The sequence below is a fragment of the Henckelia pumila genome, chromosome 2 (genome assembly GCF_033568475.1).
Source record: "Henckelia pumila isolate YLH828 chromosome 2, ASM3356847v2, whole genome shotgun sequence".
NCBI lineage: Eukaryota > Viridiplantae > Streptophyta > Magnoliopsida > Lamiales > Gesneriaceae > Henckelia > Henckelia pumila.
Window position 1 is genome coordinate 27821745 of NC_133121.1, and position 72089 is coordinate 27893833.

At 38.0% G+C, this 72089-nt stretch overlaps 3 protein-coding genes across 5 annotated transcripts in view; 1 reads left to right on the forward strand and 2 right to left on the reverse strand.

The window, feature by feature from the left end:
- Positions 1-38232: 38232 nt before the first annotated feature.
- On the reverse strand, positions 38233-39654 carry LOC140877426 (uncharacterized). The gene is made up of 2 exons (XM_073280960.1): positions 39305-39654; positions 38233-39208 (listed from the first exon to the last, which is right to left on the reverse strand). Exons 1-2 carry the CDS (start codon positions 39652-39654, stop codon positions 38233-38235), a joined length of 1326 nt encoding a protein of 441 aa, XP_073137061.1.
- A 5859-nt stretch (positions 39655-45513) lies between these two features.
- On the reverse strand, positions 45514-48281 carry LOC140883865 (protein DEHYDRATION-INDUCED 19 homolog 5-like). 3 transcript variants are annotated; one of them, XM_073290468.1, is made up of 5 exons: positions 47974-48281; positions 47297-47436; positions 46803-46880; positions 46484-46716; positions 45514-45893 (listed from the first exon to the last, which is right to left on the reverse strand). In XM_073290468.1, exons 1-5 carry the CDS (start codon positions 48053-48055, stop codon positions 45794-45796), a joined length of 633 nt encoding a protein of 210 aa, XP_073146569.1. In that variant the 5' UTR covers positions 48056-48281; the 3' UTR covers positions 45514-45793. The 3 variants fall into 3 exon arrangements, with proteins under 3 accessions (XP_073146569.1, XP_073146570.1, XP_073146571.1); XM_073290469.1 differs by having other exon boundaries at positions 46484-46713; positions 47974-48279; XM_073290470.1 differs by lacking the exon at positions 46803-46880 and having other exon boundaries at positions 46484-46713.
- Positions 48282-71976: 23695 nt separating this feature from the next.
- The window catches only part of LOC140877427 (uncharacterized), a 1024-nt gene continuing 911 nt past the window's right edge, over positions 71977-72089 (forward strand). Inside the window, exon 1 of the mRNA XM_073280961.1 lies at positions 71977-72089. This exon is cut by the window's right edge and continues 215 nt beyond it. Coding sequence (XP_073137062.1) covers positions 71977-72089 — 113 coding nt within the window.

Consider the following 72089-nt stretch of genomic DNA (forward strand, 5'->3'; position numbering starts at 1 on the left):
TGGTTATCACTTATCGAGTGGATAAAGTCCGCGGTTTTGGTTGTACACCATTAGTCCTTACTACTTGAAACATCATTGAGACTCTATATGCTAGTACTGTGCTTTGACTCGTTTACCGACTCTATTGGGGTCATCAGGTGTCGGGATTGGGTACAGTTACAACACATATAGGAGTCGATGCTTTGTTGTCAAGGATTCACCACATACTTGCGAGTGTGGATATCCTATGCGATCTGAGGAGATATTAGTGTGACGAATCTCTGGCCAGAGTACATGATGTGTTTTAAGAAATGGTTTCTTAGTAACACATGAGATGTCACTATTTGATCTTCAAGATGTATTACATAGTTATCGAATCTCGAACGACTCTCGATTTACCAATGGTTGTTGATTCGATCGGGATATATGGATGAAGGGACCGTACTGTACGCTAACCAAAATCTATTGGTTCTTGCAGGCACTATCAGTGATACCTAGGGAATCATGGGGCGATGTTGCTAGGCGCTCTTACCATGATTCGATGGGCAAGTCGGAAATTGTTGTTCCGAGTCACAAGAAGTTGTGAGCCCACGGCTAGCTGTATCCCTGAACCATTGAGGGTCACACAGAGTAATGGATTTTTAATCCCCGTTGAAATAGTTAAATTTAAAGAGTTAAATTTAATGAACAAAGAAGTTGGACTTCTTATTTAAGAGTAGAGGAGTAAGATTTCCTAAAATGACATAGGGATGGGCATTTTTGGAAATCACTGAATTCGAATTCAGAAAAATTTATCTTGACTTTAAAAGGTGCAGAAATGGTTTCTGTGCACATTGGTGAAATCGGTTTATCAATCGGAGTCATGATGAATTTTATATTAATTTCTGAACATGCGGGCTTTGCTTGTCGGGCTTGAACTTATGACTAATGGGCCCTAAGCTGTTAGCGGCCTACATTATAAAAGAGTTATTGCAGTACAGAAATTACACAAAACAGGTCACAATTTTCGAAAACCCTAAGTATTTTCTCTAACAGTGGCCGCCCCCCTCCCCTCTGCTCAGGAAAATCCAGCCTGTGAATTTTGAATTACATTCTGGTTTAACGGATCAAATTCGTTAATTCTCTTCGTAGAAACTTCTGATAGATTTTCTAGTGCAATCTATCAGAGGGATTAAATCTCTGTTCGTGGACCTGATTGAAGAACAGTTCGTCCATCAGTTCCAGGGATATACAACAAGAGCAGAGCAATCTGTTGGTGTCCATAATCTCGATTCGAGATTGGAGGTAAAGATTTATAATTGTTATTTAATTTTTACACACACAATTTAATCGTAAAGTTTTGATACCCATTATGGAATCGTTCCATATAAAATTTTAAACTTCCGCTGCACCGGGTATCAATTCTGATTGATCTGATCGCCGTGTTCTCCAACATCTTCATCTCTAACTCGCAGCTGATGATAACCAGATCGCAGGTCGATCTTGGAGAACACTGAAGCTCCCTGCAACTGATCAAATAAGTCCTCTATTCTCGGCAGTGGGTACTTATTCTTCACTGTGAACCTGTTGAGCTCTCGATAATCGATGCACAATATCATACTGCCATCCTTCTTCTTCACAAATAATACTGGAGCTCCCCATGGAGAAAAGCTAGGACGAACAAAGCCTTTCTCTAATAACTCCTGAATCTGCTCCTTCAACTCTTTCATCTCGGTAGGAGCAAGTCTGTATGGTGCCTTAGAGATAGGCACGGTGTCTGACACTAAGTCGATGCTGAACTCCACATCTCTCACGGGTGGAATTCCTGCAACATCCTCTGGAAAGACGTCCCGAAAGTCACGAACCACCTCTATCTCAGATAATGATCTGCTAGATGGTCATGAGGCCGTGACAATACTTGCTATAAAACCTTGGCAACCCCGTTTCAACAGCTTCCTTGCCTGAATAAGAGATATCACCTGAGGAATATCACTGTTCTGAGATGCATGGAAGGTAAACGGGTCGCCTTCTGATGGTTTCACTGACACTGATCTCCGACAAAAGTCAATCGAAGCTCCATTGACTGTCAACCAGTCCATACCCAATATCAAATCAAATCCACTCAATGGCAAAACCACCACATCTGCGCGAATGGAGTGCCCCTGAAGCTCCAACTCCAGTTCTCCAATGACACTAGAGGTAGAAATAATCTGTCCTGATGGCATAGTAACATCATAACCACTATCAGCAATCTCAGGTGTGATGCCTATCCGTCTGATAAACTCCAGGGAGATAAACGAATGCGTAGCCCCTGAATCTAGCAACGCAAACGTGGAGTTGCCTCCAACTAGAATTCTCCCTGCACGCAGAAGAATCCCAACAAATTCATACCACTACTAAACTTTCCCCCAAAGATGAGTCACTAATAACCCTTAATTCTAATCACAAGTAAAACATGCTTCTTATTCTAACATGCAGATAGGAAATCCCAAATAACAAATATTCCAGAAGAAAAAAAAAATCGAAATTCTTAACCAAAGGAAGAAATCATAAAATACTAGGGGTAAGATATACCGGTGACCAAGGAGGTGTCTGGGTCTGCCTCCTCTTCCTGCATAACGAACACTCTACCAGTGGTGTTCTTCTTCCTCGGGCAATTATCTATCTGGTGCCCTGGCTCTCTACAGTGGAAACAAACTCCTGCTCCCAGAAGACAAGGTCCCGAATGCATCTTCTGACACTTCGGGCAAGTAGGAAAACCTCTAGTATTAGGGGCCCCACCCCTCGACTGCTGTGGCCTATGCTGTTGTGGCCTCTGCTGCTGGTTCGAGCCCTTAGACGGCCTAGTATACTGCTTCTTCGCAGGAGGCTGCGAAGATGGTCGCTGAAATCCAGACTGAATCTGTCTCTTCCCCTGCTGCTCTCGCTGTATCTCTCTCCTACCCTCCTCTGACCTCAGTGCTCTACTAACTGCCGCCTCATATGTAGCGACGTCCATCATACGTACGTCATGCTTGATATCCGCCTTCAGTCCCTCCACAAACTGCCTCATCTTCTCCGGTGGACTGTCTGAAATCAGAGGCACAAAATGACAGCCCCTCTCGAACTGTGTCACATACTCAATCACTGACCTGTCCCCCTGTAGAAGACTCATAAACTCCCGGATCATGCGACTGCGCACATCCTCCATGAAATACTTGGCATTGAAGATACGCCTAAACTCCGCCCAAGTCAATGTAGGAAGATGTACTCCCCTGGCAGCACCCTCCCACCAAAGAGCTGCATCTCCCTTCATCATATAAGTCGCACAGTTCACCCTGTCGGCGTCAGTAATCCCCATGTATGCAAAGATGGACTCCAAAGAGCGAATCCACCCCTCAGCCACCAATGGATCGGTGGTACCAGTGAACTCCTTCGGTTCCTTCTTCTGGAACCGCTCAGCTACGTCCTCCTCGTGGGACAGTCTAGGACGTGAAGCCTGCTGCTCCAACAGAGCAGTAATCCCTGTCATCATATTAGCATTGGCCTGCTCCAATGCTGCAAGAGGGTTCTTGCGGAGGTGGAGGTGGAGGTGGAGATTCCCCACGTCTGTTCATAGGTCTCGGAGGCATTCTGCACCACCACATATTTTTTTACGTAAATCGCCATGCATAGCTAAGTTCTTTAACATTAATGCTAACTTAAATTCTTAAAAGTAAATCATGCTATAAACACTTAAAACTTACAGACCGGTAGCGTGGATTTCTGAGCTCGCATAGCAGCAATGACCCCTCCAAGGACCGTGCTTTGATACCAACTGAAATGACCCTAACTCTCTAAATATAAATAAATATGCGGAAAATATTTTTTTTTATACTTATTAAGTAAAAATATGTACATACATGCCCATACATATATGCACAGAATACATAGATTTAAAAATAAATAACTTAAATAAAAATGCAACCTTTAATAAATTAAATATCTGAGTCAAACATTTAATAAAATCCTGACATCAGCAAAATAAATAAAATTTGCATGCACTGAAAATATTTAAATAAAATGAGTAATAATATCCACCACTGAAAATAAATAAAATGTATGACATGATAAAAAATATTCAAAACATGACGTAGACTCAGACAACGGTCACGGGGTTACTGCATGTCCGCTCATAGGTCCTCGCCGTCGATGGGTACAACATCTTCCTCTACGTACTCACCTGTACCATATCAGTGTAGTGAGCCTAGAGGCCCAACATGCTAACATAACAAGGGTTTAAAATAATTTAAATCACTTTAATACTAATACATAACATATACATGAGTGAGCATGCTTAAAAATATCATGAACATAACATAAACTTAAATTAAACTTGAATATCATAATAATACATAAACATTGTTGAGCAAAGTATTTTCTAACATCGAAAGGTCGTATCCATAGTGTAACCATACATACATTAAATACTGTTCAGCGTGGTAAACCAACGTACGTGACGGTGACGAATCACCTCTTAAATTGGCAGTAAACTGCCCTTCAATAGTTCACATATGGGGACGAATCCCCCTTAAATTGTCACACTACTTCAACTTCCAACATAAAATTATTTTCTTTTGCTCAACCTTAAACATTAAATCGTGCATAAAAATTATTTCATGAATGCATGTACTTAAATAAAATGTGTGTCCTTCATATATATTTAATTTAATTTCATACTAACATATAAATACTAAAAATAACTTCCATGCATAAAAATAATTAAATATATATTCAGGACACATGCAATTTCTCATGGGTTGTACTGAACTGCTGGCCCTAACACTCAAGCCCATTCTCTTAAATCTGGCCCATTAACACACTTAAACCCAAAAATACATTTCTAGGCCCAATTAATAAATTCAAGACCATTAAAACATTCATGGCCCAATAACAACTTATTCTGGCCCAATGGGCCCAAAAGCCCAAAGACTGGCCCAATAATTCTCATGGGCTCCCAAGCCCATAAAAATTATTAGGCTAACTTAAAATAATTATTCAAGCCCATTAATAAACTTAAATGTAGCCCATTAATTTAATTAATCTATTTAGCCCAACTAAAACACTTTAACTTAATAATTAACTCAAAAATAAAATACCCGAGCCCGACTAACTTAACTCAGACCCGGACCCAACTAACATAACCCAAGACCCACTGACTTGACTCGGACCACCAACCCAACCCGGACCCACCACTGAAACCCTAAAACTCGTCGCCCCTATTCCCGATTCTGCTGCGACCGTGAGCAGCAGCCACTCCTTGGCTGCTGCCGCCCTGCTCCGGCCGCCCTTGGCCGGAGCGCCGCCTCCCAAACGTAGCCCACGTCTGGGCGGTTCGAACCTAGTCCTTGACCCAGCCCCATGCAACCCACAGAGCCGACCCCGAGCCCCCTTACACGAAGCCCTAATCTGCGCATCCAAGGGAGCCGTCTGAACATTGTGGTTTCTTGGGCTCGTTTGGCTCGAACCACTCGATCCATTCGAGTCCAGGCCACTCCCACACCATGTAGGAACCCTGACCAGCAGCCTAGATGTGATGACCCGAGTTCTAATCTCTCAATAAACATTAATCAACAATAATAGACAAGTATCAATGTCTAAACAAAAGAATAAAAAAAAATTTTTTTTTTTTTAAATAAATTGCCCTGCGCACGCGCGGGCATCACCCCTCGCGCGCACGCAAGCCAATGGGACCGAGGCCCCCTGGCTTGGCCCGCGCGCGCGCAAGCAGTAGCTCGCCCGTGCGCAGGCCAATCGGCCAGAAATTTGGCTGCACTCTGCTGCTGTTCAAAAATTGAGTTCATGCATCCCTTTGATTCAAGATCATCTCCTACCAAGGTATAGACATGGTATAATCAATAGCAACATCTATCATGCTATACAAGGAATACAATTAGATCACTCCAAGGCCTTAAAACATAACCAAGATGCATCAAGATACACAAGAAGCTATATACAATTCAAGTTCAAGATACATCATATTGATTCAAGGATTTATATATCTATTCAATCCCAACTACAACAAACAAGACTACAACATCATCATAATCAAGTCTTGGTACAAATATCTAAACCATAATCATGTTTAAGGCTCCATTTCACTACAAGACAGCTCATAATCATCTAAACTCGAATCATCACGCTATGTTCATCTCATTCCTTGTTCTTCATGTACGCCTTTGCCCGGTTCCACTCCCTCCTATTGCAATGACACATACAACAAGACAATAGCCGGATAACTCCGGTGAGAAATAGATTTCCCAGTAAAAGCAACTAAACATGCATAACAACATATATCAAGATCATGATATAAAAGTAAGTACAATGCATGTTTTCAAAACAAGGTTCATTTCGTCATTCATCAATTGGGATCCCGAGAAGTAGATATCATAACTAATCCACCGACTCTCCCGATCGAGGTGGGGTTACTTATCTTTCTTCTCTAGACTTTGAAGCAATCATATATGCAAATCAGACGCTAGGCTAAAACAACCACCCAGGCCATACATATACAATTCCTCAAATCATCTATTCGAACGTTTTCGTTCATTTCAAAATCAAAGAATAAGTCTTCAAGATGAATGCAACATATATCATCATCAAGGCATTCATAACATCAAAACTTATTCAACAACTCAAATAAAAACACATAAGAGCAATTAAGCAAACAAGTATGTGATTTAGGGGAACTCGATACAAACCATCTCGAGTTGTAGTCTCAATCAAATAGTAGTCCACTTTTACCTTTCAAATGTGGTGTTTAGGATGTCTTCAAACTTGTCAAAGTCTGTACAAGATCAACCACCAAGACTATATCAAAATCTGCTCAATATCAACCCCAAACTTCAACAAGAATTTCAAAGGCAAACTCTACCAACCTTGTTCTATTGTTTATCGGTTTTGGAGTTGACGTTCTTGAGTTGATATGCCCTGTTCAACCACTGAAATGATAGCATAACAATCAAGGAACCATTAACTAATAGCTCAACAACTTCTAAATGCAAGAACAGTAGCAAAACACTTCAATTCACGAGTTCAACGGCATATCGGTAGTACTTCGGCGATTCCGAACTCAATACAACATTCTAATATGAACATCAGCTGTTAAAACTTCAAGATCAACATAACAGCAGATATATATAGATCGAATCATAATTGGGAATCACAAGAACATGATATACAACTCCATCTTCAACCCAACTTCAAGATTATACAAGATAGAATCTCAACACCACAATTTCATAACAATATCTGATATCTGTCCATTTCGAAATCTCAAACCCCGAAGAACAAAGAGGAAACTTACATCAAATCGAAGGTCGTCTTGCGAGGATTCCAGAACATCTTTCGGAATCGAAAACGGATAACCGTAGCTCAAGATATCACAATTTGAAAGATGAAGAAAAGTTTGGAAAATTCTTCTCTCGGTTCTTCCTTTTTCCTTGTCTGAATTTTCTGATGGAATATAGTGTAGTACACGTGAACATGCTGAGGAATAACAAGTGTCCAGCTCAAAATAATGATTTTTCACTTTGGCCCCTCAACTATGCAATAATTGCAATTTAGCCCTCACATTCTCATGTTATTCAATTTCAATCCTAATCAATTTAAGAATATTAGAATTTGAATCAAAACTCCAAATATTCCCAAATTAATTATTCTCGGATTAAAATTAAATAATTCTGGGCGTTACAATTCTCCTCCCCTAAGACTCGATTTCGTCCTCGAAATCCAACAGTAATATCAACAGATCATATAACATATATCAGATAACAGAAAACAAAAGGAAACTCACATCATTGAAACATCTCTGGATATCGTTGTCGCATATCTGATTCTGTTTCCCAAGTAGCTTCTTCAACACCATGACGACTCCACTGAACTTTCACAAGTGGAGTAGTCTTGGTTCGTAGTTGCTTCTCTTTTCGATCAAGGATCTGAATTGGCTTTTCAAAATAACTCAAGGTCTCGTCGAGTTCAGCCTCATCAGATTGAAGCACATGAGATTCATCAGCAAGATATTTTCGAAGCATCGATACATGAAAGACATCATGTATTCCACATAAAGATGGAGGTAAAGCTAATCGGTAAGCGAGATTGCCTATTTTCTCCAGAATTTCATAAGGACCAATATATCGTGGAGACAACTTCCCTCGCTTGCCAAATCTGACAGTGCCTCTGAACGGAGAAATCTTCAAAAATACTCGATCCCCCTGTTCAAAAGACAAAGGTCGACGTCGAATGTTGGCATATTTCATCTGTCTATCTTGAGCTGTCTTCATTCGTTTCTGAATAAGCTTCACCTGGTCATTCATATCACGGATCATATCAGGACCAATATCAGGTACTTCAGAAATATCATCCCAGTACAAAGGAGATCGACATTTTCTTCCATATAAAGCTTCAAAAGGAGCCATTCCTATACTCGATTGATAGCTGTTGTTGTACGAGAATTCACAAAGAGGTAGTGATTCTTGCCAACTAGTGCCAAAATCAAGCACTACAGCTCTCAACATGTCCTGCAATGTCTGAATAGTATGCTCTGACTGTCCATCAGTCTGTGGATGATAAGATGTGCTCAAGTGTAACTGAGTACCCATAGCACTCTGTAAGCTGTGCCAAAAATGTGATGTGAATCGAGGATCACGATCTGATACAATAGATTTCGGCACTCCGTGCAATCTGACAACTTCACGGACATAAATCGCTGCCATCTGGTCGTGTCTATACGTCATACGATAAGAAATAAAACACGCTGATTTCGTCAATCTGTCAATAATCACCCAGATAGCATCACAGCCTCTAGAAGATCGAGGTAATCTAGTCACAAAGTCCATGGAAATATGATCCCATTTCCATTCCGGTACAGACAAACTCTTAAGTAAACCAGGCGGTTTCTTCCTTTCAGCCTTCACCTGTTGGCAGTTCAAACATCGAGACACAAACTCAGTGATATCAGACTTCATTGGCTTCCACCAGTATCGAGTCTTCAGATCATTATACATCTTCCTACCTCCAGGATGAATACTATAACGACTACAATGCGCCTCTGTCAGTAGTTGTTGTCGCACATCAGAAATATCAGGCACTACAAGGCGATTGTGAACATAAAGAAGATCATCTCGAACCCGGTATTCAGATACATGCCCTGATCTGACTTTCTCAATCGAATTCTGTATATTCTGATCAAGTTTCTGAGCATCTCGAATTCTTACCAATAAAGCTGGTTCAGCTTGCATTTGATAGAGTCGAAGAGGTTGATAATTCGTATCAAATACTAACCCAGACAGACAACAGTCTTCAATCAAATTCGATACACCAATCGTCGATAAGGACAAAGAACATACCTTTCGACTGAGTGCATCTGCTGCCGCATTCGATTTCCCCGGATAGTACTTAATCTCACAATCAAAGTCTTTAAGCAAATCAAGCCACCTCCGCTGTCTCATATTCAATTCTGACTGTGAAAATAGATACTTCAGACTCTTGTGATCAGAATAAATCTCAAACTGCTCCCCGTACAGATAATGTCGCCAAATCTTCAAAGCAAATACAACGGCGGCCAATTCAAGATCATGAATCGGATATCTGGTTTCGTGAGGCTTCAACTGTCTTGAGGCATAAGCAATCACATGTCCTCGCTGCATCAAAACACCCCCTAATCCTCGATGAGATGCATCACAGTAAACAGTGAAACCACCAGTACCTGAAGGAATCGTCAAGACTGGTGCACTGGTCAGTCGTGTCTTCAACTCAAGAAAACTAGATTCACAAGCTTCAAACCAGATAAAAGGAGCATTTTTCTGAGTTAACTGAGTAATTGGCTTCGCAATACTGGAAAAATCTTTGATAAATCGACGATAATACCCAGCCAATCCCATAAAACTACGAATCTCAGGAACAGATGTCGGTCTTGACCAACTGATCACTGCTTCTACTTTACTTGGATCCACAGAAATACCATTTCCAGATATAATATGTCCAAGAAAGACAACCTGTTTCAGCCAAAACTCACATTTCGACAGTTTAGCATACAGTTTCTCGGCTCTTAAAGTTTTCAATACCGTTCTTAGATGTTCAGAATGATCAATCAAATTCTTTGAATATATCAGAATATCATCAATAAAGATAATCACAAAATCATCGAGATACTTCTGAAATACACGGTTCATTAAAGCCATAAATACAGCTGGAGCATTCGTCAAACCAAACGGCATAACTATAAACTCATAATGGTCATACCTGGTTCTGAACGCAGTCTTAGGAACATCAGAATCCCTAACTCTCAGCTGATGGTATCCAGATCTCAGATCGATCTTGGAATACACAGAAGAACCCTGCAACTGATCAAATAAATCATCAATACGAGGCAAAGGGTATTTGTTCTTTACCGTAGCCTTGTTCAGTTGCCGATAGTCAATGCACAATCTCATTGAACCATCTTTCTTTCTAACAAACAGTACTGGAGCTCCCCAAGGAGAAACACTGGGTCGAATGTATCCCTTGGCCAGTAAATCTTCTAACTGTTCCTTCAATTCTTTCAGTTCAACTGGTGCCATTCGATAAGGTGCTTTTGAAATCGGTGCAGTTCCTGGCATCAATTCTATGTTGAAGTCAATCTTACAATACGGAGGTAATCCTGGAATCTCATCCGGAAAGACGTCCGCAAATTCACTAACCACTGGCAAATCAGCCAGGTTCAGGCTAGGTTTCAACAAATCCACTGCATAAACAAGAAATCCCTCCGCTCCTTTCTGCAAAAGTCGGGTCATAGATAATACAGAAATAAGAGGAATCTTAGCACGTGAACCCTTACCATAGAACTTCCATTCTCCAGCCATCTCAGGTCTGAATCTCACTACCTTCTGAAAGCAATCGACGATAGCTCTGTACTTATTCAGCATATCAATCCCAATAATACAATCAAAATCAGACATACCAAGTACAAAACAATCGATCTCAATCTCATTACCCTCATACTGTAGTACACAATTCTTTACTATCTGAATCGAGATAAGACCCCTCCCCAAAGGAGAAGAAACAGATACTACAACTGGTAATGACTCAACAGGCAAAGAATGCAATGCAACAAATTTGGCAGATAGAAACGTATGGGATGCACCGGTATCAAACAACACATAAGCAGAATAACCAGAAATAGAACAGTTACCTGCAATCACATCATCAGGTGCTCCCTGTGCCTGCTCCTCAGTCAAAGCAAAGACATGAGCCTGCTGTCTCTGAGGCTGATTGCCTGCCTGACTTCCACCTGGTCGAGTCTGCTGCTGTGGATGTGCTGGCTGAAAAGAATGAACAGAAGAGGCCTGTCTTCCAGGTTGAGCCACTGATCGTGATGACTCTGCACCTCTTGCCTATCCAGTATTTCTCTGAGGACACACCCTTGCAAAATGACCCGTATGTTGGCATATATGGCACCTCCCAGATACACCTCGGCACTGATCGGTTGGATGATTTCCATCACAACTGTTGCAGAACACTCCTGACTTCTGCTTCGTACCACTAGAACTCGAAGAACTGCTCCCAGACTTCTTAAACTGTTTTCCTCTTGCTTGCAAGAACCCTTTCTTTCCACTGCTACTACCACCTTCAAATCGAAAAGGTTGCTGTTGCGGAGTTGGGGCTGCAGGTTGTGACTGTCTCGGAGGTTGTGCGGTATACGAAGCTCCTCGCTGCTGTATCAAACCAGCTTCCGCTCCCTTGGCACTGTTCAAGGCATCAGCAAAGGTATTCGGTCGCCTTGTATTCACCAGTGTAAAAACATCCGGACTCAGGCCATTGATAAACTGATCAGCCATAGCCTCGTCACTGTCAGCAACATGTGGAGCAAAACGTAGCAATGTAGAGAATTTTGCAACGTAGTCTTCGATATTCAAATTCCCCTGTTTCAGATTTGCAAACTCAGCCCCTTTATCCTTACGGTAAGACACAGGAAAGAAGCGTTGGTAGAACTCAGTTTTGAAGACATTCCAAGTCAGTACAGTTCCTCTACGCTCCAAAGCTCTTTTTGTAGTGAACCACCAGCTCTTCGCAACTTCATGCAACTGGTGCCCAATCAATCTAACTCTCCGTTCATCCCCGTAGTCAAGTGAATCAAATAGCATCTCCATATCATCAAGCCATCCCTCGCATTCAACAGCATTTTCTGTACCTTTCAAAGTAGGCGGCTTGTAGGATTGGAAACGTTTCAGAAGTGTTTCCATAGGAGTTGCTGTCATATCAGTCATATCTCTTGACGTACTTCCCTATTCATTACTCGGCACTGCAGTAGCTCGAGGCACTATCGGTGTAAAAACTGTCGGTGGAGTATGAACTGTCTGTTCTGGTAGAGAAATAGGAACATGGGGTCTCAGAGGAGGTCGGCCTGGTCTTCGAGACATATCTGATTATCAACATGGTTAGGATACCAAATCATCAAATTATCTCAGTCCTCCTCTGATCATCTTACCTCTGATCAAGACTCGGTTCTGATTCAATCTTAAATAAATAATCATAATCTTCAAATAAAACATGCTTCCAATCAATTCAGATAATCAGGTAGCATGTCATAATTCATCAGGATACATGCCTCTATCAGTTCATATATTCCAATAAGCATGCATCTTTAATCATCGTAATCATACTTTCAAATAAAATAAATACAACATCTTGTAATAAAATACTTGAAAGTAAATCATGCTAGCATTTAAAACATGTAATTCAATCACGTAATTAAATCATAGCATGATAAAAAAAAACATAAATAAGTAAGGCAGAAGACTCGATCTACCCCACTCACTATCTATCTAAGTCCAGAATGTTCTGGCTCTGATACCACCTGTTGTGATGACCCGAGTTCTAATCTCTCAATAAACATTAATCAACAATAATAGACAAGTATCAATGTCTAAACAAAAGAATAAAAAAAAATTTTTTTTTTTTTTAAAATAAATTGCCCTGCGCACGCGCGGGCGTCACCCCTCGCGCGCGCGCAAGCCAATGGGACCGAGGCCCCCTGGCTTGGCCCGCGCGCGCGCAAGCAGTAGCTCGCCCGTGCGCAGGCCAATCGGCCAGAAATTTGGCTGCACTCTGCTGCTGTTCAAAAATTGAGTTCATGCATCCCTTTGATTCAAGATCATCTCCTACCAAGGTATAGACATGGTATAATCAATAGCAACATCTATCATGCTATACAAGGAATACAATTAGATCACTCCAAGGCCTTAAAACATAACCAAGATGCATCAAGATACACAAGAAGCTATATACAATTCAAGTTCAAGATACATCATATTGATTCAAGGATTTATATATCTATTCAATCCCAACTACAACAAACAAGACTACAACATCATCATAATCAAGTCTTGGTACAAATATCTAACCATAATCATGTTTAAGGCTCCATTTCACTACAAGACAGCTCATAATCATCTAAACTCGAATCATCACGCTATGTTCATCTCATTCCTTGTTCTTCATGTACGCCTTTGCCCGGTTCCACTCCCTCCTATTGCAATGACACATACAACAAGACAATAGCCGGATAACTCCGGTGAGAAATAGATTTCCCAGTAAAAGCAACTAAACATGCATAACAACATATATCAATATCATGATATAAAAGTAAGTACAATGCATGTTTTCAAAACAAGGTTCATTTCGTCATTCATCAATTGGGATCCCGAGAAGTAGATATCATAACTAATCCACCGACTCTCCCGATCGAGGTGGGGTTACTTATCTTTCTTCTCTAGACTTTGAAGCAATCATATATGCAAATCAGACGCTAGGCTAAAACAACCACCCAGGCCATACATATACAATTCCTCAAATCGTCTATTCGAACGTTTTCGTTCATTTCAAAATCAAAGAATAAGTCTTCAAGTTGAATGCAACATATATCATCATCAAGGCATTCATAACATCAAAACTTATTCAACAACTCAAATAAAAACACATAAGAGCAATTAAGCAAACAAGTATGTGATTTAGGGGAACTCGATACAAACCATCTCGAGTTGTAGTCCCAATCAAATAGTAGTCCACTTTTACCTTTCAAATGTGGTGTTTAGGATGTCTTCAAACTTGTCAAAGTCTGTACAAGATCAACCACCAAGACTATATCAAAATCTGCTCAATATCAACCCCAAACTTCAACAAGAATTTCAAAGGCAAACTCTACCAACCTTGTTCTATTGTTTATCGGTTTTGGAGTTGACGTTCTTAAGTTGATATGCCCTGTTCAACCACTGAAATGATAGCATAACAATCAAGGAACCATTAACTAATAGCTCAACAACTTCTAAATGCAAGAACAGTAGCAAAACACTTCAATTCACGAGTTCAACGGCATATCGGTAGTACTTCGGCGATTCCGAACTCAATACAACATTCTAATATGAACATCAGCTGTTAAAACTTCAAGATCAACAGAACAGCAGATATATATAGATCAAATCATAATTGGGAATCACAAGAACATGATATACAACTCCATCTTCAACCCAACTTCAAGATTATACAAGATAGAATCTCAACACCACAATTTCATAACAACATCTGATATCTGTCCATTTCGAAATCTCAAACCCCGAAGAACAAAGAGGAAACTTACATCAAATCGAAGGTCGTCTTGCGAGGATTCTAGAACATCTTTCGGAATCGAAAACGGATAACCGTAGCTCAAGATATCACAATTTGAAAGATGAAGAAAAGTTTGGAAAATTCTGCTCTCGGTTCTTCCTTTTTCCTTGTCTGAATTTTCTTATGGAATATAGTGTAGTACACGTGAACATGCTGAGGAATAACAAGTGTCCAGCTCCAAATAATGATTTTGCACTTTGGCCCCTCAACTATGCAATAATTGCAATTCAGCCCTCACATTCTCATGTTATTCAATTTCAATCCTAATCAATTTAAGAATATTAGAATTTGAATCAAAACTCCAAATATTCCCAAATTAATTATTCTCGGATTAAAATTAAATAATTCTGGGCGTTACACTAGACGCAACCATGAAGGAAAACATGAGCATGAACAACCAACACAACAAGAACCGTGCGCCTACAATCATAAAACGATCCCTTTTTCTGAAACCTTTGAAATTTTGATGCATACACAATACACACACCATAATATCTGATATAGTACGAAAAGTAGGAAAGAAAATCATGCCTTACACCGATGTTTGAAGAGAAATAGGCGCGTGGAATGATTCCGGGACGACGGGGCGACGACAACTTGACTTGGAGCTTCAAAAACGTGGCTATGGAGTCCTAGGGGGTGATGGCCGATGAAGAAGATGAAGAACAAGGGAGGGGGTGGCGGCTGAAGAATTTAACGTAGGATTTTGGGGTAGGTTTAGGGTAATTAGAATAAAAATAAGATTTAGGATAAGGGTTTTAAATATACAATATTTATAACTTAAAAACTCTAGATAATATTTAAAATCTGATAACTTTAATAAAATTCCGAAATATATAATTAAGGGAATTTTAAAGATAGAAAAAAGTCATTATTTTGGCTAAATTTGGATAAAAATGGACTCCTACAATTATATAAAATTAAATACTGATAATTTTGAGGAAATAAAACTCAAAATAATATTTTTGGGCTCTAAAAATGCTCATGAAATAAATTGGATAGAAAGTTGTCATCTCGTCCGTCCACGGTCCCGTCTACGCGATAAAATAATTTAAATACTAAAAATCATAAAAATCTCAAATTATGGGTTAAATGCTTGAAAATAACTTAAACATGCACAAATAATTCACATCATAATTTAACCCATAAATCTAAAATTTTAAATAAATAAAATCCCTAATTATGCATGCGAATTTACGTATTAAAAATATCGGGTGTTACATGACCTCTGTCATAACAGGTGGTCAAGTCACTGTTTTTTCCTCACATCCTAAGAAGTTGCAGGCTGTCAAGCTCACCTCCTTCTACTCTGTTCTACACAAGAGCCAAGACATGGACTCCATCTGGGAATTCCACTGTTGTCACAAAGCACCAGGCTCCAGTCTTGTATGCTATTGGAACAGGAACAAACTTCAATTATGGTCGACTGGTGTTTGATACAGTCATGTAATTTGCTGACTGTGCACAACCAACTCTGAAACTGTCATATCCTTCTCTTATCTATTCGATGCTGCTATCTCAAGAAATTGAGAAGGATGATGATGAGCTGCTCACGGAGTCTGGAGAAGTATTGAAGATTTCACCTGCATTGCTGCGAGGCAACAGAAAGATAGACCTACCTTGGTCTGAATCAGTTGTTGCTGCAGGTGTTGTGGCAGGTGTTGCCAACACCCCCTCTGCCATTGAAATTTTTGTACCCCCCACTGCTGCTCAGAATGTTGATACTGGATTCATTCAAGCTCAATTGTTGCATGCTGAGCAGAAGATTGCACGGGCTAAGGCTGATCTTGCCTATTATGAAGGGTTGAAGGCTCATTACGAGTCACTACTAAGTGGAGCTAGCCCTTTTGAACAAAAAAAGGGAGAAGTAGCTGAAGCAGATGACTCATCTGAGAGCAATCAATTCTAGATTTTTTTTAGTTGTTTTAGTTACTTTTTTTTTGTTACTTAGTTTTTTTGTTTTTGCTCTGCTCCTAACCAAAACTATTTTTGGTGTTTCCTCTGAATTATTTGTCTCATATGTTTTTGTCTCTCCGTTTTACATGTGCTTATAATTTTGAAGTGTTGTAGCTAGATATTGCCAACATCTCGTGACAACACCTCTTCTTACACTTAGGGGTAGAATTTGTTTTAGTATTCAGGGGGAGTTGAGTTATTTTGTTTAAAAGGTGTTTTGTCCAGAAAGGCAAAAATGGGAAGATTGAAAGGAATTTTTATTCCTTAAATCTTTTCTAATTTTTATTTGATCTTTTGCATTTCTTTGGCCACAAGTTTTAAATAGTTATTTAAGATTTGAGATTTTATTAATTTTATCATAATATTTATTATCTTATCTCTAATGATTTAATTCCTTTATTTTGTAGATTTGACTTGATCAAAAAGGAACAAGATCTAGAATCTTGTGTCTATAAGGAAACATCTACAAAGAAGGATTCTAACCTATATAAGGAGATAGGCGTGCAAAGAGGCCGACAGATAGAGAGATATGTGTGAGAGCTTTCTGTGCATACAACATAGATTATTCTGAAGATCTTATAAAGCTTAGTTGAGGTCGTGTTCTGGCTTGATGCTTTGAAGAACACTTGAAGATCAAATATTGAAGAGTGTTTTCGTCTCTACAAATTTTTGGCATCAAGATTTTCAACTCCTTATTATATTTTATTTATTCTATCTTGCATAGAATTTTTAGGAGTTATTTTTTCAGTTTATTTTCTCACATGTTATGAGAAAATTGATTTTACAATAATCACTAGTTTTAGGGTTTGTAAAACTCTTTGAATTATTTTTTAGTGAAATTTTGCCCTGAGGCGCTGCAAAAGTATTATATACTCTTGCTTAAATCAATTGAGTCTATTTATTTGGTTGCTTGTTTATTTTATTCACACTTTAATTATATTCCGCTGCAAATTACTCTAGGTGTTATTGTACGTGTAGTCAACACCTTGTGACAATACCTCAAACTATTTATGTGCAACCCCAATTCCCTTACAGTAATGAATGGTTTCAAGTTCGTGTCACCTCTTCCATGCGACGATGCGCAGTTGCAGAAATCTAATAATTATGAATTTCGTTCTCTGCCTCGAACATGGTTTGCAGAAACGGTATCGGAACGGACGTTCCGGTCGTTTCGGAACCGGATCGCTCTCCACCTTTTTGTTAATAGGAGCTTGAAGGGAGCTGTCTTGAGTCGGCATTTTAGAGGAAAAAAACGGGGATATAACGGTAAAATAGCACCGGAACGGTGGAACGGATCGGTTTTCCCGAGAAATCGGAAGGAACGTCTGCCCTAATTTTTTCCTTTTACTCTGTGTGACTCTGTTTCTGTGTGTTGAACGAACGAAAGGGGAGAGACGGCCGTGAGATAGATGATAGAAATGGGCTGGGCTCCTAAATATTTTTTTTTGTTATTTTATTTTATGTTTTATATTATATTATAATTTATAAAATATGAGTTATTATCTAGAAAATAATTTTATTACTTCATGTATATAAATATATAAAATGAAAATAATTATTTTAATGTATATATAATATATATTTTATATAATAAAAAATTAAAAATAATTTTATTTTATTTCAAAATTTTTAGTTCTCGGTTATATTATTAAAGGAAATTTACCTTCACAAGTTTTACTCAACTAATTTCTATTTAAAATCATTTTTTTGACATAATCTATTTAAAATCATTGATTTATTTGTATGTATAGGTTTATTTAAAACTAATAAATTTATATACATATATTATGCATTTTGGAAGACATTGGATTTATTAATTTTTAATAATTCTTGTATTTTATATTTTTTGATAGACTGTATTTTATACTTTTATTAACATCATTATTATTAATGTGATCTATATATTTTTTCTATTAATTTTCTATATATTTAATTATTTTATTTTTTTTAATCCGTTCCGCCACCGTTCTATGAAATGACATTGTAACTGAAACGATAGTGTCCGCGAAGATCGCCGCGACCGTTACTGCGAACCATGGTCTCGAAGAATTTTCTTTTGCATGTTAGTCTCTCTTGCGTTTGAAATGATTTTACTTTTTTCCCCATGTTTTCTGTTGCATTCACTAAATTCCATCAACCTAAGTATTTACAACAGATGTGGAATCTAAAATAGGAACAAAATCTAATATATCTGCCCATTAATACTGAATCCGAGATATGGACCAGAAAACTCGGGACACGGGAGGATAGAATAATCTGCAATTTTAAAGATGGAGTTTAATTTACTAAGTAATTGCAAGGATGCAGCTACGGTTTACAGGACAACTACATATATAAATTCTCGATCTTGGGTGGTTTTCTTCCAGTAATTTGACGACTAAGATGTCGATTTCCTGCAACCATAAACACTTCCATTTGGAACAAAGGGTACCAGAAAATTCCTATAAAATGGTAGAAGCAACCAGCTCCTGGATTTTCCCCCAAATTTTGTTTGTCCACTTCATTTAACAGTGCTTCCTTGGTGCTGCGAAACGAAATAACGGGTCAAATTTTATGTGAAGACGCTGGCGCTAAGATATGTACATTGAGCTAAAAAAAAAAAGCTACAACATAGTTATTCAAAGCCATTAAACACTCAGATAATCCAATAGGTGGAGCTATTAGAATAAGCCAACCATTCTTTGAAGTTCTATCTGCACAATGTTTACTAAAATCAGCAGCATTCTTGGTTATATGCTGCACCACCGCGTGTGCATACATGATCCAATTAATTTCATTCATCTCACTCTTCAGCTGCTACACAATTATAAGATTCAGTATAACTCGTTCTATCTAAGTAAATAAAAATTACGAGAAATCGAGGAGGAGGAGAGGTACTTTGGTAATTGATGCGATTATCATAAAATGACTACCCGGGGCGAGTAAACTCCCGGGCGGAAAAGATAGGTGAATATATTTGAGAGAGTTAGTCCGTGCTCAATTATCCAACACTCCCTTAGCTTTTATAATGGCCCGCTTGGGCCTTCAATGATTACTGAGTATGGGCTAACTGACGGCTTTTACGGTGATGGGACGGCCATCACGTGTGATTTAAACATTCCGTAGTTTAAGGAAAGAGCCCACTCCGTTGGAGCGTGGTCCATAATGATTTGGTCGGGGATTTGATCCTGACACACTCTAAGCAGACGTGGCTGTTTCCTGGCCTTGAGAATAAAGAAAACTGGCCCCCCCCCCCCCCCCCCCCCCAACTTTGCTTTCTTTCGCTCTTACCCGGGTTCTCCCCAGACCTCCCGGGGTCTCCCGAGTGCTTAGACTTCCTGGGTTATATCATCATCCGAGATACTCCTGGCACCCGGGGGTATAGCCACCCGGGGTATCCTACTAGGATATCACCACACTCCCTAAAGATAGTCGGGCTAGGACCTGCTCTGCTTTCCCAACCACCCAGGTTGTAGGGTATCACCCGGGGGTATAGCCACCCGGGATATCCTACTAGGATATCACCACACTCCCTAAAGATAGTCGGGCTAGGACCTGCTCCACTGTCCCGACCACCTGGGTTGTAGGGTATCACCCGGGGGTATAGCCACCCGGGGTAACCTACTAGGATATCACCACACTCCCTAAAGATATTCGGGCTAGGACCTGCTCCGCTGTCCCAACCACCTGGGTTGTAGGGTATCACCCGGGGGTATAGCCACACGGGGTATCCTACTAGGATATCACCACATTCCCTAAAGATAGTCGGGCTAGAACTTGCTCCGTTGTCCCGACCACCCGGGTTGTAGGGTATCACCCGGGGGTATAGCCACCCGGGGTATCTTGCTAGGATATCACCCCGGTATCCGAAACACCACGGGTGGTGACACTAGCCTTACGTCAGCCCTAACCGCTTCGTATTGCGTATGTCAGAGATTCTGTCAGAGGTCGCTTCAGCTTCTGGAGCACGCTTTGAGTATCTGTGCCGTTCAATTCAAAATACACGGCTCAGATTGCTTTGGCCTTTTCGAGTATTTAATCCACGTGGCCCTTCATTCTTTTACTCACCGTCTTCCTCCTTGCACGATTGTCCTCTGGTTTCCTGCACCTTTCTCCTGCTTCCATCACTCGTTCCTTTGCACTCTCTTATTTGCTCTTTAACCTGTAAGTTCCTCCTTCCCTTATGTCTACCGGTACATCTTCCACCTCTGGGGCAAATGCCAAAGGCTCGCCCAGAGGCGAAGTGCCAAGCGGTAGCTCGAGCGATGCTCGCTCCGCCTCTGCTCTTCCTTCCCGGCCCCGTTTTTCTAGAAAAACCTCTCGTCCTAAAACTTTCGCGGCTTCGTCTTCCCACGTGAAGGGAAAAGGAAAAAGAAAGTGAAGAACCCTACACCCCTCGCATCTCCCCCTCCATCCCTAGGTTGGTATACCTATCTTCCCAGCACCCTATCCCAAGGTGCTGCGGAGGAACTGTGCGGCTCAGGGGAAATCCCTTTGTCGTATTCTTTATTCCGCCCTTTACCAGGGAGCACCCCCGACACCCCTCCGGCAGGTTGTTATACCTTCTTTCGAGACCAAATCCGCAGTGGTCTTCGGTTTCCTATTCCTCCCTTCTACCTGGCAGTTGCCGATTTCTTTAGAGTTCCTGTCAACCAGTTCCACCCAAACTCTTTCCGAATTATGGCCTCCACTTACATTCTTTTTAAAATGCACAATTTAGCTATCACCCCTCTCGTGCTTCACTATTTTTTTACCTATCGATTTAACGAAGGGGCCTTTTCCCTAGCTGCCCGACTGAACACCCGCTTTCTTTCTGATATCCCCTCTTCTTTGAAGGGATGGAAAGAAAGGTATTTTTTCATCCGTCCCCCGGCCCCTTTTACTTTTAGGACCAGGTTCTTGTCCAGTCTCCCCTCGCAACCTGAGCTCCCTAACCATTATAAAGTCGAGGAGCCTTATGTTCGCAGCCTGGCCTTAGTTGGCAATAAAAACTTTTCTTCTCATGTCCTTTTAACAAACGAGAATATGATAGCTTACGGGTTGAGTACCCGGGTGGAAGATCCCTTGACCAGGTGATCGATGCATACGGTGCCCCGGGAGCTCAACCTGGTAACTTGTGATTCTCCTACTCCTATTTGTTTTGATCCCTTTCTAGATATCTTGATATTGATATGCTTCTTTTGCTCCAGATTCTTCCGATATGATGAGGGAGGAGTTTGCTCGCCGGGCTGTGGAGAGGCACGCCGCTAAAGAGAAATCCCAGGCCTTGGCTGAAAGGAGGAATAAAGCCAGGGAAGAAGAGGAGAGCCGCACTATCCTCCCCGGCCCCTAGCGTCCGCCGATCCCTGCAACCCTTCTCCCGGTCCAAACCACCCTTCCCGCTGCTCTGCCTCTTCTTACGGCCAAGGGAGTCTCAGAAGGCCAAGCTATGGGATTGACTTCTCCCCACTTGGAATCCCACTCACAGCTGTCTTTGTCTGCAGAGGAATTGGAGGACGAGATACCCCTATCCCAGCGCAAGAGGAAAGCTACCTGGGAGCCAGATATGATCATTCTAAGTGATGCGGAAGACGCTGTCGCCCCCGGCTCTTTCTCTCTAACTCTCCCAGCCCAGCAAGACAGGCCCCTGGTAACGAACTGGGATACCCAATCGACCAGTATGGAGCACTTGGGCTGTGCTTGGGGAAACCATATAGAGCCTTCTACCTGGAACTCTTGGTTTCCCCTATTCCTGACAGGGACCACCTCCTCCAAGGCTGCTGCGGTCCAAAGTTTGCTTTCCTCCGACGAACGAACGTCCCTGTCGGTGAGGGGCGCTACCTCCAAGTTCTCGGAAGGCATCTCTAATGCCTATACGGTGAGTCTAGGTCTCGTGCTTTATTACCACCCTTCTCTTCCTTTGGTTTTTATTTTTATTCTTTTCTACAGGGTTTATGCATGCTGGCCAGTGCCCTAGAGGAGACGAAATCCACCCTTAACCAGGAAAGAGAAAAGACTTATGCCTTCGAGGAGCACATGGCCCAACTCCACCTACGAGCTGCCAGCATACAGGAGATGCATGAAGCAGAGATGCGCTCTGCTTTAGAGAGCTCCCGGGCGGAGGCTACTCAAGCGTAGGAGGAGATGAAGAAAAAGCTAACTGATGCCCAGGACTGCTACTCTAAGGAAATTCAATCCCTTCGGTCCCAACTAGAGGAGACTTCGGGAGACCTACGCCGGGCCCGAGAAGAAAAAGGCGTGGCTCAAAAAAGGGCGGAAAGACTCCAACTCTCTGCAGAGAAAATGCAGGATAAGCTGACCGTGGCCCACACAGAGGCGGATCTGTATCATTCTCTGGCCTCGGACACTATTCAAGCTTTGGAGGAACGCTCGAGTTCTGAGGCTGACTGGAAAGTGTCTTTCCTGTCTTCCAAAGAGTTTGAGAAAATAGTGATAGATAGGTCTTTTGAATTTTTTACACAAGGCTTTGATCTTTGTGCGGCGCAATACGAAGAGGCCGGGCTAGTTCAGGAGGGGGTTCCTGATCTTAACCAGACCATTGCTTCTCTGCCCTCCGGGTCAATGGGCGAGGGAGAGGAACCTCGGGAGAGAGCAGCCTTGCCCTAGATCTTAGGTTTTAGGCTTTTATTTTTCTTTTCCAGTAGATGCTTTTTGTAAGTTACCTTTTTTAAGCACTCTTTTATTTAAGGAATGGTAGACTTTTTTAGAAGCTTTTTATTTTTGCATTCCTCCTTTTTTATGGGTTTATAATGCTTTGGAAAGCCTTTTGTCTTTTAGCCTAAAACTATCACCAGTTCTTGAGTTCCTGGGTAGTGGATCATCTTGACTTATATTGCTCGTGAATTATCATGGGCGTTTGAGTATCAGGGTGGCAGATCACCTGGGTTTTTGGGGTGCCAGGGTGGCGGATCACCTGGACTTATATTGCTCGTGAATTACCACGGGCATTTGAGTACCAGGGTGGAAGATCACCTGGGTTTTTTGGGGTGCTAGGGTGGCGGATCACCTGGACTTATATTGCTCGTGAATTACCACGGGCGTTTGAGTACCAGGGTGGTAGATCACCTGGGATTTTTGGGGTGTCAGGGTGGCGGATCACCTGGACTTATATTGCTCGTGAATTACCACAAGCATTTGAGTACCAGGGTGGTAGATCACCTGGGTTTTTTGGGGGTGCTAGGGTGGCGGATCACCTGGACTTAAATTCTATGCTTACAATAGATACAAACATACTTTTTATTTATATAACCGGCAAAACCAAAATTTACAGGAGAGATTGCACTTTCAAGAATAATACGACTTAAGATGCACAGTGTTCCAGGGCCTCTGTAGAGACTTGCCCCGGTTGTCTTCTAGGTACCAGGCGTTCCTCCCTACCCTTCGAGTTATTTTGTAAGGTCCTTCCCATTTTTCTTCTAGCTTTTTTACATCTCCTGTCGGGTTAACCTTCTTTAATACCAAGTCTCCTATCTGGAAGTCTCGGGGTTTGATCTTTTGATTGAACGTCTTGATTATCCTGCTCCGATAAGCTTCCATTCGAATAACGGCCCGCTCTCTTTTCTCCTCAATCAGGTCTAACTCTTGCGTCCGGTACATGGCTTCTCCCTCCTGGTAGGCTTTCACCCGGGGGGAGATCTGTCCAATTTCTACTGGGATCACGGCCTCGGACCCATACACCAGGCTGAAAGGTGTTTCCCCTGTGGCCGTCCGGGGGGTAGTGCGATAAGACCATAGAACACCGGGGACCTCCTCCACCCAACTCTTACCAGCACCAAAGAGCCGGGTCTGCAGAGATCGGACGATGGTCCTGTTAGTTACTTCTGTCTGTCCATTGCTCTGAGGGTATGCTACGGAGGTGAATGCCTGCTTTATCTTCATCTCTGTGCACCAATCCTTCATTTTATTTCCCTGGAATTGCCTCCCATTGTCCGAGACGAGCTTTCGGAGCAAGCCGAATCGGCAGACAATGTTCTTCCAAATAAATCCCAACACCGCTTCTTCAGTGATTCTTGCCAAAGGTTCAGTCTCTACCCACTTAGAGAAATAATCCACCGCTACTAGTAAGAACTTTTTCTGTCCGAGGCCCGTAGGGAACGGTCCCACGATGTCCATGCCCCACTGATCAAAAGGGCAAGAGGCCCACACCGTCTGTAACTCAGCTGCTGGTTTACGAGAGAAGTTCTCAAACCTTTGGCACCCTTCACACGTTCTGACTACCTGTCGGGCATCCTGCTGCAGGGTGGACCACCAGTATCCTGCTAACAAGGTACGCCGGGCCAAGCTCAGAACCCCTCCGTGATCTCCGCAGCAGCCTTCATTTATTTCCTGAAGTACATAACCCACTTCCTCCCGGGCTAGGCACCTTAGCAAGGGACCCTGAAAAGATCGCCGGTACAATTTTTCGTTAACCAGGTTAAATCGAGTTACCTGCCTCTTGAGCTTTCGGGCATGTGCCTCATCCTCAGGAAGGATCCTCGTTTGAAGGTACTTGGTGAGGGGAGTCATCCATGATTCCTCCTCGGTCTCTTCTGCTTTTCCTTTTATGGCCATCACCGATCCGGACTGCTGTATCACCTCTCGGCTATCAATACTAGTCAGAGATGATGCCATCCGGGCTAGGGCGTCCGCCTCAGTATTATGCTCCCTGGGAATTTGTTCAATGCTCCAGCTAGAGAATTCCTCTCCCTGCTGCTTGATAAGCCCCACATACTCTTGTAATCTCTTCTCTCTGATGCTAAAGGCCCCCTGGACTTGCTGCACTACCAGTTGAGAATCCGAATACACAATTACGTGCCCTGCTCCTGCCTCCCGGGCCAACTTCAAACCTGAGACTACCGCCTCGTACTCCGCTTTATTATTAGATCTGAAAGAGGATAACCTTATCGCAACTTTAGTTTTCTCCTGAGTGGGAGAAATGAGGATTACTCTCACCCCGCTTCCTTCCAAACTGCTAGCCCCATCTACAAAGACTCTCCATACCTCTTCCTGACCAAAGGTGATGACCTCGGTCAGAAAGTCAGACAAAGCTTGTGCCTTAATAGCCGCCCGAGGCTTGTATTCTACATCATACTCTCCTATCTCAACTGCCCACTTGACCAATCGGCCTGAGGAATCCGGATGAGTCATCACCCGACCCAAAGGGCTATTGGTTAAGACAGTGATCGGATGAGATAGAAAGTAAGGCCGGAGTGTTGGGATCGGTTCAGAGGGTAGAGGGGGGGGGGGGTGAATACACTCTGAAACTTATTTTTCTTTCTTTTCAAAATGATCAAGTGAAGTTTAGTTCACTTAATCTGTTTTCTCAACTTCTAAAACGGTTTGAACAACTAAAATAGTGCGGAAATAGTTCAGAGGTTTTAGTGATGCAAAGGCGAGTTATAACACGATGTATGAGCAATATATAAGATAAATATGCAGTAAAGACTAAGGCACGATTTATGGAAGTTCGAAGGTTTAATCCTTCTACGTCTCCCCTTCTTCCACTTAGGAAGGAATTCACTAGAAGACTTTGGTTATTACAACGTCTTGCAATACACCCACTTCAGACTTAGGACTTATCCAATGCCTAATCCGAAACTCCTAGATTTACACAGATAAGATTCTCAGTTCTTATCAGACTGGTGGAAGCTTTCAGAGTAGCTTCAAGTCTCTTCAATAATGAATATGGTCCAGTTGAGCTTCTCAAACTGCAGAGCGGTCGAGAGGCTTGGAAACCCTAGAATGATCCTTGAAGATCAGATATGTAAACTGTAGGCGATGGTTTATTTGAGCAGCAAGTGAATGATCTTGTAAGTGTGCTCAAGTATTTCTTCAATATATCAGATGAGGACTTCTGATAGTATTCAAGTGATTGAGTTGATTGAGATTTTTCGTGTTGCTTGTCTTCTCTCACTTCTTGAGCAATCTTCCCTTTATATAGGTCAATCATCAACGTCTTTATTTTGAATGTTCTGATGCTGCATTGAATGCACATTTAATGCTTCATAAATGCATTGATGATTCTGCATGAAGATCGTACACTTCTTTAAATGCAGACAACTTCCAGGGTCCAAAACTGGTATAAACGGTCGAATGCTTTATCTGTAGCCATTCTGCGTTTTTGCCATTTTAGTGCAACCTGTTGTCTCGATGCAAGAGTCAACAGATCTTCTGATACGCCGGTTCTGCTTTTGATAAAAGATCTTGCAAAGAACGTCTTGTCACAAGTATTTGTCTTGAGATATCTTGATAAGCAGTTGGCATTCTTTCGGTAGATAGATTTATCCTCTGCTGGTTTGAATAACCAGTCGATAGGCTTGTGACTGCAACTGGTCGAGAGACAAAGGCGGTTGACAAGCTTCCGGTAGATAACTTGAAGGGTTTAGACGGTTGCGGTAGGAGTTGTAGTAGATTCCTGAAATACAAAAGATTGGCAGCACATTCCTATGCAATGAGTTGTTGTTTGTTATCACCAAAATGTCGGATTCAACAATTTCCCCCTTTTTGGTGATGACAAAACTTAAGTGCTCCGAAAACAATATGAAAGCATTAAAATGAACTTCATTGAGAGAATGAATTTCATTAATTACAATAAGCATTCTTATTACACCTACTGAAGAAAAACAAAAGGAGATACAGCTGCGATAAGTAAAGAAGAGACAAGTTGTTCATCTTTTGAACCAACTGGCTCCTCCTGACCTATCGCCTTCTCTTCTTCTTCTGTCGGCTTCTTCCTCACGTCTTCTTGCCTCTGCTGCTCTTCGTTGCTCTTCTTCCCCCTTTTTGGCATCACCTTGGTTGAGTCGAAGGATGATCTTAGTGAGTTGAGTACCAAGGCAGGCTTGCATAGTATCAATTTTTGCATCTAGTTGAGAAATTAGAGTAGCTTGCATAGTGTCCATCCGATCATTCAACTGCTTATGAAGGCGGTTTTCGGATCTGACAACTTGTTCGGAGACGGTAGAGAGCGTTTTGATTTGAGTGCGATGATGAGCAGTGATCTCTTTGGACAGATGAGCAAGGTCGCTAGACACAGTCTCAAAATGCCGAATCATCGTCGTGCGTGAATTGTCAACCCATGAGGATGTATTTGTGATGGCTTGTGAAAAGGAGCGAACTGTTTGCATGAGCTCATGAAGCCTATTTATCAATGTGTGATCCAGAGCTGCTGCCATGGCTTCAATATATGAGTCATCAGTCTGAAGCATTTGAATCTGTGTGTCATTCCTTGGTGAAGCCGGGCCAGACTCAAGATGATGTGGTGCTGGTGATCTGGCTGGTGAGCTAGCTGATTGACCTTCCAATAGTGGTACAGTTGGAAATGTAGGGGTCTCGACTGCAGCCAAGATGGTTGGTGGAGTAGCAGGATCAGCACTCGGTTCATCCATTAGGAGATCTTCCACAAACTTTTCAGTAGATGGAGACGGTTGAAGTGCTGGGTCAGCATCAGTCACTGGCTGTTCTGGAGGTGCAAGTGATACAATAGTGCTTGGTATCTCTGTTGGGGGCACTACTGCTTCACTGCTGCAAGGAGCCTCTGTCACAGAGGTGACAAGAATTTCTTGTTCAATCACTTCGAAAGAATCTTGTGGACGACTGGGAGAGGTGTGAGCGGTCGCCGCTAGAGATGAGTGAGCAGTCACAGCTGCTTTCGGTTGAATTACTGCTGGGACTACGGTTGAGGCGGGGTCGACCGATGAAGATGCTCCCACAGTCGATCCTAAAGCGGATAACTGAAACAGGTCAGCAGTGATGAGACCGGTCAGAATCCCATCTGAAAGAGTAATAGCAGAGACGTCTTCTTCACCCTGATCTTGGGTAAGAAAAGTCTTCATCATCACCTGTGCTTCCAGTCCATAAGCCTGTAAACAAGCTGCTGAAGTTGTCGTCTTTACGTTGTTAAGAGCTTGGAAGTGCTGAAGTAGTTGAGTGATTTGACGTAGACTATTCTGTAGTCCAGTCAAAATCACAAAGTCATCGGCGGCGGTAGGACTCTTGGATTTGAAGTTCTTGACACGCTCATTAATCAGCAGAGATAACAGGCTTCCTCGAAGCTTCAAGTCGATGAGTTGTCTTCTTCCCAGAGCCTCCACAATGTCTTCAGTGTCAGCAAAAAGAAGCATCTTTTGCTCAATAACGTTCAGAGCTTTCCACTTAGGAAATATTTGAGCAAGAGTCAGGTGAGTACGGGAATGATGCCATCTGTCAAAGCGCTGTAGGTGACGCTTGACAGTGCGGAGAACATGAGAGATGATCAAGTTGAGCTCCACAGTAGCTGCTGGTTGAGCCTTAGGTGAGTACATCATCACACCTTTCCCTTTGTCCTTGGGATCAGCGAGAGTGACCTTTGGGGTTGATGAGGCACCTTCCCTGATTATCACACCCTTGGTAGGACGTGGAGCAGTAGTAGTCTCGACCGTTGGCAGAATTGGTGTTGGAACGGTAGGAGCAAGTCCAGAAAGGGACTTTAACTTCTTGTGCTGCCTCTTCTTCTCGCCTGCAGGCGTGGATGGCACAGCTGCTTTGGAGACAGAAGGAGATGACTTGTTGAAGGCTTGAATCAGTGGAACGTTCTCGCGTGATTCTTCCTCAGAGTCAGACTCTATGATAAGTTGACGCTTGGCAGATTTCTTGGTATGGGCTGGTTTGGCCGCTACTGGTACTGTTGAAAGCGGTTGAGTGATAGAAACAACACTTGCGGTTGAAGGCAGCGTGTCGACCGCAACCTCTTTCTTGTTCAGAAACTTGAAGATTGTAGACTTGTTGAGCCATTTGGTGGGATGCAGAGGCTCAGTCTTGGAGAAGTCTACTCCAAGGACGCTCAAGATGTGGCAAATTTGCAGAGCAAATCCCTCGGATTGCCCCTTGCCCCTGATCATTTCACATAAAGTAGTGAACAATATGTCTGACCAGTTGATGTTGATTTTGGAGGCGATACAAGCCATGTATTGGAATTTCTCCATCGTCACCTTGTCGTACGATCCAGCCTTGGCAAGAAGATTCTTGGCCACGATGTTGGTCAATAGCCTGAATGGAGCTTTAAGAGATGTCTTCTGAGCCGGCAGTTTGATCGGAGCATCAGTGGTTGAGAATTCCTTCAACCAGTATAAGCAGTTACCATCGGGAAGATCCGCGCATTTTGTCAAACCCCTGGAGGGCAGATCAAATGTGCTGGCGAAGAACTTTTGATTGAAGGAGTAGGACTCTGTCCGGATCACGCATTTGACAGTCCCATGCTCGATTTGAGCGGTTGCAAAGAACTCCTTCAAGACAGGCAGATCGCAGATGGCGCTGCTTCCCAAAAACTTCTTCAGTCCAGAGGCTTCAAGCATGGTGAAGACCTCAGTGATTCCTGCATTGTTTGCCTCAATAACGGAATCAAAGTTGATTGCAAGGCAAGTCTTCTGGATCGACATGATAGCTGTAGATAAGAACTCAAGCAGAGAGTAAGCAAAAGTTTGATAGTAATACGATAGAACTTTTAATGCAATATGAAAGTTTTAGCAACGGTGAAAGGTTGATATACGAGTGTAAAGAAGTATATATAGGAACCTATGGGCCATAGGGTGACGTCATGAAAAGTATTTTTGAAATTCAAAAAGTTTTGAAGAGTATAATCACCGCGCCCAAACAATGTCATTTGGTTCAAAGCACAAAGCTGATATTGCGGAGCCTATCAGAGACTAGCTAAAGGCGGATGATATGCCAACATTTATGGCAATGTAACAGCTAAGCTATTAACGTCATACTAGCAATCATTCCCCCTAAAAACATGCATACTAACTTAGATCTACTAAGCCAAGAATATTTCGAAAATATGAAAACTTAGCGTTCGGTAAAGGCTTGGTGAATATGTCTGCTGCTTGCTGATCGGTAGAGATGTATTCCAGCCTGATTTCCTTCTTTAAGACATGATCTCGGATAAAGTGATGCCTGACATCAATGTGCTTTGTCCTAGAGTGCATCACTGGATTGTGAGTGATGGCTATGGCACTTGTGTTGTCACAGTAGATTGGAGCTTCACTCGACCGGAGTCCATAATCATTAAGCTGCTGTTGAATCCAGAGTATTTGAGCACAACAGCTGCCAGCAGCAAGGTATTCTGCTTTGGCGGTCGAGGTAGCAATTGATGTCTGCTTCTTACTTGACCACGAAATTAGTCTATCTCCAAGGAATTGACATGTGCCACTTGTACTTTTGCGATCAATTCTACAACCTGCATAATCTGCATCTGAATAGCCAATAAGATTAAGATTTGAATCTTTGGGATACCAAAGACCCACATTAGTAGTTCTTTTAATATATTTAATTATTCGTTTGGCGGCAATGAAATGAGATTGCTTAGGTGCTGCTTGAAATCTAGCATATAAACAAACTGAATACATGATATCCGGTCGACTGGCAGTCAAATAAAGCAATGAGCCAATAAGGCCTCGATACATTGTTACCTCGACCAGGATTCCCCCTTCATCTTTATCAAGCTTGATTGATGTACTCATGGGGGTAGATACAGTTGAGCACTGTTCCATTCCAAACTTCTTTACCAATTCCTTGGCATACTTGGATTGATTGATAAATATTCCAGTTTCAAGTTGCTTCACTTGCAATCCAAGAAAGAAATTTAGCTCGTCCATCATGCTCATTTCAAATTTCTCCTGCATCATCTTAGAGAACTTTGAGCACAACTTGGGGTTAGTTGACCCAAATATAATGTCATCAACATAAATTTGTACTAGTAACGCATGATCACCTTTTACAAATTTAAACAAGGTCTTATCGACCGTTCCAATTTGGAAATCATGTTCCAGTAAAAATTTTAGTAATGTATCATACCATGCACGCGGTGCTTGTTTTAATCCATAGAGGGCTTTGTCAAGTTTATAGATATATTGAGGATGAGTCGGATTGACAAAACCTGGTGGTTGTTCAACGTACACCTCTTCTTGAAGTAGACCATTGAGGAATGCAGACTTGACATCCATTTGATAAACTTTAAAGTCCTTGAAAGCTGCATAGGCAAGAAAAATGCGGATTGCTTCTAGTCTTGCAACTGGCGCGAAGGATTCCTCAAAGTCTATGCCTTCTTTTTGTCTGAATCCTTGTGCAACAAGCCGAGCTTTGTTACGCACAACAGTGCCATGTTCATCGAGCTTGTTACGAAACACCCATCTAGTTCCAATCACATTTTGATTTTCCGGTCAAGGAACTAGATGCCAAACATTGTTGCGGGTGAATTGATTCAACTCTTCTTGCATAGCTTCAATCCAGCTGGCATCTGATAGAGCTTCATCTATCTTCTTGTGCTCTACCTGAGATATGAAAGCTGCATGCAAGAATTCATTAATCATTTGACCACGTGTTTTTCGAGGAGCAGAAGGGTCACCTATGACCAACCCAGGTGGATGATCTTTGTTCCACCTAAAATAATTCCCTAAGGGGTTGTCATCAATGGGTTGACGAACTTCTTCGTTTACTGGATCATCATTGGCAGGAGGATCATTATCAACCGGTGGATCCTCTTCTGGCCTTGTTTGATCACACACGGTAGAGGGAACTGGATCATCCTTCTTTCGAGGATATGGATCACTGTCACTCTCTTCCTGTAGATTTGTGTTTTCCAGTCTATGACTCAGATCATTTATGCTCCCTTGAGTTTGTTCTGTACAAAGAGTAGATTCATCAAAAACAACATGAATGGTTTCCTCGACCGTTAGTGATCTTTGATTGAACACTCGATAAGCTCTGCTAACGGCTGAGTAACCAATAAAAGTTCCTTCGTCTGCTTTGGCATCGAAAGCTGTCAAATGATTTTTGCCATTGTTGTGGATAAAGAATTTGCACCCAAAAATTTTGAAGTATGAAATATCAGGTTTTGTGCCATTCCAGATCTCATATGGAGTTTTGTTAAATCGTTTATTAATCATAGATCTGTTTTGAGTATAGCAAGCTGTGTTAACTGCTTCTGCCCAAAGCCTTTGAGAAACATTTGAATCAGCAATCATAGTTCTGGCTGCTTCTTTTAAAGTACGGTTTCTTCTTTCAGCCACCCCATTTTGCTGTGGGGATCTAGCAGCTGACAACTCATGCTTGATTCCCTGATCATCTAGATAAGTCATAAGAGTGGTGTTTAAAAATTCAGTCCCTCTATCACTCCTGATTCTATCTATCATAGTAGATTGTTCATTTTGCAAGCGTTTAAAAAGCTTAATCAGGTGAGGTGCAGTTTGATCTTTTGAAGAGAGAAAGATGACCCAAGTAAATCGAGAAAAGTCATCTATAACAACAAGAGCATATCTCATTCCCCCTATGCTTCTTACTGGTATAGGACCAAATAGGTCCATGTGAAGTAAATCTAAGCATTTGGAAGAAGACATACACCCTTTATTTTTAAAGGTTGCTCTCACCTGCTTTCCTAGTTGACAAGCAGGACAAACTTTGTCTTTTATAAAATCACCTTCAGGCAGACCAGAAACCAAATCATGCTTCCTCAAGTTAGAGATGAACTTAAAATTTAGATGATTTAACCGCTTATGCCACAACCAATGTTTATCATGATGAGCAGTAAGACAAGTAGGTGAAGAGATGTGTGAGCAAGACCAGTTTACCTTGTAGGTGTTTAGGTCTCTTACACCGGTCATAAGAGTCTCACCTTTGTCATTTTTGATGATGCAAGTGTGTTTGTGAAACTCGACCGAATGATCATTGTCACATAGTTGACTAATACTTATCAAATTATAGCATAGTTTGTCAACAAGCAACACATCTTTAATAATGATGTTACCATGGATAATCTTACCCTTACCCACGGTTTTACCTTTGGAGTTGTCTCCAAAGCTGATCTTTGGTCCTTTGCACAGCACAACTTCTGTTAGAAGTTCTGGATTCCCTGTCATGTGCCGTGAGCAACCACTATCTAAGTACCAGGTAGTATCCTTGATAGAAGTGGTCTTCTCGCCCGTTTGGACTTTTAGTACCTGCAAAAAGTGAAGAACTTTTGGTACCCATATCTAGTAGGGTCCAGGTCGGATTAGCCCTTTAGGGACCCACACCTGGAACACCCTTACAGGTTTGCCCGTGTGTGTGTCCAGAAATCTGTGCGGTCGATAAGCAGTAAATGTGTGTGCTTGTGAGGTTGCTGTGTGCTGCTTGCCTTTTTTATCTTTATCAGTTAGCCTGTACCTCTTTTGAACTGGCCTGCAATTAAATTACTGGTAAGGCTTCTCCTTTGACCATCTTCTCTTAGAGTAGTTAGACTCATTCCATGGCCTTTTGAAATTAGATTGGTTTCCCTTTCTTCTTTCATTAGGTTTTGGTTTAATCCAAGTTCCTCTTTGATTAGAGATCTGGGGATCCACATATCCCAGCCCTCTATGCTTAGATCTTCGTTCGTTAGATACTTTCTGATTTTTGTCAAAGTTGCACTCATCATGTTCATATATCGTGCTGGACCTGACAAATCTTATTTTGTTAAGATTGCCTTTGTCCAGGCTTGACTGAATACAAGATTCCATAGACTGTTCATTTGTTCCAAACCCTAGACCGGTTTTGTCATGTGCCGGTCTTTGGATTTCTTGAATCTTGTCAATGGTTACAGAAGATTTATTCCAAGCCTTAATTGTTTCAAGTAGTTTTTTGTTCTCAGTCAAGGTTTCTTGGAACACTCTTTTCAAGGTGTCATTCTCAGTAGCCAGCAGACTTAGCTTGACCTTAAGACCATCAAGCTCTTTTCGCTGCATGCAGCTTGATTCGCTTGACTTATCTTTTAGGTCAGCTCTTTCTGTCTTTACCTCCTCGAATTCCTTGGATAATGCTTTGTATTCATTAGCCATTTCGTGTAAAGCAGTAACTAGATCACTGTGATTAAATTCAGGTGAGCCAAAGTCAAATACCTCCTCAGCTTCTTCGTCGATGTCAGCCATAAGGCATTCCACCTTTTCATCATCGCTGTCATCTGAAGAGCTTCCGGTATTGGGGTTGTCAGAGTCAGACTCAGCCCACTTGCTTTTGCTTTCGTCTGCTACTAGAACCCTTTGGTCTCTTCCTTTTCTAAACGTCCTCTTGTCCTTCTTGCCCCTTCTTCTTTCGGAGAATTGCTTCTGATCATTGCTCTTAGGCTTGGTGCAATCTGCAATGAAGTGGCCTGGCTTGCCACAGTTAAAACAAGTAGGACCATCGTCTGTATGGTCTGATTTATGATCATTTTTAAATTTAGAATTGTTTTTACGCATAAATCTACCAAATTTCTTGACAAAGAGCGTCATGGCTTCGTTGCTGATTTGCTCAGCTGATCTCTTTGGAGCTTCCTCGACCGGTGGACGTATCACCGTTGAGGTTAAGGCCTTGGTTGGTTGAGAGGTAGATGGTTCATCTTCTGTCCTCATGTTGAGCTCGAACTCGTAGGCTTTGAGATCTGCAAAGAGATCATGCAGTTCAACCTTGCTTAAGTCTTTTGACTCCCTCATGGCCACTGTCTTGATCTCCCATTCTTTGGGCAAAGATCTCATAACCTTCACAGCAATTTCACGGTTAGTATAAGCTTTTCCTAAAGCAATAAGATCACAAATGATACTACTGAACCGTTCATCAAATTCAGCCATGGTTTCCCCTGGCTTCATTTTGGCATTGTCATATTTTTGAATGGCCATGGTGAGCTTGTTTTCCTTGGTCTGGTCATTTCCTTCACACAGCTGAGTGAGCTTCTCCCAAATCTCCTTTGCTGTGGAGCATGACTTGATTTTGCTGAACATGTTCTTGTTCAGTGTTTTGTATAGGATGTCCCGGGCCACATTGTCAAGATTGGCCTTCTTTTTGTCCTCAATAGTCCACTCAGCTCTTGGTTTCTCAATCATTTGTCCTGCACCATCGGTTAGAGCTGGGTTGACCTTCATGATTTTGATAGGACCGTCTGTTATGACATATAGCATGTCATCGTCCTGTGCTACAAGATGTGCCTGCATGCGAATTTTCCAGTCATCATAATCTTCTTTAGAAAACATAGGAATTTTGTTGAAAGAAGTCATGATTTTAAAACTTTAGATCAGCAGTTGAGAAAGGAACCCTCTTTGATACCACTTGTTGGGATCGGTTCAGAGGGTAGAGGGGGGGGTGAATACACTCTGAAACTTATTTTCTTTCTTTTCAAAATGATCAAGTGAAGTTTAGTTCACTTAATCTGTTTTCTCAACTTCTAAAACGGTTTGAACAACTAAAATAGTGCGGAAATAGTTCAGAGGTTTTAGTGATGCAAAGGCGAGTTATAACACGATGTATGAGCAATATATAAGATAAATATGCAGTAAAGACTAAGGCACGATTTATGGAAGTTCGAAGGCTTAATCCTTCTACGTCTCCCCTTCTTCCACTTAGGAAGGAATTCACTAGAAGACTTTGGTTATTACAACGTCTTGCAATACACCCACTTCAGACTTAGGACTTATCCAATGCCTAATCCGAAACTCCTAGATTTACACAGATAAGATTCTCAGTTCTTATCAGACTGGTGGAAGCTTTCAGAGTAGCTTCAAGTCTCTTCAATAATGAATATGGTCCAGTTGAGCTTCTCAAACTGCAGAGCGATCGAGAGGCTTGGAAACCCTAGAATGATCCTTGAAGATCAGATATGTAAACTGTAGGCGAGGGTTTATTTGAGCAGCAAGTGAATGATCTTGTAAGTGTGCTCAAGTATTGCTTCAGTATATCAGATGAGGACTTCTGATAGTATTCAAGTGATTGAGTTGATTGAGATTTTTCGTGTTGCTTGTCTTCTCTCACTTCTTGAGAAATCTTCCCTTTATATAGGTCAATCATCAACGTCTTTATTTTGAACGTTCTGATGCTGCATTGAATGCACATTTAATGCTTCATAAATGCATTGATGATTCTGCATGAAGATCGTACACTTCTTTAAATGCAGACAACTTCCAGGGTTCAAAACTGGTATAAACGGTCGAATGCTTTATCTGTAGCCATTCTGCGTTTTTGCCATTTTAGTGCAACCTGTTGTCTCGATGCAAGAGTCAACAGATCTTCTGATACGCCGGTTCTGCTTTTGATAAAAGATCTTGCAAAGAACGTCTTGTCACAAGTATTTGTCTTGAGATATCTTGATAAGTAGTTGGCATTCTTCCGGTAGATAGATTTATCCTCTGCTGGTTTGAATAACCAGTCGATAGGCTTGTGACTGCAACCGGTCGAGAGACAAAGGCGGTTGACAAGCTTCCGATAGATAACTTGAAGGGTTTAGACGGTTGCGGTAGGAGTTGTAGTAGATTCCTGAAATACAAAAGATTGGCAGCACATTCCTATGCAATGAGTTGTTGTTTGTTATCACCAAAATGTCGGATTCAACACGGAGTTTTCGGGCAGTCAAGATGAGGGCCAGGGCCATATTTTCCATTTCACTGTACCGCATCTCAGGTCCCTTCAGAGCGTGACTTACATAATAAACTGGCTTTTGATCTCCTCCCTCTTCTTTTATTAGAACCATGCTTACAGCAAACTCTGTCGTGGAAATATAAACCCATAGCCTCTCCCCTGGCTTAGTCTTAACCAAGATAGGCAGATTTTCCAGATGCTCCTTCAACTCCCGGAAAGCTCGTTCACACTCCTCACTCCATCCAAACCTCTGAGCCCTCCTCAACACTTGAAAGAAAGGATGACTCCGATGGGCAGACCGAGCAATGAAACGAGACAGTGCAGTGATTCTTCCGGTCAACCGCTGCACCTCCCTAATGTAGGAGGGTGATGGCATCTCCTTCAGGATCTTTATCTTCTCCGGTTTTACCTCTATTCCTCTTTCGGTCACTACAAATCCCAAGAATTTCCCGCTTTTTACTCCAAACACTCACTTAGCCGGGTTGAGCTTCACCCCATACCTTCGCAAGGTACTAAAGGTTTCTTCCAAGTCAGGAATAAATGGTCCCGGGTCATGGATTTCACCAGAATATCGTCCACATACACCTCCACATTTCGGCCCAATTGATTTTGGAATACTTTATCCATCATCCTTTGATATGTGGCTCCTGCATTTTTTAACCCGAAAGGCATAACCACATAACAAAACGTTCCTCCCGACGTAACAAAACTGACCTTATCCTGGTCCTCCTTAGCCAGGGGAATCTGATGGTATCCTTGGTATGCATCCATAAAGCAAATCAGCTCATAACCGGAGGTAGAATCCACCAATTGATCAATCCGGGGCAGGGGATAGCAGTCCTTTGGGCAGGCTTTGTTTAAGTCTCGGAAATCCATACACATTCTCCACTTCCCTGTACTCTTGAGTACCAGCACCACGTTAGACAACCAACTAGGAAACTGTACCTCTTTGACGTGCCTCGCTTCCAGCAGCTCCCAAACTTGTTCGGCAATGACCCTGTCCTTCTCTGTTCCGAAGTGTCTCTTTTTTTTCTTGACAGGCCGAGATCCCGGGAGGATATTCAACTTGTGCTCAGCCAAATGAACCGGGACTCCCGTTAGCTCTTTGGGAGACCAGGCAAATACATCCGCATTTTGGGCCAGGCAAGTTTTCAATTGCTCAGCCAAGGCAGGCTCCAGACCCCGAGCCATCCGAGCAATCCTTCCTGGCTGTCCAGGAATTACCTCCACCTCCTCATATTCCTCCTTTAATTCCTCCACTGCGCATACCTCCTCCTGTTGCGGATCATCCCTTCTCTCCTTTCCCCGGGCCCTCTTATTGTCCACTCAGATGGTGTCCGCATAGCATCGCCGAGAGGAATGCTGATCTCCTTTTACCTCGCCCACTTGATTTTCCACCGGGAATTTGATCTTCTGGTGGTATGCAGTGGCGACAGCCATAAAATCATTCAGGGACGGTCTTCCTAGGATGATATTGTAGGAAGACGGGGCTTCCACCACGGTAAAGAGGGCCATGACAGTCTTCTTTATATCGCCCGATCCCAGGGTGATTGGTAGCCACACTTCTCCTCTGGGCCGAACGTTATGTCCTGCGAACCCATATAGAGATGTTTTCACGGGATGGATCTCACACCCTTGTAAGTCCATTTGCTCGAATGCTTCTTGGAAGATGACATTTACAGAACTCCCCGAATCCATAAACACCCTTCTCACGTCATAGTTAGCAACTCGAGCCCGGATATGTAAAGCATCGTTGTGAGGCAGGCACACCCCTTCCAAATCCCCCGGCCCAAATGTAATGATTGGGCTGGGGTCCAGTCTCCGGGCCTCGATTCCCAGGCTTTCTCTTTTACTCCAAGATTTTCGAGCCCTATTAGAGTCCCCATCAGTGGACCCTCCCGAAATCATGTTGATCACTCCTTTAGAAGATCCCTCTCGGGGTTCTTTTTCTGGCCTTCGAGGCGTCATCTCCCGAGCTCTTGGAGGGTCGGGCATATTGGCCCGTGTGATGTCGAGCCGTGGCACCCAGGGACGTCCCCGCTGCTTCTTCTCCACGTGCCTTGCTTCCTCTGGTACAGACTGTCCTGGCTCTGATATGAGCCTCCGGCACTCACTGGTGTCATGGGTGTTTACCCGATGTATCGAGCAATATTTTCCCGGCCTCTTTGGAGGAAACGGTTGGGCATTCTCCTCACATAGATGAATCTCTCGGTCTCGAGCTATCTTGTGGGGAGCATAGGTGGCAAGCCTCCCTGGTTGATCCGGCCTTCTTCTCCTCGGATTACTCTGGTTTCCTTTCTCCCTGTGTGCTTCCTTCTTGTCTTTTTCCCTCTTCTACCGCTGGGCTTCTTCCATGTTGATATATTTTTCTGCTCGATCCAAGAGGTCCTCAAAGTACCGGGAAGCCCTCTTGACTAAAGACCGAAAAAATTCTCCTTCTTTAAGTCCCTGTGTGAAAGCGGTGATTTTGGTTTTCGGCGCACATGCAGGTACTTCCAGGGCCACTCTATTGAACTTTTTAATATAAGCCCTCAGAGACTCCTTGTTCGGCTGCTTTATTTCAAAAAGGCTGAGAGTGGTCTTTTTATATCGCTTGCTACTGCTGAAGTGTTGTAAAAAGACTTCCCTGAATTCTTTGAAAGTCTTAATACTACCTTCTTCCAAGTTTTCGAACCACCTTTGAGCAGAATCCACCAAGGTAGTCAGGAATACCTTGCACTTAATTTGATCACCATAGCAATGTAACATTGCCACGTTCTCAAATCAGGTCACATGCTCCTCTGGATCAGTGCTACCATCATACTCCTTGATTTTGGCAGATTTGAAATGGATCGGCAATGGCTCCCTAATGATTTCCGAGGAGAAAGGACAGCCCAGACTTTTGACCCGCGAAGATTCCCGCGGGTCCATGTTCTCCAGTTTTTTTATTTTTTGTTTCAGCATCTCCAGCTCCCCCTCCATGGTGATATTTGCGGACCCGGCATGTGAGTTTCCCTCCTCTTCCAAGTGTATACCTCTGCTCTTCTCTTTTTCGGGTCTCGGCTCCTATTCTTCTTCTCCCTCTAATCCTTTTTCATTCTCCTTTCCTTGGCCATCCTTTCCTCCTTCTTGTTGCATTGCCATGACTCTTTGTACCGCGGCGTCTACCATAGCATTCATTTGTTCTTGAATTGCGGCCACTGCTCGACGAGAGTTTTCTAGATCATCAATGATGGTCATATCTACGCCTTGAACTCACTTTCCCACAGACGGCGCCAATGATGCGATTATCATAAAATGACTACCTGGGGGCGAGTAAACTCCCGGGCGGAAAAGATAGGTGAATATATTTGAGAGAGTGAGTCCGTGCTCAATTATCAAACTCTCCCTTAGCTTTTATAATGGCCCGCTTGGGCCTTCAATGATTACTGGATATGGGCTAACTGACGGCTTTTAGGGTGATGGGACGGCCATCACGTGTGATTTAAACATCCCGTAGTTTAAGGAAAGAGCCCACTCCGTTGGAGCGTGGTCCATAATGATTTGGTCGGGAATTTGATCCTGATACACTCTAAGCAGACGTGGCTGTTTCCTGGCCTTGAGAATAAAGAAAACTTGGGCCCCCCCAGCTTTTCTTTCTTTTGCTCTTACCCGGGTTCTCCCCAGACCTCCCGGGGTCTCCCGAGTGCTTAGACTCCCTGGGTTATATCATCATCCGAGATACTCCTGGCACCCGGGGGTATAGCAACCCGGGGTATCCTACTAGGATATCACCACACTTCCTAAAGATAGTCGGGCTAGGACCTGCTCCGCTATCCCGACCACCCGGGTTGTAGGGTATCACCCGGGGGTATAGCCACCCGGGGTATCCTACTAGGATATCAGTAATGATTCCAGAACAACCAGTCTCTCTTGCGTTTGATTATATTTTATGTTTTTCCCCATTTTTTCTGTTGCATTCGAACTCGAAAAATTCGATCAACCTAAGGAAAAACAACATATTATTATTGTTATTATTGTTTTACTCATTGAATACAACATTTTAATGGTTGTTATCATATTCCTAAATTCATTCTAAAAAAATAAGCGTTATTTGCACCAAACACCCCTGTGAAATATTGAAAATGCATACTTCTCCACTATGAAATTTTAATAGGCATCTTCAACCCTAACCTTTTAAAAAGTTAGCACACTCGCCCCTTCGGATGAGTGATTGCGCACGCGCCCCTCATTAGACTGGGCAAAGATTTTGATTTTTTTTTGCACCAAATACCCTTGTGAAATATTAAAAATGCATATTTGACCCCTGTGAAAATAATTTTTAAATCTATTCAACTCATAATACACAATTTTTATTAAAATCTAATTATAAAATATTTAATAAACATATATTCAACCCATAATGCATTATTTCTACTACCTATATTTTCTTATAAACTATTTTTTAATTTTATAAATGAATCATTATTATTTTTTGTCTTAAAAAATTTAAAAGTATGAGGTAAATTAATAAGCAAAAAAGCTCTTGTGGATTATGTTCGAAGTGAATCATTTTTATTTTTATTTTTAACATTAATATTTATGGGTAATAGTACTTTTTATCTTAAAAAATATAGAATTATTAGGTTAATTGATGCATTTATTATTATTAGTATTATTATTATTATTATTATTATTATTATTATTATTATTATTATTATTATTATTATTATTATTATTATTATTATTATTATTATTATTATTTTACCTATTGAATACAACATTTTAATTGTTGTCATCATATTTCTAAATTCATTCTAAAAAAATAATAATGAGAAAAAATTATAAAATAATTCATTATTTCTACTACCTATTTTTTCTTATAAACTATTTTTTTAATTTTATAAATGAATCATTATTATTTTTTGTCTTAAAAAATTTAAAAGTATACGGTAAATTAATAAGCAAAAAAGCTCTTGTGGATTATGTTCTAAGTGAATCATTTTTATTTTTATTTTTATTTTTAATATTAATATTTATGGATAATAATGATTTTTTATCTTGAAAAATATAGAATTATTAGGTTAATTGATGCATTTATTATTATTTTTATTATTATTTTTTTTACCCATTGAATACAACATTTTAATGGTTGTCATCATATTCCTAAATTCTTTCTAAAAAAATAATAATGAGAAGAAAATTATAAAATAATGCATTATTTCTACTACCTATTTTTTCTTATAAAATATTTTTTTAATTTTATAAATGAATCATTATTATTTTTTGTTTTAAAAAATTTAAAATTATAAGGTAAATTAATAAGCAAAAAAGCTCTTGTGGATTATGTTCTAAGTGAATCATTTTTTTTTTATTTTTAATATTAATATTTATGGGTAATAATAATTTTTTATCATGAAAAATATAGAATTATTAGGTAAATAAAGAGGAAAACCCTGTAATGATAACATAATAGTAAGATAATAATAAAAATGATGAATTAATCATATTGAAATAGATAATGAATTACATAAGGATTGTAACAAATATAGCAATAGAAGAATTCACATACTTTTTGTACTATGATCACAATAAAATAACTGATCATTTAAAATATTTAAGCAATATTTACACTTCTACAAAATTTGTGTTTAATATAATATATAGATATATAACATCACCATAAATTTTATGAAGACTAAGTTTCATAATGTAATAATCTATTAATAAAAGCATGCTATATTAGAAAGAAAATAAAAAATAATATAAAAATTTTTGAACTCTTTAAACACAACATTTTAATTGATTTTTTAAATATCATATTTCATTTGTAAAGTTAATCATATAATATAGCAATATAAGTGAAATCAAAAAATAAATTATTTTCATATAGTTTCTTTGTTATTACAAATATATTGTGTCAATTCACCTCTTATTTAATTATAGAAATTCACCTTCAATGAATTGGTTTGAATTATTTTCTATCAATTTAAGAAAACAAAATTTAAAACACATTTTTTTAAAAAAAAATTCTTATAAAAATATAAAATTTGGTTACGACATACTTATAAGAAAATTTGAAAATAATGATACGTCATAGTTCAATAGATATTTTATTATAAAAATAAATTAGAGAAATAAAATTTTATCGAAACATAATTCTTAAGAAAATCAAAAAAACAATTAAAATAAAAATAATTCAGATATTGTAAAATTAAAATATGCATGTATTATTTAAAATTATTGAAGATAATATATATTATTTTATTATCTATTATATATTACCTATCTAAAAGTTTTTTGAATAAAAGGATAAAGTTTTACGATTGTAAAATAATAATTTTTCCTTTTTATTTACACTATAAGTAAGATTATATAAAAACATATAGAGATATAAAAGTAAAAACAACATTTAGTTAGTGTATAAAAGTAAATGAATATTTCTATTATAGTATAGGTAAATAGTAATATTCATAAATACATTATACATTAATGACATTCATTAAATTGCAACTAATGCATTTTATTTTTTAATTATTATTTTTTGAAAAGAACTATTTTTTTTCATTTTTCACAATTTTATTTTATTTATTTTACACTATGTAATGTTAGACAATATAAAAATATATAGAAATAAGCTAAATTTTAGTTTGTGGCTTAACTGCATTGTAGTTAATCAAATAGATAAATAAATCTTGAAAAGAACAAAATAAAAAATATAAAACTTATGAAATTAATATAAAAAGTTAGAATTAAAAAAAATTAGGAATATAATATAAATTATGAAAAGAACAAAACTAAAAAAAAAATTAGTATCATAATATTAAAAGTTATCTATTATCTATTACCTATCTAAAAAAGTGAATAAAAGGATAAAGTTTTACGATTATGAAATAACAACTTTGCCCTTTTATTTATACTGTAAGTAAGGTCATATAAAAATATATATCTATTACCTACCTAAAAGTGTGAATAAAATAGTAAAGTTTTACGATTGTAAAATAACAACTTTGCCCTTTTATTTACACTATAAGTAAGGTCATATAAAAATATATAGGGATATATAAAAGTAAAAACAACATTTTAGTCAGGGTATAAAAGTAAATGAATATTCTTATAATATTATAGGGAAATAGTAATATTCATAAATACATTATATATTTATGGCAATCATTAAATTGCAACTAATGCATACCTTAATAACATTACATAATTTATTTTTTAATTATTATTTTTTGAAAAGAACTATTTTCTTTCATTTTTCAATTTTTTTTTTTTTATTTTACACTATATAATGTTAGGAAATATAAAAATATATAGGAATAAGCTAACTTTTAGTTTGTGGCTTAACTGAATTGTAGTTAGTCAAATAGAAAAAATAAATCTTGAAAAGAACAAAAGAAAAAAAATAAAACTTACGAAATTAATATAAAAAGTTAGAATTAAAAAAATTAAGAATATAATATAAATTATTAAAAGAACAAAACTAAAACAAAAAATTTAGTATCATAATATTAAAAGTTATCTATTATTATATGTAAAAAGTAATAATATTCATAAATACATTATACTTTTATGACATGTATTGAATTGCAACTAATGTATCCCTAAACACCATTACATAATTTATTTTTTAATTATTATTTTTTTGAAAAGAACCATTTTTTTCATTTTTCACAATTTTTTTTAAAGTTAGGCAATATAAAAATATATAAGAATAAACTAAATTTTAATTTGTGGCATAATTGAGTTGTAGTTAATCAAATAGATAAATAAATCTTGAAAAAAATAAAAAAAAAAACTAAAACTTACTATATTAATATAAAATGTTAGAATTAAAAAATATATAAGAATATAAATCTTGAAAAGAATAAAACTAAAAAAAAAATATTAAAAGTTAAGAGTTAAAAACATATATTTACGAAATTAATGTATGAGTATAAATTAAATCTATTACCTATCTAAAAGTGTGAATAAAAGGAAAGTTTTATCATTGTGAAATAACAAATTTGTCATTTTATTTACACTATAACTAAGGTCATAAAAATATATAGGGATATAATACAAGTTAAATGACAAAAAATAAAAATAATATACAAGTTACATGACTATAAATGACAATATGTATACCACAACAGAACCAAAAAATATATGCGAGTTAAATTATCAAAATAAAAACAATATACAAGTGACATGATTAAAAATAAAAATGTATCGTAATATGACTAAAAATGAAAACATTTAAGTTACAAAATTAAAAATATAAATTCATCATTAACATGACTAAAAGTGAAAAAAAAATTGTATTTTGTCAGTTGATTTTCATAATTAATAATTCAAGTTTATATGATTTTTATTATGAGGTCGTGAAAATCTCAATATAAAAAATAATAATAGATATGTTATATAAACAAAGTGTCACTATGTACATCGCACGTGCTATTTACTAGTATATATATACATATATATATATATATATATATAATCATTTGTGTTATTTTTTTTCCATTTTCAAGTAAGGTATTAAAAATAGTATCGTATGGTTTTCTGGCAAAGAAATCCATGCGGTAAAATATCCAACTCCCGATTGGCTCATACCTATTTTTATTCCCTTTCTCCTTACGGACAAACTCATTTAGAATCCGAATATGGGTTCAAATAATATTCTTATACATAACTGAAATCAAAAGCAGTGAAATCTTCCTCAATCTTCACCAGATCGCATGATCGAGCATGCACATTTTTCATATTCAAAGTGGTAGATATTTTTAATACAAATATTTTGATGCTTTGTGTACCAATCTTGGGTGGTTTTCTTCCAGAAATTTGACGACTAAGAAAATCCCGGTGTCTATTTTCTGCAACTTAAAATGTTAACACATTCCCATACACACTTCCACTTGGAACAAAGGGTACCAAAAAATTCCTATTAAATGGCTGATGCAACCAGCTCCTGGATGAATTTAGCGCGAAGGTTTTTTTCCTCGTACTTTTGTTCGTCCACTTCATTTGACAGTGCTTCGTTGGTGCTGCAAAAAAAAAAAAAAAACTGGTCAAGTGGTGCGTGAAGCTGCTGGCCCTAAGACATCTGCATTGAGCTAAAACCAACGTTTTCCAACGTTTTCCATGTAAAATCCTGTCTCATTTAGTCATTTACATAGTTTGATATGCTGTGCTATTCTTGCGGGGAAGGGATTTTTTTTTCTGTTTTCTAGTTATGAGATCACCAAACATAGCTATTCGAAACCATTAACACTCACATGATTCAACAGGACGAGCTATTAGAATAAGCCAAACATTCTTGCGCACAATGCAAGCTTGTGGTATCTTGTGAACATGCCTTCATGACGCGAAGTCCTATTTGCACAATGTTTACTTAAATCTACAGCACTCTTGCTTAGGTGTTGCACCGTGCACGTGTGTATGTGTACTTACAGGATCCAACTAATTTCAGTCATCCCACTCTTCAACTGCTACACAATTATAAACTACAGTACACCTCTAATATTATCGGACATCTGTCATTAAGATAGGAGTTTATGGTGTATCATAAGCTTCATCCAAGTTTTATTTGTGATCTAGTGTTTCGGTTTTGCATAAGTTGAGGTCCGAAAAATACCTTGTCGCGTCACTTGTTGCAGCGATACAAGAGGGCGCACCCTTCTGGCTGCCTTTAAAGACTGACAAAGGCACATTGTAAAGAAATGGTGAAAGGAGTGGATCATGAGCAGGTTCACTCAAGCTAGTGGCTGAACTTGTACCAAGAAATGAACTTAGTTCTCGCAAGTCCTTCACTACATTTGGAGATACATTGCTCCAGAAACCAGATTTTAGGGATTTTTTCCGCCTCTGCTAAAGAAAAACAGGAGTACAGATCTCTTTAATTTAATTGTTTCATCTCAATTAATTTGCAAAATATAGCAACGGTATGTATATACCTTAATTGAATGCATATGCTGCACAGTGAAATGGCTGAGCGGATCTTTTCCCAAGTTCGCAGCACATATGGGACAAACCTGGAAAACAAAATTTCATTTAAGGACACAAAGTTCTTCGAGATAAGATGCATTAACGGCCACCATGCAATACTATCGATGGGTAGTTCATAAGCAATATCCTAGAAGAAAAATCAGCGGCCCTTTTAATTTAGGGGCAACTGCTCCTGATCATCTCAAGTACAGTGCTAAGTAGTGCTTATCCTCGATCGGATGTTTCCTTTTGTGAGAATACCCGACGAGAACAAAGAAAAAACATCACTCCAAGTTCTGCAAATCCATACATTCATTTAGCTTTATACTCTGGTAGTAACTATGATGACGCTACTAATTGACAACCTTTACTTGTATTCAAGGATAGGGCCAGAAACAATTACACTAGTACTTGTTAAAAAGGACAAGGATGGGAGAATAAATCAATAATGAAATTTATTTACCGCGTTTTTCAAGTCGAAACAATGCTCTTCTTGTAGATGGATACAAAGCACAAGAACTTCAATTTCCACATAACAGAAAGGGCAAGGAAACCAAGCTCTCACTTCACTTTCTGCTTCCTCTTCCACCGCCCCATGTTTACCTAGTCATAAATCCAACAATCATCATTACTTTTTCAAAATCTTAATGAATCTTTTAAGAGAACCATAGACGAACGATTGCGATGTAAAATACAGCCAAATTTCTTCCAGAACTCCTCATTCTAGCCGTAAGCCGGTGAGTCCACATACACACTGATCAGGGCCAAGCAATGACCTTCCCTCTCCTACCAAGAAACTTATCGAATTTCCTAGATGTGCCCATTTTTAAGCAAATGAATCACAGTAGAAATTGAATAAATGTAATCACACTTCTATGGAAGAACTCTTAGCAAGAAACATCATATTAATATCAAGAAAAAGGACCATTTCTGGAAGAAAAATGCGATCTCCCAGAAGAAATCAAGAATTACAACACAAACCATCATTTACTCACAATATCCTTCACCAGAAATGAGTAAAACTCAAGATTGATCAAGAAATCAAAGTTAATTAAACTAGTATATATACAAACCAAATAGACAGTAGTTAAGATTGATCAAGAAATCTAACTCAATCAAATAAAATAATGCAACAATTACCAGAGTAACTGAGTCTAGTAGGCTGGACATTAGCGATGTTCTTGGCTGAGTGAACTCTTGCAGCCCAAAAATCCACATCCATTTCTTTCACCTCACACTCAATCTTCTTTATTAAGATTACAAGTATTTTTTCACCACCGTAACAAAAGAATATACAGGCAAGGGAATACAAAATAGAGCGATTTACACTGGTCCCTGAAAACGAAATTCAAGAAAAATTATTCATAAACAGAGTTTGGGATTATGTGGGAGTGGATTCAGTGTAGGATCTTCTGGGAAGATTACAGGGACGTCGTACATATATAATACTAATATAAATTGAGGTTCATATATACTGCTCTTCTGACACACACACAATTGAACAAATTATTATCCGACACATGGCAGGTAGTCCAAAAATTATTTAAGTTTGGCCGCCTCTTGCAAATAATTCACAAAACAAAATTCTATACACAAGTATTTTACAGGAAGATTCACGGTATAATTCTACGATATAAATCTTTTATACGAATTGGTCGATGCTACCCCCACCCGGGTGGGTAGCAACGGTCCGGATCTTATTGCAGGTCAAATTATTTATACGAATTGGTCGATGCTACCCCACCCCGGGCAGGTCAAATGATTTGACCTGTAAAATTGATCCGGATAATTGATGCTACCCTGATGCCAGTATCGATCCTTCCCTGATCCTTCCCTTTTATACATGTGATCAATTAAAAATTAGTTATAAATAATATCTAAATAATAATTTTATTTCAAATATAGATCGTATTGACCGTGTCATGAATCTACGAAAGACTTAATGTATTAGTCAAAGCTGATGAAATTATAAAATAATTGTATATATAGTGATACAATATTTAAAATTTTATAAAATTTTCGATCAAAATTTTTTTTTTTATAGAATTTATTTACTTATGCTTTTGGTTGATTAATAATTAATTAATTAATTCTAATAGAATAATTTGTAATTTCTACTAATTGACAATTTTGCCCGTTCATCCACTTGTAAGCAAGTTCATCCCCCTTTCTCGGTTTCTGCCCTTCATCTCATTCTCACTCTTTTACTACCGTTCATTTTCTTCCATTTATTTATTATTATTTTATCTCCTGAGAACGGTTGAGTAGATACTACTCGCAGGGTAGTGCCCTGCGGGTGACGTGACGGCTCATGATTGATTAAAATCAGTGGGCCTCACATGAGACCCATTAATTTTGACTAATCATAAAGTTACACATCACCCGCAGGGTAGTGCCCTGCGGGCTCATGTTTATTTATTTTTATTGGTGATGTCGTGATGGCTTCATGGGCAGCATTGAACATACACGGTATATTAAGTTGCGGTTTAATTAAATGTCGGAAAAAAAAAATTAACAAAAGTCTACAACTCACGATAGTAAGGAAAATTATTGATTTTTTTTTTTTGAAAGAAAGATGCATTCATAACTTCAAAAACAGACCACCATCCAGTACAACATTACACAAAAAGATCGGGATAGCATTGAAAGGAATTTTAATTCCTTGATATTTTCGATCTTAATTATTAAATAATATTTGATTTTGCTTTCTAGACAAGTTAAAATATTTGGCAAATATTATGTGTATATTTCGAATATCTTATGAAATATATTTGTCATGATCAATTATATCTTGATAAGGGAGTTAATAGATATATTAAGTATTCGATATTATCAAGATATGATTTGCTAGATTTGATAGAGTTTTATTTCTACTTAAACATGTTTCTTTATTCATGTAGGACTCTTTCTAAGGAAACCTTCAAAACTTGGTTGCTAATCTATAAAGGGAGGTTTTCACGCACAAGAAAGAAAACGCTTCAGACGTATAATTCTCAGAGCTAGAATCGAAGAATTCTGGTTGAAGAATTGAAGATTCTGAAGCAAGGTTTTGCAACATTCGTTGTTGCTTGTCCTCGTGTTGTCGTTAGTGTTGAAACATCAGAGACAACACTGTGGGAACTGTGTTGTTGAAGATCTTTTTGTGTCTCTTCAATTTAGGCTATGAGAGTTGCATCTATTTATTTTGTACTCTGATTTTATAGGATGCAAGTTTGATTTCTCAACTTGTTGAGATATTTAGGATTTATTGATTTTTCGTAAAATCACTAGTATTGGTTTGTAAGACTGATCTTACGTTTTCTAGTGATATTTAGCGCTAAGGCACCCGCACAAATTTTTATACTCGTGCAAAATTATTTACTTGTATTTTATTTATGCTTTAAATTTCCGCTGCACTGTGTTGTTGTTAGTGTTACAACACCAAGACAACACTACATGTTTTCACATAACAAACCACGTACAACGTTTATTTCACGTGGCATCAGAGTCACCACTTGACTTTACTATATGAGTTCCTGGTTTTTGTTACAATTTTGTTATGGATACTCCGTACACGAATGTTGCAATTCCTCCACCAATCTTGGATGGAACAAATTATGGCCCATGGAAACTGAAGATGAGCATATATATACAATCAATTGATTCCAAGTCTTGACAACGTGTGCTTGATGGTCGGTCACCACCAATGAGAGATGATGATATTCCTGGACCCAAACCAAGAGCACAATGGACAGCCGATGAGATCACCTCATCTAATTATAATGCAAAAGCCATTAATTCTATTTTTACTTCTGTGGATATGAATATGTTTAATCTAATTAGTACTTGTACTTGTGCTAGGGATGCTTGGGAGAAACTTCAAATGCACTGTGAAGGCTCGGCAAGTGTTAAGAAGACAAGGATGCGTCTCCTAACGTCAAAATTTGAGAAATTGAGAATGGATGAAAGTAAGACTATCATGGAATACAATATTAGATTGAAGAGTCTTGCTAATGAAACATCTGTCCTTGGTGATCCTATTTCGAACGATATACTTGTGTCCAAAGTACTGCGCTCTCTCCAGAAAAAGGTTTCACACCAAAGTTTGTGCTATAGATGAATCTAAAGATACATCTATAATGGGCTTGGATGAATTAATCAGTTCTCTATGCACATATGAGATGTAGATGGAAGTAGAATATGATCACAAAGGTAAGTCTATTGTTTTTCAAGTGTCTAATGATACTTACAATGATTTTTCTGAATTGAAGCAGGAAGTGAGCAGATCTGATCTCGAAGATGGTTCTATTGCCTTAATCTCAAAAAAATTTACTGATTACCTTAAGGTGATGAAAGAAAAGAAGAAAATTGAGAAAAGTGCACAACCTTCGAAATTTCCAAGTTTACCTACTTCGGAGAAGCCTCAGAAACCAACTACTACTCGAGGACCACGTCAAAGGTATGAAGTAAAATTCAGTCCTCAAGTAAGAGTTTTGATAATGTTCAATGCAGGAAATATAAAGGATATGGACATTATGTGTATGAATGTGCTAATCGACTTCGAAAAGGTATGAATGCTTCCTTGAGTGATGAAGATTATGAGGAAGAACAGGAAAAGACTGAACAGGTAGATATTATTTCTTTTACTGCTTTGCTGGAAGGTAAGAAAATTTTTTAGATTAATCCACTCGGTGTTGGCTCCGGTGTTGCAACACCTGGGCGTAACACAGTTCAAAAATCTGTTTGTTTTTTTTCTTCTAACTTTGATATTTCCAGTGATCATGAAGAACCGATAGTTGAAGCATATACTCTGGAAGGTATACAGAAACTCTATGAGGAGTTGTACTGTGATTGGAACAAGAGAAATCAGTTGAACACAACTCTCTCCAAAGATAATACTGAATTGAAAGTTGTTGTGGCTAGGCTGGAGGTTCTCATGAGCAAGAAAGATCTGAAATTAGGGTTGCTGAATTCAGAACTTGAAAGAGCAAAAACAACTATTGCTAGATTTAATTCCAGTACAAGCAAATTTGATTCTCTTCTGACTATGGGCAAAAATGATAAGTTTGGACTTGGTTTTAAAGATAGTGTGTTTGAAATTGGTGAATCATCTAAATCACCAGTGTTTGTGAAGAAAGGTAGCAGTAACACTTCTAACCAACCTTCAGTGGCTTCCCAAGGTAAGAAACCTATACCGGAGAAGATTTTTTCTGTCCCAAAGCCAAAACAATAGAAGCGTCCTTTTGTGTGTCATTACTATCTCAAACCTGGTCACATCAGACCATTTTGTCGTAAGCTTAAGAATGACTATCTTTTGTGGGAATCTAAGCAGGTTTTGCCTCCCGTGTTGCACAACACCAAGTGCAACACTGGAAAGAAAGGAGGACCTACTGTGAAGAAAGTTTGGGTACAAAAGTCTGATGTTAAAAGTTTTGTTATTTATACTTCCTTGAAAGCTAACACTGCAGGAATTGGTACTTTGATAGTGGAAGCTCTCGGCACATGACAAGTTTGAAAGATCACCTCACGGACTACATTGAAAAAAATGGTGGTAGAGTGACCTATGAAGGTGGTGCAAAAGGAAGAATTGTTGGCAAAGGAACACTCAATGTAGAAGAGTTTCCAAAACTTCATAATGTGTTGCACGTTGAAGAACTTAATGCGAATTTAATTTCAATTAGTCAACTGTGTGATGATTACTTGCATGTGAAGTTTGATAAGAATAATTTTGAAATTTTTGATAATGTTAATCGATGTGTTATGACAGGTACAAGATCAGTTGATAATTGGCACCAACTAGGTGAGGAATTGGCTTGTAGACACTCAATGATTGATGAGTTTAGTCTATGGCACCAAAAGCTTGGACACGTGAATTTCAAGACTTTAAAAACTTAAGTAAGTTTGAAGCCTTCAGAGGACTTCCAAATTTAAAGTCTGGTGTTCCATACATTTGTGGTGCATACCAAAAAGGTAAGCAAACTCGTGTTTCGCACCCCGTGTTACAACACTGCGGAACAACACGGTATCTTGAACTTTTACACATGGATTTGATGGGTCCAATGGAAGTTGAAAGTTATGGAGGTAAAAAGTATTCTTTGATATGTGTTGATGATTTTTCTCATTTTACATGGGTGAGATTTCTTAGAGAAAAATCAGACACTTTTGATGTTTTTAAGAAGTTATTTACCAAGATTACTAACCTACATATTTTAACAGTAGCAAGGATCAGAACTGATCATGGAAAGGAATTTGAGAACTCATTTTTTTCTTCTTTGTGTGATAAGAAGGGCATTTCACAAAAGTTCTCCGCTCCAAAAACTCCTCAACAGAACGGAATTTCCGAAAGAAAGAATAGGACATTGCAGAAGATGGCTAGGGTGATGATGAGCTCAAAAAATATCTCAAAGAAATTTTGGGCAGAAGCATTGAACACAACTTGTCATATTCCAATCGTGTTTATTTGAGAAGTGGTTCTTCGATGAATTCATATGAAATCATCATGGGAAAGAGGCCAAATCTCAATTATTTTCATATTTTTGGTTGTGTGTGCTATGTTTTGAATGATAGAAATCACCTAGTAAAATTTGATTCCAAGAGTGATAAGTGTTTGTTCCTTGGTTATTCTACTAATAGTCGTGCATATAGGATGCCTTAGGACCAGAACAATTATGGAATCTATTAACGTTGTTTTTTATGATGGTGCAGATCTCAAAGAAAAAACTTCTGAAGATGATATTGAAGGCTTTCTGGAAATTCCTCTCGAAGAACACAGTGTTGTCTCTGATGTTACAACACCAAACACAACACTGGTTCCTCCAAAAAATGTTCATGAAGAAAATTCTTAAAATGATGAGGAAACTGAGGTAATTACTGAAAAGGACATTCCAAGAAAGATACAGAAGAATCATCCATCATTATAGATTATTGAAGATGTTCATGGAACTAGACAAACTTGAGCTAAGGACAAAGTGGACTACCGCAAGATGGTTGGGTTAGTATGCATGAGTTTCGTGTACTCACATGTAATGCATTCTCGTTTTGTCTCAAATATTGAACCTAAGAGTGTCAATGATGCTTTGAATGATGAATTTTGGGTAAATGCCACGCATGAGGAACTCGAGCAATTTGTTCGAAATGATGTGTGGTTTTTAGTTCCACCTCCTGATCATGGTAATGTCATTGGTACAAAATGAATTTTTAAAAATAAAACCGATGAATCAGGGAACATCATTAGGAACAAAGAAAGGTTGGTTGCTCAAGGGTATACGCAGGTTGAGGGGGTTGATTTTGATGAGACCTTCGCTCCTATTGCCCGCGTTGAGTCACTCCGACTATTGCTAGCTATTGCATGTCATATGAGTATAAAACTTTATCAAATGGATGTGAAAAGTGCGTTTTTGAATAGTATTTTAAATGAGGAAGTGTATGTGAAGCAACCCAAAGGTTTTGAGGATCCACACTACTTGGATCATGTTTACAAGTTGAAGAAGGCACTTTATGGCTTGAAGCAAGCTCCACAAGCTTGGTATGGTAGGTTGACCGAGTACTTGCTCGAAATTGGCTTCAAACGAGGTGAGGTTGACAAAACTCTTTTTATTCAAAAGGCCGAAGGTGAAATTCTTATTTGTCAAGTTTATGTGGATGTCATTATCTTTGGTGCTTCTTCTCAAAAGCATTTTATAGTTTTGTTGAATTCATGTCTTCAAATGAGTATGGTATGAGAATTAACTTTTTTTCTTGGATTGAAAGTTAAGAAATTGAGGGATGATATTTTTTTTGTCAAAGTAAGTATGCAAAGAATTTGGTAAAATTTTTTTGCAAAGAGAATGTAAAGAACATGAAAAATCCTATGGGCTCAAGTGAGAAATTAGGAAAAGACAGTATTGCGGCTGGTGTTGACAACACCATGTATCGCAGCTTGATAGGAAGTCTTTTGTATTTGACTGCTAGTCGTCCTGATATTATGTTCAGTGTGTGTTTATGTGCTAGGTACCAATCTGATCCAAAGGTAACCCATTTAAAAGATGTTATGAAAATTTTTAAATATGTTTTGGGTACATTGGATTTGGAATTGTGGTATACGAGGAAAACCAATACTAATCTTGTAGGTTTTAGTGATGCTGATTGGGCTGGTGATGTTAATGATAAAAAAAACACTATGGGTGGGTGTTTTTTTCTTGGAAATAATTTGGTTTCATGATATAGTCGTAAGCAAAATTGTGTCACTTTCGACTGCTGAATCTGAATATGTGGCAGCCGGAAGTTGTTCACAACTTCTTTGGATGAACCAAATGATTTAATATTATGGTTTTAAGAGTGAACCCTCCCCCCATTGTTTATTGTGATAATTCGAGTGCTATTGATATATCAAAGAATCCAGTTCAACACTCACACATAAAACACATTGACATTCGTCATATCTTTATTCAAGATTTGGTAGAAAAATGTATGATTCAAATGGAGTTTGTTGGAACCAATAACCAATTGGCAGATATTTTTACTAAATCATTAGATTTTGAGAGATTCTAAACCCTTCGGAGGTCTCTTAGCATGTGTGCATTATAATCTTTTGCATGTGTTGTCTTCGGTGTTACAACACCACCGACAACACTGTTGTTTTTATTTTCATGCATGTTTAGGATTTTAGACATTCTGCATTCACTCTGTTATGTGTAGTGTTTAAATCTTTGTTACAGTGATTCAATTGATTCCAAGTTTTTCTGCAAAATTTTTAAATCACACTGACCATATTGCTTTTGAACTCTGACTAAATCACTAAGTAGTTGAGGGATGTACGTGTATTCCACGTTCTTGTCCCATGTGAAATGTGGTTTCGCAAATTCAGTGTTCAGTTTTTTATCAAGTTTGTTGACCAATGTCATAAATACAAACTTTATAAAAAATCGGAAGAAAATGGAAAAAGCTATCTAATTGAGTCCAATGAAGACTATTCTTTTAGTGTGCATGCTACCACCTCTGGAAACTTTCTATAATCAAGGGTAATCAAGTGTGCAAGTTTCAAATACTTTTGAAAAACTTTGGTGTTGTTGATGATGTTGTCAACACGAGAGGCAACACTATACTTGTGAACATATCATATGCTTGCTTGTGATTGCATTTTTTAATTTTTTGTTACACTATGTGTAGGCATAAAATAGTTCATGCATATGCATTTTTGTTTCTAGGGCTCTGTTTTTTGGGTAAGACTCCAAATAAACAAAATTCGATGAATTACTCTATTTACTAAAAATTGAATTTTTGTGATTGATTTTTTGTTTTAGTGGAGTTAAGCTGATGTGGAGTTAAATTTTGGAAAATTTGGGCTGAAATATTTGTCTCGGATTATTGTCTTATTTATGTGATTTTATCTCTTAATCTCGGTTTTTAAATTCTGGCAGTTAGGAAAGTTACCGTTAGTAACTTGGAGAGATATGGGTTTAGGGTAATTATGAGTTTGTTAGAGGGAATATATTATCGTTTGTGATAGGGACTATATATTTGTTTCCTTTGTTATCGGGCCTTATCTTCTTCTTGAAATTTCCTAAACCCCGTTTGAGTTCTCTGCAAACCCTCTCTCTCTCTCTCTCTCTCTCTCTCCAATCTTAGTTTTCAATGGCAGTCTTTGATCTCCAAGACATTCGAAGTGAGATGGGTCATACAGAACCCAATGTTGTTGCCGGTGTTGCAACACCGGAAGCACCTCCATCCTCGTCTTCTTTGCCGATTGTTCCAGTTCCCGTGGAACCCGTACCACTTGCTACAATCATGCCTGGTGAACCTGGAACGAGATCAATGTGGAGAATTTTTCCAATTTTGATGTTCTGAACCGTGTTCATCCTCCTCCACCGATAGTCTGCAGATCAAAAAGGCAAGCAGGGTATGATCTCGACTTTAACCATTCAAAGAGATATTACAAGGGTCCTCGCATTTCCATGGCTGAAGAAGATCGCAGTTCGGGTGATGATTCTGATGATGCAGATTTTTAGGTCGTGGCCCGCAAGAAACCCTCATCTTCATCTGCCTCCATTCCTATTGTTGAATCTGCTTCTGAGAGCAGTGACTCGAGTTCTTATGATGTTCCCCCTCCTACTCAAACCAAGAAAGCAGATGGTGAACCATCCAATCCTACGGAGACTCCGCTTTCTAATGAAGATGTCACTCTGGCACAAATTCTGAAGAGTCTCAAGCAAGGAAAGTCTGCCTCTTCTGTTCCCACTGCTCATCACTCTGATGATGAACCTGATGCTGAGATTATGGGGAATTTGCCGAGGGAAAAGCACATCAAGATGCGGATATTTTTCCTTCCTCCTCCTCATCTACTGACTCTGCTGCAAGTTCATCTGACAAAAGTTCAAATATTGAAGATGAAGAAGAATCTCATGAGGTTTCCAGCATGGATGCTGATGAAGAGCCTATAGAGCAAGAGGCTGTTTTTGCTGGTGAAACCAGTGTTGCTGTTGGTGTTGTCAACACCACAGACAACACTGTTGTTGATGGATATGATTTTGAAGTTGCTCACTCTCCAATTTTACTCTGGTGATTCTGCTGCTGTATGGCCACTCTATGTACACAGAGGGTTGTGGGATGAAAAGAACATCGATGTGGAATTCTACATCAGGTATAATTTGATTGACTTTTTTAAATCTTAGTAAGCTTTACTCTACAGTTGTTGCTGTGATACCCTATTGTAAGAGGGTTATTCTGGAATTCTACGTCAACCTAACTTCAAGAACTGAAGATCTAGATTTGTATGGTTTGGTTTATCTTTGGGGTAGGCTGTTTGAGTTCACTCCAGCCGTGATCAATTCCATTTACTCAACCCCTGAAGTGGATGAAGGACACCACCCGGATATTCATGAAGTTATTTCAGTCCTCACTGGCGGTATGATCAAGCAGTTCACTGATCATTTTTCTTCAGTCAGGCTTACTTCCTTTTATTAGGTGCTTTACAAGACTGCTGTGAGGAATTGGACGCCTTCATGAAACTCCACCGTGTTAACAAGGCCACAGGAGTTTATCCTTTATGCCATAGGGACTGGGAGTCCTTTCAATTTTGGGAAGTTGGTATTCAAGACGGTGCTCCAGTTTGCCGATGGAGGACTTAAGTCTACCAAACTGTCATTCCCATCTTTAATTTTTGGTATTTTGGAATCTCAAAGGTTTATCCGCAACATCACTGAAGAGTTAACTGATCAACCAGAGATTTTGAAGATTGTAGTTGGGTTACTCAAGGGAAATCGTGTAATTGATTTGCCATGGACTTCCACTTCTACCCATGCTGCTGCAGTTGCTGATGTTGCACCTGGTGTTGCCAACACGGGTGACAACACTGAAGAAACAGTGTCTACTCCTACTCCTCTGGAATTTACCACTGCTACCATTCAGCTCCTGATGACACCTGCTGAGGAGAAAATTGCTCAAGCACATGAAGATATTGCCTTCTATAGCACAGTGTTGGCTGATTGTCGCAGACAACTTGGCATTTCAGGACAAACAGGGGGAGATAGTGCACAAGAAGATGAAGCTGGTCCATCTAGGACTAAAAATGATGAGGAGGAAGCTACTGATCAAGAGGGATCACTAAGTGATCAGTTTTAGTTTTTGCTTATTTCCTTAATTTTTGCTTCGTTGTTTAGTTTCGTTCCTTTTGTTTAATATAACTGTTTTTGTTTGCTCTAGTTATGTTCTATATTGTTCTAATCTATCCTAACTAGATTCACACCTTCTAATCCTCTTATGCTTCGTTATATGAATTATAGAATCCCTAAGTCATGGTTCGTGTTATCCTTGGTGTTACCAACACGAGGGACAACACTTCAGGGGGAGACTTACAATTCAGGGGGAGAAGGATTTTTAAACTCAGGGGGAGTTTATATTTAATTCTTACTTGTGCTTTGTTTTGCCCAAAAAGCAAAAAAGGGGAGATTGAAAGGAATTTTAATTCCTTGATATTTTTGATATTAATTATTAAATAATATTTGATTTTACTTTCTAGACAAGTTAAATATTTGGTAAATATTATGTGTATATTTAGAATATCTTATGAAATATATTTGTCATGATCAATTATATATTGATAAGGGAGTTAATAGATATATTAAGTATTAGATATTATCATGATATGATTTGCTAAATTTGATAGAGTTTTATTCCTACTTAAACATGTTTCCTTATTCGTGTAGGACTCTATCTAAGGAAATCTTTAAGACTTGGATGCTAATCAATAAAGGGAGGTTTTCACGCACAAGAAAGAAAACGTTTCAGATGTATAATTCTCAGAGCTACAATCGAAGAATTCTGGTTGAAGAATTGAAGATTCTGAAGCAAGGTTTTGCAACCTTCGTTGTTATTTGTCCCCGTGTTGCCGTTAGTATTGAAGACAACAGAGACAACACTGTGAGAACTGTGTTGTTGAAAATCTTTTTGTGTCTCTTCAACTTAGGCTACGAGAGTTGCATCTATTTATTTTGTACTATGATTTTATAGGATGCAAGTTTGATTTCTCAACTTGTTGAGGAATTTAAGATTTATTGATTTTTCGTAAAATCGCTAGTATTGCTTTGTAAGACTAATCTTACGTTTTCTAGTGATATTTAGCCCTAAGGCACCTGCACGAGTTTTTATACTCGTGCAAAATTATTTACTTGTGTATTATTTACGCTTTAAATTTTCGCTGCACTATGTTGTTGTTAGTGTTACAACACCAAGTACAACACTGTCTGTTTTCACATAACAAACCACGGACAATGTTTATTTCAAGCTTCATCCCAAACCAAACTTTGATGTACAAATAACACATGTTTAGCTATTAGATGAGCCACAGAGTTTGCTGAACGAGGGTTAAATTGTATAATAGATCGAGGATGAAAACGTCGGATCTTGTGAATGTGATGAAGAACATGAGCCTCGGGTGCACAAGGAAATCTGAAAGATAAAGCTTGGACAACTAAGAGTGAATCCGTCTCCAAAACCTAGTCATGAAAAATTTACTTTTGAGCTGCTAAACACCCCTCGAGAACGACGTAAGCCTCAGCGATATGCGGTGCAAATCTACCATGCAATATATATTGATAATAATTAAACACAAAAACTTTTATCAGACAGTCAAATGTAATTTTGTGAGAAGAATCTCCTATTTGACTCGACTCATGTAAAATATTTTTTTATATCAAAAATATTAATTTTCATTATAGATATATGTCGATCGACTTGTCATACATATATAAATCAGTAATACCATTTCACAAAAAAGACCTATGAAGATTTAAAATCAAATAATTTATTATTATTTTATCACGCCCCGGGCATAGGCCTGCGCGACTGCACACAATGGATCCCTATAGCAACTACTTCGTATCCATTCTTGCTTTACAAAAATGATTAACCCAAGTTGCTATAGAAGTTCATTATAGCTCATTTTAAAGTCATTTTAAACATTTTATTTTTTCCATGTAGGACAGAGGTCTCACATATATACCCATTTAAATAACAACCGTGGTATCAATAAGTGAGTTGATTAAAGATATACTAGTGTAATAAATTTCTTTTTATAAAATTTTGATTTAGTTAAAATATTGATGATTACAATAATTAGACACGCAGAAAGGAAGAAAAACCAAAAAAAAAAAAAAGGGACAAAAACAAAACAAAACAAAAACAAAAACAAAAGGCAAAGAGGACGACGATGGGACTCCCAAAAATTAAAGAAATGCCAAAGCATTTCAAAGATTGAAATCCTACTCACACAAAGTAACGGTGAATATATCAATGAAAGTTTATACCAATCTTCCGTACATCATCATCATCATTATTATTGTTTTTCACAATTATGTGTTGGGATTAATTAAATCGAATTTGCTAATATGACTATTTTTATTCCATATGAAGTTAACTGTATCCGAATTTGGAAAATAAACTAATAATTGACGTTTTTTGTACATAAATAATCACAAAAACTCAAGGAGAGATAATCTCATGATCAATATCATGAGACAAAATTCTGACCTAATGTAACTCATGAAAAAATATTATTTTTTATATTAAAAATATTATTTTTAATTACATATATGAATCGGGTTAACTCATATCCCAAATATAGATCCGTGAGACCGTGTTTAGTCACTGAAGACTTACTCTTAAAGAATCATGATAAATTTACTTTAACAATATTCAAAAGTTTTCCATAAAATGGATTTTGGTACCTTCGATCCCAACCTCATCAAATTTGGTACCCAAATATATAAATCGATCAACTTATTTTTACTTTCTGTCCAAGGTCAAGGGAAATAGCATGGACTCAATCGAAATAACTTTGGAAAAATTTTGATATCTAAATAATATTTAAAAATTAAAAGCAGTTCCACCGGAAATATTTTCAATTGTATTGAGTTTTATTTTGATTTGAGTAATAAACGTAACATATATATTTACCTGATTACCATTTTAACCCTGCATCCTTATTACACTACTTTAATTTGTGAGCTTAACATAAGGCTAGCAGGTAATTTGATTACAAAGATACAATAAAATGCACTTAACTCTCTAATAATAGGTAATTTTATTACTGGTGTATCTGTCGTTAGAACAGTCCCATAAAAGATCAAGAATCTCCCATTGGACAGTTCGGTTAGGGCTGGAAGAATCCCTAAAAAGTTTCGACTCATCATGAATCTCATTCCATTCCTAACCAAAGAATATCCGACCATCATTTTTCCCAACTCGGATTTTTCCCGTTCCGATCAATGTTAGGAGAGGGATCGAGCAAATAATCTCCACTCGATGGGATTCACGTCTTGACCCGAATTATAAATATATTATATTAATAATATTATTTTTATTATATTTTTTGGTTTTAAATATTTTAGACATTTTTCTACCTCCGAAACGTTCTCATTTTGTAAAACCTCGACCGGGTATTTCTCTGCCGAACAATATCTCTTGACCAGTTTGATTTTATTAAACTAATCAGTAATTTAGATATACTAATAAGAATCACGTGTCTCACACGTGAACAACGCATTAGATATAATTTAAAATAAAAATAAATATATTTAAATTTATTCACATTTACAATAAAGTAAAATTAATAATGATTATAATTCCATGTAATGATCTATTTGTTCTATTTTTTCGAGATGTACTACATTTCTATTAGTTTTTTAGAGTCTTATGCTTGAATATTAAATTTATTTCGATAAATGAAGATTATTTTTTGACATTTACTTTTTAATTATTATATTTGACTTATTTAATCTACTTATATGTAAAAGTATGAATAGAAGGAAAAAAAAATTCATTAGAAAAATATCATATTTTTGAAACATAAATGCATAGACATTTGATGAAAAGTTAGTATCAAAAAGTAAGTGAGACTTGTAGGCCTGGATCCGAAACCTCTACTTGGCCTTGTTGTGTAGGATATATCAAAGACCATTAAGTGGGCTTTTTTGGGACGACAACTGGGCCCATTGGAATTGACCGCTCTACCAGGCCCAAGAAAATGGAGTTAGATCCACTCCTGACCCGCATGAAGATAAACTGTGTAAAGAAAAAAAAAACTCATTGTTGGAAAAAAAAAAAAAAGTAAAATAAGACAATGATAATTATTAATTGAAGATAGTATATCCTTTGGCTATGAATAATTCTTATATATAAATTTTCTAATCTTTGTTAGGGGTCTTATGTTTGAATTTTAAATTTATTTATGTAAACATGGATTACGTTTTGAAATTTGTTTTTCAATAATTATCTTTTACTTATTTATATTGATGAATTTAATTTTTATTTTTATTATAAAATTATAAATGGTGGGCAATATATTACCAAAAACTATGAAAGATTTTTATTAATTGTATGGGCATTGTATAGAAAAAATAGAGTAAAATTTAGGGGATATTGAATTTATGAAAATCAATATTGAGAAACAAATATTAAAAGTAAATTTATTGATATAAATAAGTCATTTATAATTATTGATTGAATAGGGCATAACCTTTAGCTACTATTAGAAATATAATACATCTCAAAATTATTGTGTGTAAAATTATTGGTCATTAATTAATAAACTAATAAGGACAAATTTTTGGTTATTTTTACTTTAAATATTTGTGTAATTAGTAGTCAATGAACCTTTATTTTTTTTCACCTATCAAAAAGTAAAATAAGACAATGATAATTATCGATGGAAGAGAGCATAAAATTTAGCTATGAATAAATCTTATTGATTTTCTAATGTTTTTTAAGGGTCTAATGTTTAAATTTTAAATTTATTTAGGTAAATATGGGGTGATTTTATTAGTATATTGACTCAAAATATTAAATGGCCAAATGAAAAATCATATCATAAGATATAATTGTAACAATTAGTATTTACATAAAATAATATATGAAATTAGTGTTCATAATTAACAAATAACATAATAATTAAAATTCTTAAGCTGATAATTTTTTATGTCATACTAATTTATTACTTTATCTTTTATTTAAATTTTCTAACTTTTATTTAACATATATAATATTTTTGTAATTATTTATTAAATTATAATATGATTCATTTAACATAGAAATAATAAAATTAAAATAAATTTTCATAAAGGAAGTAAACAAAAATAACTTAACGTACTATGATTTTAAACTTATTATATACTATCACTTCATCGATCATTTTCTATAGTCTGAGTCTTAAATACTTAAATAATATTTAATATTTTGATTATTAATTTATCACTCCATTTATTTGCACTGAAAACCTTCAAAATTATATCAAATTACATTTTCATAATAAATGCTATATTTTTGTTATAGTTAAAAAATATTTTTAAAAATAATTATCAATTAATCTACTATATTAGTAATATGATATATATGATAATAAACAATCTTATTTTGCAAAATCTTTTGCTTTTGATGAAAATCTAATGACATATTAACAAATATAACCAAACTCACTACAACTATCATCATCATCAAAATAAATAAATTATTATTATGATAAGTAATGAAAATAACAAAATACTAAATCCACTTACTTTTATTATCATTATTTATTACTTCAAATTATTCTTTTAATTAAACTTTTTAAAACTGTGTAGGTCTCTTATGAGACAGTATCACAAACATTCATTCGTAAAACGGTTCGACCCGATCTATATATAGATGAAAAATAATATTTCGACATAAAAATCATATTTTTCATGGATTGAGTCAAACCGGAGATCTATCTCACAAAACTAACTCGTGAGACAGTTTATATTAGATATAATATAAAATAAAAATAATTTTAAATATACTCATATTTATAATATGAATAAAATAAGTAATAATCAAATAATCTATTTGTTTTATTTGTTTGAGATGTATTATTTTTTTAATAGTAACTGAAGATCTGATGTTTGGATTTTAAGTTTTTTCGATAAATATGAATTACGTTTTAAGCTTTACTCTTCAATAATTATCATCGAATTATTTATATTAATGGATTTAAATTTTTTATATTTATTTTTATTGTTTAAAAAAAATTCAATATTTTTGGCACTTAATGACATGTTGATTTACGTCACTACAAATTGTGCTTCATTTTTAAACTATCATTTATTTTATAAAAAAATATAAATGGTGGGCAATATAAATATAAAATATTTCATGGGCATTGGATAGAAAAAATAGTGTAAAATTTAGGGGATATTGAATGTGTGAAAATCAATATTGAGAAACAAATATTAAAAGTAAATTTATTAATATAAATAAGTAATTGATAATTATTGATTAAAGAGAAAATAACCTTTAGCTACTATTAAAAATATAATATATCTCAAAATTATTGTGTAAAATTATTGATCATTAATTAATAATCTAATTAGGACAAATTTTTTCGGTTATTTTTACTTTAAATATTTGTGTCATTATTAGTCAATGACCTTTTATTTTTTTTCACCAATCAAAAAGTACAATATTTTACAATATAAAAAATTGTGACTAAATATAGTGTGTGAAATTTTATATTATATAATATACATAGTCTATCAATAATTAATTTTGAGATGATATTTGAATATAAATGAAAAATTAAATACACATTCATTACTTATGATGCAATAAATCACTCTTTAAAGTTTGACTAAAATTTTAATCTCTTTTTTGCCCATGTTTTTAACCTCAATTTTTCATAATTTTCCATACATATTTTTTGATCCATACAGAATTTAAAGGCAAAGTTATAAATTCACAATAAAAAAATTTTGCCCATCATTCATACTTTTATAGTAAAAATAGATTTTTTGCCCTTGTTTTTTTACCTCAATTTTCCATAATTTTCCATACATATTTTTTGATCCATACACAATTTGAGTGCAAAGTTATAAATTCACAATGAAAAAATTTTACCCATCATTCATACTTTTATACTAGAGATATACTAGAGATATATATATTTTCAATCTTTCCACCTACTACTCATGCTGCATGTTTTTATTAAATTTTAATTCCATAGATGTATTATTTAATTTTGGTATCGATAATAACGGGAACATATTTCAACGCATTAATTTTCCCAAATGGGATTTCCATTGTCGGTCTTCATAATTTTTCGAAACGAGACTTCCATTGACCCCATCGAATAAAATAAATACAACATATATACTTAAATTGAATCACCGGCAACCTCTGCTCCTAAGCTCTGATCACTGACCAACCACTGATCCAATCATGGATAACCTGCAAATTATCCTATCGAATGGAGTGTCCATAGTAAAAACACAGACGTTGTAATGACCCAACCCAGATCCGCTACTAATCAGAGTTTAATTAAGCATGCATAAACTTAAGCAAAACATAATTAAGTTTTAACAGCAGAAAGGTAAAGAATCTAAATCCAACACCGTCGGGAAAATACAACCGACACCAAAACCAAGGTAAAACCTATTTAATACAAACACATCGAATAGGGTATCGAAATCCCTAACCACTAAGGGAACTCACTGAAATCCTGGCCCCTGGTCTCCAGCCTTCTGCGACCACCAGCGCTGTCTATCCTGAGACCTGCCCCATCGAATAAGGTGTCCAGAGAAATACAGAAATACTGGGCATGAGCGACTACGCTCAATACGAAAGCAATGATATATAAAAATATATGAAGCATGCAAATGGATTTAAAACTCAATAAAACTCATTCTGCTCAGGGGCGCCGACGAATATATAGTATCGTGCTGGATAGCTAGTCTACGGGTACTCGTATACTCCCCTACCACCATAGCGTCAGTCTCCGCCATCGCGACTTCTCCCGGTGATATACAAAACCATTCGGGGCTGAGCCTCCCCTCACATTACCCACCACTCACGAGATGTAGTCTAGTATAAAATCATGTATGTGCTAAAGCGGTAAAACATGGTATATACAAAGCACATACAAATTCAACATATAGGATCATATATCATGTCGGCTATCTCGGTCAGTGCTTACGTACTTTTATCACAGTAGGCAAAACCCTAGTACACCGCTCTAGGTTCCAAGCCTACAATTCAATATTATCTGAGTCACTACTATTGCTCTAAAAGCAAGATAATAGATACTCCCTAATAATACTAGGGACTCAAAGCTATACCTGCGTCCGTCGTCAGCCTGTTGGTGTCGAAAGTTCAAACTCTTGGACACAGCTCCGCTACGACCATCAGAACGCCTCGCCAACTCCCGAGGTATGCCTAGAAGCTAGGAAACCGCCTAAAGACACTAAGAACCGAGAGAAGAAAGGGAAAATGGTGCAAGAAATAAGCTCCTCGGACCCCATATTTATAGCCTACGATCGGACCATCTGATCCCGGTTCGGAGCGTCCGATCGCCGCCACGTGTCAACCCGATCGCATGCACAACATACACCTATCCCACCAACTGTTCGGAACGTTCGATCTTACTTCGGAGCGTCCGAAGTCCCATCCGTGATGTAAGCAATGATGTCATCTAGCTGACCTCGTCGATGACATAAGCCCTACTCAGATCGAAGCGTCTGATCTTGCTATCGGAGCGTCCGAACGCTTCGGAACGTCCGTTCTTCATTCGGACCGTCCGTTCATGTGACCCTAGGGACATTTCTGGACTTCCTGAGTTCGATTAACAATTCTTTAATCCCATTAGGAATTCCCTTAATCTTGTTTATTCTTACTAATAATCGTGATTAACACTTAATCACCTTATTGTGGGTACGGTTTACTACAGACGTGAACGACACTCGCTCAATATGATACATGCAAATGAAATGTGTCTAGGTAACTGGTCAAGTACCATACTACTCAAAATCGTCGCAAATGAGTGTGTAGTACTTATCTGGGAATCCAACCACAGAGTAAACTCCCACACTCGCCAAGATTACCATAACGTCATTTTCGTCATCACGGTGTCTTCCGGTGTCCGACCATATAAAAAAATATAGGACTGAGCGACCCTATCACAAATCACTATCTCAAAGGAGCAATGTTCTAAATGAGCGGTAGGCGGTAGGTGATAGACGGACAGTCAACCACCACCTAGCTCCTAGAAGCTTAGGCGGCTGTCCAGACGAGTTTTTTTTAGCCTAGAGATCTAATTATTCTAGTCCGGTCCATCTTAATATTTTTTCAATATTTTTTTTTTATATCAAATTCACCTACCTAAGTGATTTTTTATTTAAATATCTAATTAATCTTGTTCATATTAATATTTCTCCAATAATTCCTCTTTATCAGATTCAAACTTGAATTACATGACATATTTCTCGTCTTCATCTGATACAAATTGATGGGCAAATATGTCAAATAATATTTTTAAAAAATTATAATTGTAATTATAAAAAATAAAAAAAATATATTATATGTTAATCTAGGCGGTCGCTTAGGCAGATTTTGAGGCATCTAGGCGTTGATTATGAGTCTTAAACGACCAATTATGTAATAACTCCCAGAAACTTCAATTGTCTAAAAACCGGGGTGGTGGACAATCGCTTAGCTCCTAGGTGGTCCAAGGTGCCGTATTTTAGAACACTGCGAAGGAGATACATGCTCAACATGTATACGCGCATGCAATATATGTATAAAACAATAAAACGTGTATCATGGAACATAAAATATAACATATAAGAATGCATACTCGCTGGATATCACAGTCAATACTTACATACCACAACTACTGGTCTCTGTTACAACTGCCTATAGTCCATCACTACAAGCCAAGTGAAAATCATACTAAAACATTATCTAAAAGCTAGACTTAACTAAGCTATTAGATACTCCCAATAATTACTAGGGATCTCAGAATATAAATGTGTCCATCTTCAGCCTGATGATGTCGAAAGACACAACACTATCATAGCTCCGCTACAAGTCCGTTTCACCTCGCTCGCTACCTCCCGACCTTCGAGTAAAATGGCTAGAAACACTGAAAATATACACTAACACTCAAAAAACAACTCCAAACACACAACAAGTGTGAGAAAGGCATCACCTATTTATAGACGGAGTTCAGAAGCAACGATCCCTAGTTCGAAAGCTCCAAACTCGCATGTTTTCCACGTCTCTGAACTCCACTGATCAGAAGCTCCGATCTACCATTCGAAAGCTCCAATTTCCTACGTGTCCATAAACTCTTGAAACCTCAAATGAGCTAACTCCTGATCGGACGTTCCGATCCCTGTTAGGAAGCTCGAATCCCTCTGCTTATGATCCCTTTACCACTCAGTTCGGTGCTTCCAAACCGTGCTTCGGAATTTCAAAAATCTTTAGACAACCTGATGCTTAATTCTGATTTTCTGAACTATTTAATTACTTGGTTTATTTAGGTAATGACTCATTAATCATGTTTTATTATTTAATCACGTAAAATAGACTTCGAGTTACTACAATACGATACCCATTTCAGGGGATATATTTAAAGATAAGAAAATTTCTACTAGAATTGCTAGCATATATTACGTCCTCAATATATAAACTCGTATCATTTCGTAAAATGATGTTTGTTTTTCCATGACCTTTGATAATTTTTTATGCACCTGATAGTATTATAAAATTATTTTCATCTAATGTTAATTCAAAAAATTACATTTTGCTTTCAAATATGGTATATTTTGCACCACTATATCCTAGAAATTCATCTTTATATTCCATAATTAATCTTGAAAAATACTTGTATGAATACCACGTTATAATAATTTAATTGTATAAATATAAAAAGAGAGAATTTTGTAGCTTATTATTTCAATTAAACACCCCTATTTGTAGGATAGAATGAATGATAAATAAAAAAATATTATTTATCTTGAAAAATACTCGTATTAATAACACATTATAATAATTTAATAATATAAATATAAAAAATAACAGAGAAATTAATCAAAAAATATAATGCAAAGACAAAAAATCAATATATATATATATAAAGTATTACATGTGTGATATGTTTATAAGTACAAGAAATTCTCGGATATAATAACTGTGATATTACAAGAAATTGATATCATCTCGATTCTTTACCATCTCCTGAAGATTTAATTATGATTTTCTTCGATCATACAAATATTTGATGTTAGGATCGTGGGCGTGTGTAGAGAAGAGAAGGGAAGAGGGGGGGGGGGGGGGGGGGGGTATACACACTTAGTATAATTTTATTTTTTTTGCAAACTTAAACTTATTTATCAGCTCGGACCCAAATTATTTTAGCTTAAATGTATTTTGCTCGAAAGAACTGATCTAATCAGGCGGAATATATATTCCTTGCAAAATTGAACTGGATTGCTAAGACATATCAAATAAGTAAATGCAATTTCTCCCCTTCTTCTGTTTTCAGAAAGATTTCACTAGAAGAGTTTGATTTACACAACAACTTGTACAAATCCAATCCAATCAACCCTTGAAAGGAACTCCTAGTATCAACTTCTCAAATCAGATCAAACTCTAATTGAGTTACAACTTAAATTCAGTAAGGAATATGTAGTAGCCCGTATCTGAATTAAGTTAATCAAGTGTCTAATTATGATTATTTGGCTAAAACATGATTAAAGGATTCTCAAATTAGTTTAAGGAGTTGAAAAATAAATTCAAAATACTCGAAAATGGCCCAAAGAGTTCCAAGATATCGGAAGGATTGGATGATCCGAACCCTAAGATCGGACCATCCGAAGTGCATGGAGTTCGGAAGCATAGTTTGAGATCGGACGATCCGATCGTGTCTGGATAAGTGAATATGGATTTGATTTGACAACTCATGGATATCGAACGATCCGAACGTATTACGTAAGCAATGACATCACAGCGAGGGGCACATGTTCGGAGGGGGTTGAAGGAGGAGATCGGACCATCCAATCTATGACTATAAATAGGGGTTGAGAGCCCCCATTTTCACTCGCACTAATTCCTCTCCTCTCCCTTTATAGCTAGGTTTTAAGGACTTTTAGGCATTTTATTGGAGGGCCGGGAGTAAAGGAGCGCTGCGGGGATAGTAGCAAAGCAATGCCTAAGTTTTGAGGCAGTCGCCATCAGCGGGCTGATGACGAACAAAAGTATAACATTGGATCCCTATAGAGATTAGGGAGTATGTAATAGCTTAGTTAAGGCTTTTAGAGTATTATAAGTGATACGGTTATTATTGCTTATAGGCTTGGGTTTCGTGTACCTAAACTGCTAGATTGCTAGGATGGTTGAGTTGTCTGGATAGAAGTACAAACGTATTATCCGAGATATCAGGTTGAATATACATGTATTATGTTTGCATGTTTTCTGTGGCATTTGTATATTCATTGATATTATGTTGCATGCATGAACATGTTGAGCTTTATGCCTTGATTGCATAGCCATAGTAAGGGTCGCTCAGCCCCGTATTTTTAGTGGATGGATTCCAAGGATTTGGGTCCGGATATATCCACAATTTTATGGTATGGGAGCCACCTCCTTATGCGACGGCCCAACGTGCTACATATCATGGTGCCTTGACTGATCAGTCTTCTGGATAGGTTTTTCAGTACCCGACATATTGCACGTGTATGCATGGTATATCTATATTCGTACTTATGTAATGAGAGTTTTATGCTCACGTCCGTAGTATTTTGTGTTGGACACCCTATTATATGGGACATGGCTTAGGTTGAACGGACCCGAAGGTAACACTCGTTGAGCTGCAGTGGTTCCATGGTTTTTGCCTGTTTCCGTATCAGTTTGTTAGTTTTGGATTTTAGTGATTTCCATTCGATGAGATTGCAAAATATTATTCGGTTTTAGCCCATTTGTTCTATCGGTGATTTTTTATCTATGGTTTAAGTTTCCTCTGAATTTAATTATTTGTGTTTTAAGATTTAATTGCTTTCTTAAGACTCTGTTAGTTGTTGATTCTGGTCTAGGTCACTAAATTTGTTGGTATCAGAGCATGCATTGAATTTGGGATCTAGAAATATAGTTTTGGGGAAAATCATTGTTGCCTTTTATCAGATGGCAGACTTTGATGAGAGTCATGGTAGCAGGGGTGGACGCTGGGGTGACGAGGACAATCGTGAGCATCGCCGAGGCCATCGTCATCATCGTGATGATCGTCGCCGTTTTAGTATGCATAGTTTCATACATATGGGTCCCAAGCCTTTGGTTGGAGGCTAATCTTTGGAGGATGCGGAGAATTGGTTAGAACGCATGGAGAACTGCTTCCAGGAGTTTCAGTGCACAGAGGAGCAAAATATGGAGACTGTTAACTTTCTAGTGGAGGGGCGTGCTTGAAAGTGGTGGAATTAGGGCACGATGTCTATCGATGAGTATCAGGAGAATTTATTTGAGATATTATCGTATTGTCCACATATTTTTGGCAGCTCCATGGCAAAGTATGATATTTTCCTTCAGGGTCTTAGTCCGGAGATCCATGACCATGTTGTTTTTGGTGACGACATGACTTACGAGGGTTTGGTTAGTCGATGTCATCATTCGGAGGATAGTCTTCGACGTAACAGGTCTTTTCTCTCATCTAGACCAGCTAGTTCTTTGGGTCCAAGGACTCAATCTTTCAAGAATCAGGGTGTGTCTTCTTCCTCCTCTGGTTCCGGTTCAGGGAGTTTTCACCAATTTGGGAAGAAGAAAAGTCAGGGTTAGTGTGCGACTTGTGGAGGCCGTCATCCGAATGAGAAGTGTCATAGGATAAGAGCTTGTTTTCGTTGTGGCGAGGTTGGCCACATGAAGAGAGATTGCCCGCAGGCTGCTGGAGGATCAGTTTCTGGTTCTGGTTCTCAGTCTTACGTTTCGCAAAAGTCTCAGGGACCGTCTATAGGGAGCTCCAATCAAAGGCC

What these genes read in the sequence shown, in the direction of transcription:
- LOC140877426 (XM_073280960.1), bottom strand. Translation starts at nt 39,654, where the DNA reads ATGTTACATTGCTATGGTGATCAAATTAAGTGCAAGGTATTCCTGACT. An exon ending in TTAGTCAAGAGGGCTTCCCG is followed by an intron (nt 39,209 to 39,304) that starts GTACTTTGAGGA and finishes GGAAGCACACAG; the next exon opens with GGAGAAAGGAAACCAGAGTA.
- LOC140883865 (XM_073290468.1), bottom strand. Translation starts at nt 48,055, where the DNA reads ATGGATGTGGATTTTTGGGCTGCAAGAGTTCACTCAGCCAAGAACATC. An exon ending in AGCATATGCATTCAATTAAG is followed by an intron (nt 46,717 to 46,802) that starts GTATATACATAC and finishes GTTTTTCTTTAG; the next exon opens with CAGAGGCGGAAAAAATCCCT. An exon ending in GCAACAAGTGACGCGACAAG is followed by an intron (nt 45,894 to 46,483) that starts GTATTTTTCGGA and finishes TTTTTTTTGCAG; the next exon opens with CACCAACGAAGCACTGTCAA.